The sequence below is a fragment of the Anolis sagrei genome, chromosome 1 (genome assembly GCF_037176765.1).
Source record: "Anolis sagrei isolate rAnoSag1 chromosome 1, rAnoSag1.mat, whole genome shotgun sequence".
Lineage (NCBI taxonomy): Eukaryota > Metazoa > Chordata > Lepidosauria > Squamata > Dactyloidae > Anolis > Anolis sagrei.
In genome coordinates this window covers 81,864,845-81,936,933 of record NC_090021.1, presented here as the reverse complement: position 1 = coordinate 81,936,933, position 72,089 = coordinate 81,864,845, and the positions used below count along the sequence as shown (strand labels likewise).

The 72,089-nt window shown below is 39.8% G+C and overlaps 2 protein-coding genes across 4 annotated transcripts in view; both read right to left on the bottom strand.

The window, feature by feature from the left end:
- Nucleotides 1–20,227: 20,227 nt before the first annotated feature.
- Nucleotides 20,228–60,518, bottom strand: STX7 (syntaxin 7). 3 transcript variants are annotated; one of them, XM_060753383.2, is made up of 10 exons: nt 60,403–60,518; nt 50,006–50,144; nt 35,439–35,508; nt 31,693–31,783; nt 29,860–29,997; nt 28,235–28,287; nt 26,486–26,576; nt 25,195–25,267; nt 24,206–24,288; nt 20,228–22,122 (listed from the first exon to the last, which is right to left on the bottom strand). In XM_060753383.2, exons 2-10 carry the CDS (start codon nt 50,088–50,090, stop codon nt 22,027–22,029), a joined length of 780 nt encoding a protein of 259 aa, XP_060609366.1. In that variant the 5' UTR covers nt 50,091–50,144; nt 60,403–60,518; the 3' UTR covers nt 20,228–22,026. The 3 variants fall into 3 exon arrangements, with proteins under 3 accessions (XP_060609366.1, XP_060609367.1, XP_067322793.1); XM_060753384.2 differs by lacking the exon at nt 60,403–60,518 and adding an exon at nt 59,632–59,825; XM_067466692.1 differs by lacking the exon at nt 60,403–60,518 and having other exon boundaries at nt 50,006–50,146.
- A 10,863-nt stretch (nt 60,519–71,381) lies between these two features.
- Nucleotides 71,382–72,089, bottom strand: part of LOC132774823 (trace amine-associated receptor 5-like) — a 1,026-nt gene continuing 318 nt past the window's right edge. The window contains exon 1 of the mRNA XM_060775341.2: nt 71,382–72,089. This exon is cut by the window's right edge and continues 318 nt beyond it. Coding sequence (XP_060631324.2) covers nt 71,382–72,089 — 708 coding nt within the window.

Here is a 72,089-nt window from a genome sequence, read left to right as displayed (position 1 = left end):
TGCCTATTAAATACCCAGTTCTGCTGGGAAAAAAAACACCAAGCATATTACAAAAAGAGTTTACTATGTGTTTCAATATTCATTTTTACATACAAATAGAACTATCCAGTATACAATTTCTATAGATTCAATCCAAGTTATGCAACAAGAAAAGATTTAATTTAAAACTTTAAAGAAAGATCTTCCTTGGTTAAAACATGGATTTAAGACCCATCATTAATTATCAGAACATCTAATTCTTAAACATTAATTTTGACAAGGAATCATTCTGACATGGAATAATTCGGTGTAATAAAACATGTGTTTTATTTTTTAAAATACTGTATTTTTAAGACACTGTATTTTTTGATACTGAATGTGGTACATCCCCCCACTCCCAGAACTGCCACCTTATTCCCAAAACTAGGATCCCTTTGAATTGCTCTGGTTTGGGAGGATTTTGGAAACTCTTTATGTGCATGTAATACTATATGTTTCCAAGTCCAAAGCCTGGTGTTTAAAGCATCCCAGCTCTGGTCTTACTGAAATGTTCCTTCTTTGAGGATGCAGGATACATTTCCTGAGGGACCTCATGTCCCTAGAGGGGCCACTCTGGGGAGAGGGCTGTGGGATTTGTTCTTATGCAGACATTTCCATCCCATGATACCGGGGTCCAATCACCAGAGGTGTTGGAAGCAGCATCCTAATTGACTACTTCATCCCCAGAAAGGTCTTGCAGATCTAAAATTTCCCCACTGGTCAGACCCGTAGCCAGGATTTTGTTTCGGGGGGGGGGGGGGCTGAGTCTGAGTGAAAGAGGGTCTACCCTAACAAACCTTTTGTTTCGTTAACCCAATACCCCCATGTATATGGGATATATTGAACATGGTGATCAGATCATGATATGAATAAACATAACAGTTTAAATAATGTACCAGGAAGGCCTTCTCACGGACCACCATGAAAATTTCGGGGGGGGGGGGGGCTGAAGCCCCCAAAGCCCCCCCCCCCCGGCTACATGCCTGCCACTGGTCCACAATCGTGCCACATTTTGGTAGAAGGTATCACAAGACTTCACTGAGCGAATCTTAGCTGGAGTGTAAACATCACTATGGACATTTTCCATCCATGTGCATTACAGGGCTCTGGAACATCATCCTGCGTGTCCATGAGAGCATTACATATTCATAGAGGGGTCACATAATCCTTGACAGATGTTCAATTTGTAGTGGGGCAGCATTCCAGATATGGTAGGACCTTTGGTTAGGCTATGATGATGCATATAGGGCACCTATCAGTTTGTGGGGCTTTGTCAGTATCTGAACTTTTTTCTTTTGGCAAGTTTAAGGAGCTCCACTGGCTGCCTTTCATCTACCGGACCCAATTCAAGGTGCAGGTTCTTACCTACAAAGCCCTGAACGGTTTGGGACCCGCCTACCTGCGTGACCACATCTCTGTATACGAACCCACACGATCTCTTCGATCATCTGGGGAGGCCCTGCTCTCGATCCCACCAGCATCGCAGGCACGATTGGTGTGGACGAGAGAGAGGGCCTTTTCGGTGGTGGCCCCTCGACTCTGGAACTCACTCCCTAAAGACATCAGACAGGCTCCAACTTTGGCAGTCTTCAGGAGGAACTTGAAGACGTGGCTGTTCCAGTGTGCCTTCCCGGAATAATGATCCCATAGCACTTTGTACTCCAAAGCACTTTACATTTTCTAAGTCTGCTCGTATGCTCTTTCACAAACACCAGTATCACCTTCCGTTCATGTCCCAGCATATTTCCAATTTTAACTTTACATTTGGCCTCCCCTCTGTTTTTAATTGTCTGTTGTTTTATTGATAATGTTGTTTATTTTATTGTCTATGTTTTTTAATTGCTTGTATTGTTGTTTTATTGCTTGTATTGTTGTGTTTGGGCTCGGTCTCATGTAAGCCGCACCGAGTCCCTTGGGGAGATGGTAGCGGGGTACAAATAAAGTTTTAAAAAAAGTCTGAGATTATTAGTGATCTTGGTACATAGAAAATAATTCTCACATTTTCTTGTTCCTGACCTGGAACAAAGTGTATACAATCATATTGCTTTATGCTCTATTCTGAACTTCAGTGCTGCTCCTCCTTTCTGAAAATTACAGGAATGTCTGAAAGTAGCTAAAACATGTTAAATGAAGGAAGGGAATAAAGGATGTGCAGATAGACATATCGGGTTTTTTTTTAAATCCAGGACTTGTGTTAGTCTTGTTTGCTGAGAGTTCAGAGCAATTCACATTATTGTATATATGGATAAGTTTCCTCTGATCTCACTTTAGAAACCTAACTATGATTGAAACAGTGCCAGACAATCACACAGCTGTGTATCAGGTTTGTGAAACTAGGCAGAGTTTGAACACATGTGAGATGTATGCAACATTAATCATGGATCCTCTGAAGTTCTTCAAGTTGAATTCAAGGCTTTTTTTTTGGAGGGGGGGAGGTGCCTTGGAAACACACAACAAATGTATTTAGACAAATATACATTTTCAACACAAGGAAAATGCCAGGGTAGAGTTTATTTTGTTTGAAAAATTCTACCACGCTTCCCCTTTTTGGTTGGAATCACACTGTTTTTAGGAGGGGTGCTAAAGGAGCATACTGGATATGGGAATCTCTTTATGAAAACTCCAAAACTGAACATGATGCACATACACAAAATTTTGTAGACTTCATCCCATAAAAAAACAACAAACCAATAACTTAGTTTATGAATAAGACAAAGAAAATGATGAAGATATAAGCATGAGGGACATGAGATCTCTAGTAAATGTACTCTGCATTCTCAAAGATGCAACATTTCTGTAAGAGCAATGAAAGAAAGCAGATTTGTAGAGTAATCACCATGAGTATAGGCATTCAAAGTTGCAAACACCAACAGATATAAATTCATATGTGACATCCAGAATTGCATCCAGCTTATGGCAAAAGAAGAATGGTGAAAGAATTGTTAGGAACTTGCTGGAAGCCTTTACTGCAATGAAGTTCAATGTTAATGTTCAATGAATGTTCAATGACTAAGAAGGCACTAAGATGCCTTCTTAGTCAGTTGCTCTACCATGAAAGAGTTAGATAATTACCCTTTAAGGATGTGACCACAACACAATCACACTGACATTTGAAGTTTTTTGTTTCTTTAATTTTAAAATGCCCAGAAACTTTGGAATGAAGATTTCTTCTGTTTCTACACACTCACAGAGCCATCAAACAACAAAGGACTGCTTCATCTTCATAGAGTGTAGAAACGGGAGGGTTTCCAAGATGGGCAGAAATCAACTCCAATCCATTCCCTGTGAATAGAATGCTTAACATTTTTCCTTGTGATGGGAAGTGGTGATTTGTCCGATTACTTCGTGTTTTTTCATTGTGGGCATTCATGTGGGCTGTCTGCTAATGCTCCTCCTGTTTCCATTAGTGTGGGTCCCATTGAAAGAAGTGTCTTAAAAGTGTGCCTGTTTCATTAAGTGTAGTGGTTTAAAGGGAATGATCCCATGGAAAGTGGTGTTTCAAAAGGATGTCTATTTTAAAATGTGTGCTGGTATCCTTGAAAGAGTTGAGCTAGAAAGGAGAGGAAGTGATTCTGTGTAATGGGGGTGATTAAATTCTCAATTTTCTTTAAAGATGGAACCCCATGAAAAACCACACAAAGAAGACGATTACATCCATGTTCCCTCCTTGTGGGAAGAAGTCATTAGTTTGCATTGTGTTGTCATACAACTAAATTAGGAAAGGGGTAGGAGTGTGTGTGCAAGTCAGGAATATTTTCTACCACCTCTGGAAAAGGAAGTCATAAATGTCTTCAAAGTTTGCAGACACATTAAATTTGAGAGGTTAAGTAGTATTTCTTACTCTTAAGATCCTCTGTGTGCAAATCATCTTGTAATGAAAGGATCATATACATTATATGACATGTATGCTATTTATTATGAAAATCCTGTTTTTTTAAAAATGGCTGTGAATGTTAACAAAATGTGTAATGGTTAAAAGACAGCTGCATAAATACTGCATTTTAAGAGACAGTACTGACAGATGGTCTTGCTGACAGATTATGGAGACAAACTGTAATTATTCTGTCATATAAAATTTTTTCCAGAACATTTCAGCATGGGAAGTCGGATTTGGCCACGGTGGTCCACGCTCTTGTTACATCCCGATTAGATTACTGCAACGCACTCTACGTGGGGTTGCCTTTGAAGACTGCTCGGAAACTCCAATTAGTCCAGCGAGAGGCAGCCAGATTGCTCACCGGGGCGTCATACAGGGAGCATACCACCCCCCTGTTGTGTCAGCTCCACTGGCTGCCGATCCAGTTCCGAGCACAATTCAAGGTGCTGGTTTTGACCTATAAAACCCTATACGGTTCTGGCCCAGTGTATCTGTCCGAACGGATCTCCCTCTACGTCCCACCCCAGAGCCTAAGTTCTTCTGGGGAGGTCCTGCTCTCGACCCCGCCTCTATCACAGGCGAGATTGGTGGGGACGGGGAGCAGGGCCTTCTCGGTGGTGGCCCCCCGCCTGTGGAATTCTCTCCCCGGGGAAATCAGATCTGCAACTTCGCTCCTTTCTTTCAGGAGAAAACTAAAAACATGGATCTGGGACCAGGCATTTGGACAAGTGGGCAAATAAAGAAGAACTTCATGGATGGCTAGGAAATGACTAACGGATTGGACATGTGGAACTCTGGAAACGAAACGCTGATTATAAGAATGACTTTTATATGATGTTTTATATGATGTTTATACAATGTCTTAGGTACCAGTTGTTGATGTTTTAATTGTGATAATCGTTTTAATTACATTTTTGTATATTTGTTCTTTTATATTTTTGTATACTATGTATTATTCTGTATAGGCATCGAATTCTGCCTTTTTTGTAAGCCGCCCTGAGTCCCCCTCCGGGGGTTGAGAAGGGCGGGGTAAAAGTACCAGAAATAAATAAAAATAAATTAGATTGATCAGCCTGCTTCAGCTGAAAACAATGGTACATCTCCATAAGACTTCATGAAAGGAGCCTGTTGCATATTTCCTTACCTAGTAAAATTTGAAAAGAAAACATGTTGGTGACCAGTTGAATGCATGGGAGGAAGGAAGGAAATATGGGTGACTGAATACCAGAATTACAGTCTGTTCTGCTGAATTTCAGTGGTCCATTCTTTTGCAATTTCAGAAACATTTCAGTTTAAATAAATAAATAAATAAATAAATACAGCAGTTGTGAATAGCCTAACATCTTTAAATCTTGCCTGGTACAAACAGACAGTTTCTTTAGGACCAGAAGATTGAATTATAGCAGCACACCCTGGCATCTGCAACCAGGCAAAGAACACAGGGCCAACAGAGCTTGGAGGATTTAAGTTTTTTAAAAATGTAGAATAGTCCCCATATTTGTGGGATATACATTCCTAGATTTACCATGGAGATGTGAAAGATAATACCAAACCCTATTAAAATTATTGACTTCCAGCAGAAACATACCATAAAATTGCACTTGAGGACTTAGAAAATGCCTTGCGATAACATCTTTCTAGTCTTTCTAGTACTCCAGCATGATTCTATAGTAGAAGGATAACACAGAATTACACCTAAAGTAGTTTGAAGGTGTGTGTGTGTGTGTGTGTATGTGGATATATATATATATATATATATATATATATATATATATATATATCTCGTGGGGGGGGGGGAGATGAATGGAATCATGGGCTTCCCAGGACCTGAGGTTTCTGAGCCAAAACCTGAAATGCAGTAGTGACCACTATTGATGTCTTTAAGCATTATGCATCAAGGACAAAGCATAGTTGTTCACAGTTTGTTATTCTGAGAAGGGGTTGGAGAACATATTTTCCTGTTTTAAAAATTAAGACAGAAAGCTGAATTAAAGGACCTATTTCCAGATTAAGGTGAAAGAAGGAAATTATTTCATTTCTATTAAGATGAGAGGACAGATAAATGAACACTTAATCTGGCTTCCTTGTTTCCGGCCAGAAGGTAGATGCAAAAAGAAAAAGTAAAGCATGCCATTACAATAGGTAAGAGACAAGAATGAAGATAATTGAGTAAATCCATATATCCTCTGGAGAGTCTTTGCAACTTGTAGCAAAAAATAAATTAAAATTTAAAAAATCAACCAATTATTGCAAATTGTACTCTCTTAGGTAAGGTGGAGATTCGGATGCAGTACTTTCCACATGTCCAAATTAGAGAATGTGTACCTCCATCTCTTGACTGGAGACTGCAAATTTAAACTGAAGACTGAAAGTAAATCTATCAAGCTAAATCTTAGGCCCTGAGAGTTTAAGACCAATATCTGGGACTTAAGGTGAGTCTCTGGTAATGTAAATAAATTTCATGCATTCTTCTCTCCCAAAGTATACAATTCAAATAAAAAACACCATGTATAGCAAAAAAAAAAAATCAATAGGGACACACACTTTTCAAGGAAAAATCTCACCCTAGGATTTCTTGTTTTTTCCTAAGGACTGGATAAGATGATCCAAACCCTGAGAGGTGGAGACCTTTCACACTACACAATTATAGCACTGTGATCCCACTTTAACTGCCATAGCTACAGCCTCCAGAATTCTTGTGCTTTAGTTCAGGAAGAGAGAAAACAGGATGAGGTGATAAAGTCCTAAAATAAAGTAAATAAATACTGTTTTTTCATTACAATAAACAGTAAAGATTGACATCCTAAGGATTTTTGTAATAGGGTTGCAGCCCAAGTAATCAAGATAGGGAGAGAAGACAGAAGCATGCCGTAAAGATAGCCATGTTTTCTTAAGGAGAGAATGATGCCTGTATTCTTTTATTCGACTAAGGACCCTAAAGGCACCAGATCCCACCTGTTCTCAGAAGCTAAACAGGGTCAGTCCTGGTTAATACTGGGATTAGAGAATAGCAACAAATACCAGGTGCTGTAAGCGGAAGGAAAAAACTCACAAATCCACCTCTGAATATTTCTTGTTCAAAAAACCTCTATGAAATTCATGGAGTCACCATAAGTTTTTTTAAAAAAACCAACAACTTGAAGGTAGACAAACACTCATCATTTTATTAGCCCAACCAACCTTTAACAAAATAATAATCACAATTTTTTTATTTTTATACCTCTTTTCAGAAAGGTGAAAATTTTTATGCAGATAAACCTTCACAGACAGAGCAAATTGCAAAGAATATTTTAAAAAATCTCTGCCATCAGGGATGAGAATTGTATAGCTCTCTCCTTATTGTTGAACAGCAACTTCAAAACCCTGAACAGTATTGCCAATTATGAGTAATGTTGGGCATTACAATTCAAGAACATCAGGGAAGCCACACAGATCCCACCTTAGCATTGCCTCATCACAAAAAGAAATAAGGTAAGCCAAAATAAACCAAAAGAAATGTATATATGGCTATAGTGCTTTTTATTCTTCAGCATAATCAGATGAATTTTGCAGACATTGTAGAACTGAGAGGATGAATTCTATCAAATATTTCACAAATAGATACCAGGTTGATTTGGTACTATTCTCTGAATACAATATATATAGTAAAGGTTTTCCCCTGACATGAAGTCCAGCTGTGTCCGACTTTGGGGTGTGGTGCTCATCTCCATTTCTAAGCTGAAGAGCCAGCATTGTCTATTGACACCTCCAAGACCATGTGGCCGGCATGGCTGCATTGGGCGCCATTACCTTCCCACCAGAGTGGTACCTATTGATCTACTCACATTTGCATGTTTTTGAACTGCTAGATTGGCAGAAGCTGGGGCTGACAGCAGAAGCTCACACCGCTCACGAGATTTGAACCTGCGACCTTTCGGTCAACAAGCTCAATAGCTCAGCACTTTAACCCACTGTGCCACCGGGGCAGAAAACAGCAACTTCACTTAACAATTTAACAAAAAAGTAGTAGTTTTCCAATCTCTGTGATAACAGCATCCCCTCTGGCATTCCACAGATTAAAACCAGGTCATGAAACATCAGAGTGTGATCAAAATGGGAAAAGTTATCAATGTAGAAAGAATGAAAGATTTGGAGAGACTGGGACAGTTTGCCCTTCTGAGCCTAATGGGGAGGGCAGGATTTCACTCACTCCAGGCCCATAGTCAGGATTTCATTTCGGGGGGGGGGGGGGGGCTGAATTTTTTTCAGGGGAGGGGGTTTGGGGGGACTGAGTTTTGGGGGGGGGGCTGAGTATGAGTGAAAGAGGGTCTAGCCTAGCAAACCTTTTGTATCATTACCCCAATACCCCCATACATATCGGATATATTGAGTATGGTGATCAGATCATGATATGAATAAACATAACAGTTTAAATAATGCACCAGTAAGACCTTTTCGTGAACCACCATGAGAATTTCGGGGGGGGGGGGGGGGGGCTGAAGCCCCCCCCCCCCCTTGCTACATGCCTGATCACTCTTTTCTTTTCCCCTGCTGAGTTAACTAAATACAAATTCCAGTACTTTTCAATTTTCAGCCCATTTTACAGCAATGGAAGAAAGTTGAGGACAAAAGAGAACAAAAGAGGAAAATGGAATGAGGAGAAAGAAACTAGGACATTTTAAAAGCTGCTGAAAAACTGGGACAACAGAAGATCACGGCTGTTTTTGTCAAAATCAAGAAAACAGTGTAGCAAGGAAACATTTCCTGGTTTTTCTGAGAAAATACATAGCAGTTATGAAAAGATGCAATCCTTACTTATTGAACCTTGTCAAATAGGTGCCACAGCCAATTAAACTACCTGCTTGATATTTCCTTAGCTGATGGGGAGCATAACGGGAAGCACAACAGGGAGAAAGGAATACACACACACACACACACACTCACAATTACACATTAGCCGTCCCCTGCCATGCGTTGCTGTGGCCCACACGGGGGTTCTGTGTGGGAGGTTTGGCCCAATTCTATTGTTGGTGGGGTTCAGAATGCTCTGTGATTGTAGGTGAACTATAAATCCCAGCAACTACAACTCCCAAATGTCAAGATTCTATTTCCCCCAAACTCCACCAGTGTTCACATTTGGGCATATTGAGTATTTGTGTAGAGTTTGGTCCAGATCCATCATTGTTTGAGTCCACAGTGCTCTCTGGATGTAGGTGACCCCAAAACCAAAGGACACTGCCCACCAAACCCTTCCAGTATTTTCTGTTGGTCATGGGAGAACTGTGTGCCAAGTTTGATTCAATTCCATCGTTGATGGGGTTCAGAATGCTCTTTGATTGTAGGTGAACTATAAATCTCAGCAACTACAACTCCCAAATGACAAAATCATTTTTTTGAGTGAAGGACATACATTGGGTTGTTAGGTGTATGTTGTCCAAATTTGGTGTCAGTTCATCCAGTGGTCTTTGATTTATGTTAATCCCACAAACGAACATTACATTACATTACATTACATTACATTACATTACATTACATTACATTACATTTATTTATTTATTTATTTATTTATTTATTTATTTATAGTGTCAGGAGTGATTTGAGAAACTGCAAGTCACTTCTGGTGTAAGAGAATTGGCTATCTGCAAGGACATTGGCCAGGGGATGCCTGGATGTTTTGATGTTTCACCATCCTTGTGGGAGGCTTCTCTCATGTCCCTGCACAGGGAGCTGGAGCTGACAGAAGGAGCTCAACCTGCTCTCCTTGGTTTTGAACCACTGACCTCTTGATCAGTAGTCCTGCCGGCACAAGAGTTTGAGCCATTTCACCACCAGGGGCTCCTGTAAATATATGAATGATAGAGATTGTATTTTGTAATGAAATGGAATAGAAATGTTAAAAAATATATTAATAAAAAACTAATCTGATGTGTTAAGTCTATAACAATAAAACCATGTAACATGATTTTTGTTCCTGAGTTATAAATGTTATTTCCTAATTAGTTCTGTCATATAAATATGGAAAAGGTTTATTAAATTCCAACAACTTTGATTTTGCAGGACATCCTGCAGCAAATTTTGCTATAGTTTTTCAGTGAATATCTTATAGTCTCTCAATCAATTCAACATAGTTTGTGGCAGGAGTACATTCAAATCAAGTACCACAAAATTAAACAGGAAATAACACTTTCAAACCAGGAACAAAACATTTTTTTCAAATTTTGTTACATGGTGTAATTTCTTTGGACACTCTGTACCAATGAGAAGGGAACTGTGAGCACAAAACTTTGGGGAAAAGCCATGATGGGGTGAATTGGGGAGAAAAGGCAGCAGCTAGGACTATTTCTGTGACACATAAGCTTTTGCCTTGTGGTTTATAGTAGCCTTCTATGGATCACAATAACCCCAGTGGATTATACTAAACCTTCTGGACTATACTGATCTGCAGTGACCTCTTGAACTTCAATAAAACCTTGTAGATTTTTCTTTATCTTACAGTGCCTTGATTCAAGCATGTTCCTACAGCTTATTCTACATGTTGTTTAATCTAATTGTCCATATATGTTATTTGAATATATTTGACATGTTGTTTTTTTTTTTGCTTTACCTATCTGTTTATTTACTTGATAGCAGAATACTTTAAGGAAAAAGGGTTGTGCTGGTAAATTAATCCCAGCTAGCTGATTTGAATAGGAGCTGAGAATAGTGCTTCAGATAGGTAAAATTGGGAGAGCTAGTAAAAGTTGTTGTATGTCTTTCCAATTTATGGTGATCCTATGGTGGACCTATCAAAAGGCTTTCTTGGTAAGATTTTTTTCAGAAGAGGATTGCCATTGCCTTTTAGGTTGAGTGTAACTTACTCAAAGTCATCTAGTGAGTTTCATGGTTGAGCGGGGATTCAAAATGAAGCTGTGTCATCTGCTTCCCAAGATAGAAGACAAGCTATTTCATTCTATCTTCCTCTGTATGTAAGGAGGTGTACATTCTCACATTCCATTTCACGCTTGGTTTGACCTTCTTAAACAAGTCACTGTACACATTCATGCCATTTCCAGATTGTAATGGTAACACAGGTGGGCATTCAAGACCCAGATTGAAACAGGAATTTACAAACCTTTTCATAAAGGTTTGAATGGGAACAACCACAAGCAGGTCACTGGCCATGCTAGGTTTGGGGTTCTGTGAACTGTAGTTCAAAAAGGTACCCAGTTTTCTTTTGAACTCTGGATCTGTAAAGTTGTGTGTACAGACATCAGAATGCAAGTAAATGAATGCATGTTTGCCTGGACTATAATCTCATAATTATAGTGTGAGACAACAGGAAGTGAGAGAAATCTACCCCTATTATGGAAAATTCACCTCTGAAAGAGTTATCATGGGAAAAAGGTGTGTTCATTGAACAGTGACGGATTTAGGCCAAATGAAGGCACTGTGCTAGTTAAGTTATGGGGCCCCTTACTTACTTGGGCTCTGAAAGAGGTAAGCCGGATAGGCCTACATTGCCTGCTTTATGGCACACTCCCATAAACTATCAACTATATCATTGTCATGCCCCATAAAGACCCTCACTGTTTACCCCTAATTAAGCCTTTTTTAGAGGGATTAATATTTTATGTACAGTTTCTGTAAGGTCAGTCTAAGCAGCCTCTTTACAATTTAAGCCTCTGTTGCCCTGCTTCTTTAAGAATCCCTTCAAGGGCAGTGATTCAGACAAGGCACTTCTAGTTCATGGAAGTTCAGCCTTTTCATGACTGGAAAGTGAAGAGAGAGGAAGGCCAGAAAGTCTACAAATAGCAAATCCAGTCAGAGATGTATGAACTATATTCAAGTCCAATATTGAGACCATCTTAGAGACAGTTGATCACCATACAAGAAAGAGACAATCAGAAGAAATAAAGATTCAAGAGCCTCAGTTTAGCCAGAAGTGTGTCTATCTCCCAAAGACTTTACCTCTCCTCATAAAGACTTTGTAGGGAGACTCAAGAGGATACAAAGTCTAAAATTCTTGTCAGTTAATAAATTCATGTTTGATTCAACTAATCTGTGCAGGGAACCAATCTGTTCCCTGCACAGCCAATTCACCTTCCAAGTAGTCAAGATAGCGTGGGGGTCAGAACAATCATTATATCTGGAATTGCTCCGAAACAGAATGCCTTCAAATTTATAATTGCATCACATAAGCAACATCCTTCGAAAAAACAAAATTTTGGCAGGAAGATGGGCCCCGCTAGCCAACAGGATCCTGTGCTTAAGCACACCTAAATGTAGTGGTAAATCCAGCGCTGCCACCAAAGCTTTATCACCAATTCTTGTTTCCACAACAAGCCAAATTTTTCAAAGTCCAATTATCACCAGGACAGAAAGTACAGTTAAATCTTCTGAACAGGGCACAGACAGCAAAACAAACTCCACAGGGGTTTTAATCCTTCCCTATGCTATACTTTAAAATGTACCTGTTCTGACTTACATACAAATTAAACTTAAGAACAAACTTACAGAACCTCAGGTTTCTCTTGTTTGTAACTTGGGCAGTGCCTGTAATGACCTAATGTGCTACGAAAATGGTGTTAAGGAGGGAAAGAATGAAAAGCAAATCCTGATAATTCACAAAGAAAAGCAGAAATGGAAGAAAATAGAAACATGACAATTTTCAAGATGTACTGTTTATGAATGCAGAAAAAGACAATGTTTTATAAATGAGATGAAGCAAATCATTACTTGCAGAACCATAATGCAAACCAAAGTATGAGAATGTGGAGGAGGGTGAATACTTGGGTTTTCTTTAGTCTCAAGTGATGATTGTTTGTCTCCATTCCACAGATCCATTGACGCCAAAATCTGCAAAACATCTTTGAAAACCACAAATATTTCCTTTGTAGGTAAAAGCAGTATCTACGCTGGAGTCAGCATTGGAGTAGATGGATGAATTTGAGCTGGGAGCTACAAGACTGAAGCAAGATGTAATCTTCCATGGTGGAGGCAATTAGGTTTGGGGCCATCAGATTTTTCCCTCTACTTTCACTCCAACTTTGTACTGTGGGGAGAGATGAAAGGTCAGAGAGAGGTAACTGACTGTTGTTTGCTGTGATCATAAAATGTGTGTGTAAACCATGCACACAGATCCCCTTATTTCAAAATTTCTTTCATGTGCTGGGAAAGCCCTTCCCTCTTCCCAAGCAGGAGTTTGCTATACATTTCCAGGCACTGGAATCCTTTCATCTCCTTCAAAGGGGGGGTAATTTTTAAGTAAAACATTTCCCGTAAGAACATAAGAGCAGCTGTGCGAGATCAGACCAAAGCCCTATTCAGTCCATCATTTTGTTCCCACTGTAGTCAACCAGATATCCTGGGAAGTCATACTAGCAGACCATGAGAGCAATAGCTTTCTCCTACCCTTCTTCCCCAGACTGTTATGTTGAGAGAGAGGCACATTGCCTTCAATCCTATATGTAACATGTAGCCATCATGGGGAGTTGCCATTGATAGCCTTATCCATCAAAAATTTGCCTAATCCTCTGTTAAAGCTATTCATGTTGGTGGTCACAACTACATCTTGTAGTAGCAAATTCTATACTGAACTGTGTGAAGTAGTATTTAATTTATTTCTCTTGAAAAGAAAAACTCAGGTTACTTAGAAGAAAAACTAGGATTTGGCACTCAGAGAATATATTGTTTTCTTAGGAAATTAATCCCCACTTCCCATTTTTCTTTGCAGCTGTGGGCACATCTACACTGTATAATTAATGGAGTTTGACACCACTTTAACTGCTATGGTTCAATGCTATGGAACCATTGTGGTGCTGCTAGGCTAAATTCTTTCCATGCCTTTCATTTCTTGCTTTGTATCACTACAACACCATTTCCATGGCAGATTTCTTCTGACATGTTCTGAAGAACACCTCTTTTCAATCCATGAATAATCCTTCAAGGACTTGTGAGTTTCCCACTTGTTTTTTCACTGTGAGGGCATGTAGTATTTGGACCATTTGTTGCTGTGTGCCTTCAGGATTGGACTTCTGCAGTATGCTTTACATTAGGCTATCTTTGTATGCTTTGTTAAATAGTGACTTGCTGTTTGTTAACTCCAAGCTTTCTCTGGTTCTTATTCATCTGGTTGATGAGAGAAGAGAAACACAAGCTATTCATAGCCTAAAGGGAAGGAGGGCTTCTTTTTCCCAAGTCATGTATCATACTTATTAACAGTAGTATTTTATTTGATGAATGCATAACACTTTGGCCCGAGGTTGTGCTTGGGATGGTCTTTTCAGGTTAGTCTCTTTGGAAATTCTGCCATGCAAGGAAATTGCACAGACTTGAATGTTTTGAGGGCTGAACTAAATGGCAGAGGTTTGGAAGAGTCTCCTAGTAGACAGTTTATGATAAACTTTGATATAAGACTGTGATAAGCCGCTGTGGCAAGAAATCAGACTGTGCATTAAAAAACCCAGTCTGATTAGGAAGTGTTAATTGTAGCTTCAATGAGGGGGTTTTTTTTTTTGTTCCCACTTGTTTTCAAAGCCAGTTTGCCATTAAATCCTTTCTTGGTTTTAGTTCTAAATGTAAAGGAAATATCCAAGGTATCAAACTCATTTGGGGATGCAGTGCAACACTGTGAATGGTCCTTTTAGAGGTCAAACTAAAATCTGGAGAAAGTTCATCACAGCTCTGTCATAGAATCCACCAGTTGCTTGTATCAATGAAGCATCTAAAGCTTGCTTTCCATTTGAAGAAAGAGAGGACAAGGTTATATATTTGCTGCTTAATGTTCATCATGAAGTTTTGGATAGACCATATATATAGCATAAGACCCAAAAAAGGCATGCGTAAGAAGAAGTTCTGTCTTGCAGGCCTGCCCCAATTCAATTGTGACATAACCACTAGCTACAGGTTTGCTAACTCTTTAGCTAATGTGTACGTTGTTAGGAAGGCAATGACATGCCAGGTTAATCCTTGAAGCCATGTGGCTGGACCTCAGGTATTCCTACTGAAGTGTAAAAACAAATTACTTTCTGCAGTTTGGAAGGGACATTCAATTATCAAGGTTTATCAGTTGTCCCATTGTCACAGCAGACTAACATATTGTCTGTTTTGCAGGTAATGTAAACATTGATTTTCTGTATCATTCTTATAATCCAGTTTATTATTGTACACCACTTTCAAATCTTCACATGAAAATTGTTTAGAATTTTTTAAGGCTATGGTATGCGGAGTCACACAGCAATAGCTGCATGGTTCTATTTTTAAAAATAGTGCTGTTGTTACTGGTTGCATATGGGGGCAACATCAATGGGTTCTATACCACCCATTGAGTTCAGTAGGCCTTGCTCATAACTATACATTAGGCTTCAGTATAAGTAGCAGGAAATTAATATGAAATTAATTTCTGAGTATATGCATAAAGAATGCATTGTCCAAACAGCCAAGGAACACATACTGATTACAGGAAACCTATAAACAGTTTTTTAAAAAGATTTCAGTTAGTTCACAAGCCGGCTTTTTGTCAAGTGAAATGTTTGTCCTGGTAAATTGCCTAACTCACTGATTGGTATTCAGAAAATACACTCATCTAGTTTCCATTACAGCTACCTACAAAGCAGGATCCTGCATGGATGCATTGTTTATATTTGTTTTTTTCTGACAATCTTATTTATAGCTTATCTCTAGAACATTTGTATGCTGTGTTTGTGTTAAGTTTTGAAAGATGCCGTGATGTTCCACATTGCGAAAAAGGTAAAATGTTGTACTAATACAACATGATTCCCCATATCCATGGAGATATACGTCTGAACCTACTGTGGAAACAAGAAATTATGGATAATAGTGAACCTTACTGAAATGAACAATGTCCACTGGAGGTCACCATGGAGTCACACTAAATGAGCTAGAAAATTCATAGAGAGGTGTCCTTCTGAGGAATTTGCTGGTTCCTTCAGTGTTACTCTATGGTAACTACTAGCAAAAGCATGCCATAGATTTGCCTGGAGAGCCTAGAATTTTTTTTAGAGAGGACATGTTTTTTGTTGGCATAGGTGAAACTGCAGGTATTAGTCCTTTAGATACAGGGTCATACTATAAAATAACAACACTTGGGGGACTGCATCATTTTTACTCCTGTATCAAGGTGAAGCAGCTGCCTCAAGTAGTAGAGTTGGGTATTATGAAAGGGTTTCAATTGCCAAGTAATTTGTTATTGTTGACTTTTTTTTACTGCTAGAGATGGAAAAAAGTAATTGAAAGATTTTCTGTCAATCTTGCCAAAAAGCTTGGCTGGCTTAGAGTATTCCACACCCTCCCTGACTTGGTGGTTTTCCCATTTGCTACTCTGCCTCAGGCAATGAAATCTCTTAGGTTGGCCCTGGTCGCAGGTGAGAGGCAGGACATAAAATTGGGATGCTGTCTTTAGATCTGGAACAGGGTAGAACTGCAATAAGTTTTGAACAGCTGGGTTATCCAGGCCAGTTGGCATGATTGTATCCCTTGGCTTTTTGACATTGTGCTTTTTGAAAACCTCCAGGGAGAGAGTAGATATAATTTTGGAAGGCAACTCATTCCATTGTTGATGTGTTCCAGTCTCAACCTGAAGCTTTGCTTCAGTTGCGCCCTGATGTCAGGACTGGGCTATCTACGTACGGTGATGATGGATGTAAAGGGTTGGCATTTCCTTCTTACTTCACCTTGACGTGTGTTGCTTTTGAGTCAGCTCACATATTGGGATTTGACTGGCAAGGCGCTAGTAAAAAAAAAAAAATGAAAATGCAGCCCAGGCTTGTTTGAAAGACTTTCTCCTAACTCCACCCCAGCCATCATACAAGGAAGCTTTGTTTATGCGCAGGTAAGTTGAGGCTGGGACATGCATCTTTCCTTAATATGTTTTTCTTCCAGTGAAGTATTATTATAAAAGGGGAAATACACATCATATTCAACAGCAAAACTATTTGCCTTACAATTCAAAGAACATATCAGCCAATGTGTAGTTCTTTCCTTGTACACACTTGTGTCATTGGGGCACCCAGTCAGTCGATACCATTAACATCCTAGTTTCATCTAAAACTCCTGGCACCTTCAAGCATGAAAGCATGCTATAAAGGAAGCTTTTTAAAGCTTCAGTTTACTGGAGACATTTTGTTTTATTTCTCCTTTTGAATAAAAAATAATATATGTACGTGTATGAGAGGACGGATGGATGGGGATTCGGATTAAATAAATGTGTGGGGATCACTGATATACCTGATGTTAGAGTTCAAGGTTTCTATACTGGATTTAACAGGTTGTTACAAATTCATGCAAAAAAGCAGTCCCATGCAGATGTAATGGGAAGTAAACACTAATTGATACAATGGGAGTCATTTCTCAGATTTATGCACAGGGACAAGAAAATCTACTATGCAGTCAATCCTCCACATTTGAGTGGGTTAAGGGCAGAGGACTCCTACGAAAGTATGAAAACCAAATATTCTAGTCATCCCCCCTCTCACACACACAAAGATGCAAGCCAATAGCCTTGACCAGATTTTAAACTTCTTGCCAGTCAATTTCCTCACTCTACTACTCTTCCTCCCAATCCTCTCCTGTCCTTCCAAAAGGGCCAGTCAGCTCTTAAACCCCTTTCCAACCCATCAATATCTTGGGCCCACTCCTCTTCCTCCTCTCAGTCTTGTTAGACAGGATAGTGGATAGAGGAAAAATAATTCATTTGAAGTGGAGAAAGAGTTCTATGGATATCATAGACTGCTAAAAAGACAAGTAATGAGTCCTAGAGCAAATCAAGGCCGATCTCTCCCTAGAAGCTAAGAATTGAAACTATTGTACTTTTGGCTATATCATGAGAAGACATGAGTCACTAGGCAATGTGTGATAAGGTAGGAGGTATTTGAAGAAAAAAAAAAAGCAAGACTCCATTCTAGATGGACAGACTCAATCAAAGCCCTGAATCTACAAGATCTGAGCAAGGCTGTTGATGTGTGACTTGGAGGTCTTTCATTCATAGGGTTGCCAGAAGTAGAAGTCTACTTGATGGCATTCAACAACAAACATACATAGGAGTAATAAAAATAAGTAAACTGAAATATATGAAGTTTTTCATTTACTTTACTGAAATTAAACAGTGCTTTTGAAAAAAAATCATTTAAACATGTACAAACTCAATAAACTGGTCCAAAAAAGTTTTGATTACTAATAAAGCTGACACTGAAACAGAAGCCAGAATAGTCTGGCTGTGGATATCCTCTAGACTGCGCTCTGGCACCCCGAGATGCAGAGCCAACCTTCAGAAATGGGGCTACAAAGTAGACTCCTCGACATGCGAGTGTGGAGAAGAGCAAACCACTGACCACCTGCTGCAATGCAACCTGAGCCCTGCCACATGCACAATGGAGGACCTTCTTGCAGCAACACCGGAAGCACTCCAAGTGGCAAGATACTGGTCAAAGGACATTTAACCAGCTACCAAACTCACAAGTTGTGTATTTTTCTGTTTGTTTGCTTTGTTCTGTTAGAAATGTAATATAATGGACTGGCTGCTCTGACACGACAAATAAATAGTCAGGCACATGCAAAGGAAAGGGAACAAGATATTCAGAAATTATTTAGAAGTCACAATGAAAGTCATGGATACTTTGAAGGTGGCTGTTGCAAGATACATTTTTTTAAAGGAAGATTTTCGGGTGGGAAAAAATGAAAACATATTTTATATAATGAACTGGTTAATACTGGATTTAGAGTAAGCATAATGAAGTGCAAAATTCTGTACAGATAGCTTCCTAAAAATATAAGGTATAGGCACGAGGAGCCATAGTCCCTACCCAGTCTTCATTCCTGTTTACTTCCCATACAATGGTGAATGGTCTACATATACCCACCACACAATTACAGAGAATATTATTTTTTGAAATGAATGACAGGTGTGTACATAGCATTTACCCAAGGGAAGGCACAATGATGATAATAGCAGGTCTTTACAAGCCTTTAGTATATGTTGTGATGCATCATACTGACAAGCATCCTCCTTGAACTGCACAGGTCACTGAAATAACTGTGAAAGTCATTCTTTTTTCTTTCTTTCTTTCTTTTTTTTTTTGCTGAGGACACTTTTCCATATGTGGAGAAAGGCATATTGATCGCACTGAGTGGGCCACTGTAATGGCAAATCCACACATTATGCAGGTCAGCAGAAGAGCAAGTCTGCAGCTACTCAGTTAACCTTTAGTAAATGGAATTTCTAAAAACTCCCAGCAACAAGAACATTGGTCGTCACTTTATATAGTCTCAAGCCAGAAAAATAATAAAGGAACAAATGTGAACATCTTTATTTCAGCTAAAGTCTGACATACAGGAACAAGTAACTGAAAGCGCGTTATTCATACATGCGACTCATTTACAACAAAAGCTTAAGATATAAGCCTTGTTTCTCCAACAATTATGGGAAAATACTACATATATAACTGGTAAATTTAACAAACTTTAACGTTATTACATGTTATTGCCATTGGTCATTGTAGAAGATATATGATTGTTTTGACAACCTTCTAATGCTGGATGTCACAACAAAATGTCCCTCCCCTCCAAAGATAGAAAAATAGCCCTCAGGGATTTCCCAGGCTTCTAGAGCTCGGTTTAAGGGGCATATATGATATGGGAGGATTGCATTCTGTTTCTGATGAACTTCACTGTGCTGCCAGTAGAATTCAATATCAGATGCTGCTCTTTAAATCCAACAGACACTTTGAAAAAAGAAATAACAGTATATATTCTCGTTTTGTGTACAGAACTCCTGCAAAAGTGAAAAAAATGCAAATACAAAAGCTCACTTTTTTTTAACCAGCTAGGCTCCTATCTTTAATTTCAACTTTCTGGTGAATGTTGTCTGGAAGTTGACCACAGAGAGCTGTGGTGAAAAACCTAGAGATTCTAGAGAGAACACATTAACCAAGTATGTGAATAATCAAATTTAGAAATGCGGAGCCAACTGTACTAGGTGAGCTGTTCATGGTGTGACCAAAATTGAAGCACAGATAGAAAACAAGTAGAGACAACTGATACAACGCTCTAATCTTATTATCACCTGTCTACTTGAAGAATAAACCTGTGAGGGGTGGTCCTTTGAGGCCCTCAATAGACTTTCTGCTGCCTTCCCTGCTTGGCTGCATATCTAGAAGAAATTGAGAATATGCAGCAGAAAAACCTTCACAAGAAGTCTATGTTTTTCTTCTTGAGGATTATGCTTAACACTAAAATTAGCCATTAAAATCAGCCATTAAAAATTGACCCTGACTAGCCCCCCCCCCCCCAAAGGACAGCTTTTCTTATCAATGTGATACATCAATGGACAATAAATAGTAACAGACAACACACCACATGTTCACTTTCAAAACAACCTTTATTTAAGATGCTTCAATCCAAATTTAGCCTTGTAAATACTTTTAGATCTTCCCCATCACAAGTCTCAGGTGTTCATCATGTAAACGCTGCTCTTCTGTGAAACCACTATACAAAAAGGTATAAGACTGTGGTAACATTTATACAGTACGTTTTAATAAATCCAATAATAGACCTTATTTTTTTCAAAAAAGCAAAATTGATTAGCAGGCAAGTAACATAAAATAATTTTTCAACTGAGTGTTACCCAAAAATGGCACCAAAGATTTGAGATAAATTAACTGAAGTTAATTATCTGGAACTCAGAACTCTAAAAAAAGTCTGTTCAGGACCCTAAAGTATATACAAACTGAGGAAAAGAGGGCTCACTCTTTTATTAAAAACCAATAACAGCGCTTGTGTTTATCTTGTCCAGAGCTCAAGAGAATGAAATTCAGATATTTTATTGATCACCACCATATGCAAAAATCTGTGAATTAAATGCAATAAGACAATTGGAATCTACAATCAGATTATCTGATTTCATCACACACTTTTAATCATAAATGTACAGGTGTCTGTCTCTCTGTAGACTGTAGCCATGGAATGAGGAGGCAAGCAGATTATTCACCTTGTGCCATATGTCCCAGGCTTAATGCTTCCCATCCTGAGAAGTTTTGGATAAGGACATACAAAGGAACCCATAAGCATTAAGATTAATACCCCAACCTAACCATGGATCTCCCTACTCTCCCCTCACACCCCGCCTTACAACTGATCTAGGAACAGCCCCCCAGGAAGGTACATACATATCATGGGAAGTTCAGATCACAGAAATCTGCACAGCCAGGTCTGCAGTTAAGCAACTACATCAGCATTAATATAAGTACCTGGAAAGTGCAGGAACAAAGGTGCACATTTTAGTTAATTTGATGTGTATTCCAAAGTGTTATTCTAAAAACGACCACACAAAAACATATACTCTACATGATCCAACTTTTTGTTTTAGATAAGGATTTGCCATGTTTGTGGATACCTAGCATTATGTTTATATATCAAAATATTTGCAAGGGGAGGGGATTCTTATGCAAATAAAAATGGAAGAATTCCTCCAAATGTTTTCGAAAGATTATGACAGAATAAGTTATCAACTTCCAGTCACCCAACTATTAGATTTGGCCTATGCATGAAGTGAGCAGACTAAGCAGATGCTTCCACATAATTATGAAACAAAGCACTAAGACAGTACATATGCAATATTGAAAGTGAGAATCTATGTAAAAATTAATGTGGATCAGAGATTTTGAAAGAGTAAGAGTCTCTGAAAGTGATTCATGACTGCTGCAGATTGACACGTTAAATTTGGATTTAGGAAATCTGGAGCCCACTCATAAGCCCCTCTTATGAGGCCTTCAAGGGATACAGCTGAATGACCTTCCAAGACTCTGCACATGTATGCAAAAACTTGGCCCACTCAACCAACAGAAAATTATTGCACCACTCCACACATCAGCCTTGTGCCCGGGAGTCAACGTAACTTGGCCTGGATATTTTTAAAGAAGAAAAAAGAAAAGAGAGAAGCAGGCAGCACAAAAAAAAAAAAAAAAAAAAGCTGCCCACTCCTGGATTAAGTTCTGCCATGTTACAGCAAATTAATTCTAATGCACAAGCTGAGGAAAGAACTCTCTTGGATTAAAAATTCATTTTGTGACAAAGCAGTAGTGACAAAGATTGACACATCATTTACTGGACAGATTTCACAATGAGACATGATTGGAAATGCTTCTGCACAGTTTCGCACATCATGATTTTGTTGCACCCCAGATGACTAGGCCAAGGATTGTTGCTCCCAGAACCAGCACGACAATGAGTATACATATTTTCTTACGAGACTTGCGCTGCAAAAGAAACATGGAAACAGAGGATGGTTTAGTATATAAATCCCAGAGCTGGAAACTTTCATACACTGAATATTGGATTGTTCCACTCTCATGTCCAGCATAATAAAACTGTGCTGGAAAGGTTCAGATTTCAGGAAGGGGCTCCTGTGATTATATCCCTCTTCCATATGGCACAGATTCCTTCTACTTAGAAACCTAGATGCTGTCATTTGACAAGAGTCTTGGGTGTTCCAGGTCTACAGTAAGTGGTGACAGCTGCAAGTAAGTGCCCATACAAAGAGAAGCAAGCACCGAAAAAATCCCTATAACTGTTGGATTTGAAGTTTACTATACTGAAGTTGATATGGCAAGAGATGGGGCAGAGTGCCTACCACTGAAAAGTGAGAATGTTTTGCCTGTGCACTCCTGCATGGCAGGGAGGCTGACTAGAGGACCCCTCCAAATCTATGGCTCTGTGGTTCTCAACCTGTGGGTCCCCAGATGTTATGGCCTTTAACTCCCAGAAATCCTAACAGTTGGCCAGAACACCTGGGGACCCACAAGTTGAGAACCACTGTTCTACAGGTTTCCTACTCTCCATACACCAAGTATTTCTACGCTCCCCAGAATACATCTGGCTCCCAATCACACTTACAGTAAGATTTGAAAATGGAACTTCTAGGTATGTCTCATGGAAAGACTCCTAGGCCTACTAATGCAATTATCGAGTGCCTTCAGTAACTGCATTAGTAGGCCTAGGCATTTTTAAGATTTCACTCAACTAAAGAAGATGCAACTACCTTATCAGGAACCTGACTGAAATAGAATGTCTACAGTTTTAATTAGTATTATCAGACAGTAATTGCCTTTCAGTAATTTTGTTTTGTGCCTGAGAGGCAACTATTTTCACCAATTAAGCAGACAGTTAATTCATAACTAGGGTAAATAAATGCATCACTCATTTGCCAATTACAACATCATTTTGTTAAAACAGTGCCAAAGCAAATTTCAAAATCCATCAACACCTCAAGATTTCAAGTGAGAATTAAAAGATCAAGCTAATTGTTGGCAAGAAAAATGCAAACTGGGAGGAGACCATCTAGTTTTGTCTCAAATAAAGTAAACATTTATTGATGTGTGACTAAAAGGAAGCAGCTTTTTATGCCCTTAACTGGGCAATATCTTCTGGAGTGCTGTTCGAACATTTAGATTTTGTTGTGTGCTTTCAAGTAATATTTCATTTTATGGTGACCAAAAGGCACACTGATCATGGTTCGTCTTGTGCTGGCTCTCATGTAGATAAATGCCTTGGTATTTTAAATTCATAGCATTCTACTTGATTCTGCTAGCTTCACTATGGCTTCACTTCTCTTTGACAAGAATACTTGGAAATTTGGGTGAAGTGTCAGCAATATGTTCATGATGACTACGTCTACTTCTCCTTCAGGATCAGATGAAGCAGCAGCCTCAAGGGAGTGATATTTGCAATGGTAATTGAAGATCAAAATAGAGGTGCAGCTACTAAGTAGGCTTAAACATCTCTAGATCTTCCCCCTTTGTAAAATTTGAGATGCTCTCTAGCACTGGTTCTCAACATGTGGGTCCCCATATGCTTTGGCCTTCAGCTCCCAGAAATCCTAACAGCTGGCAAACTGTCTGGGATTTCTGGGAGTTGTAGGACAAAACACTTGGGGACCCACAGGTTGAGAACCACCTCTCTCTAGTATGCTTTAATTCTTCTTATTCTTTACTGGGGTTTTTTCCTGCTGCTATTTTTCTTACAGGAATGTTTATTGTATTATTTTTAAATACAACTATGATTCAATGTATTGTCGAAGGCTTTCATGGCTGGAATCACTAGGTTCTTGTGGGTTTTTTCGGGCTATAGAGCCATGTTCTAGAGGCATTTGGAACATGGCTCTATAGCCCGAAAAAACCCACAAGAACAGCTATGATTGTCAAAGTTAATAAAATAAAAACAATAATCTAGCACGTGGCCTAAAGCTCATTTAAGGTCACTTTCCTTAATCCAAGGAAAGTTATCATTTTGAATTTTAAGAAAGATTTAATGCCACACCCTTTTAATTGTGACAATATTTACCTGGTAGTCTGCAGCTCGAGACAACTGCTGATTTGCTTGCTGAACGTGGACTTCAGCTGTTTCTACATTGGCTTCTATGCTATCTTTGGGATGGAAGAACAAACATTAAAATGTCAGTTTGAAAACAGAGTGTAAACATTCGCAGCATATGTACTGCTCTGGGACCTTATGTATTTCGATCTGTTATGTGACCATGTCACAGGGAAACTTTCAAACACATCTGAAAAGATCAAATGTAAAAACAAAACAAACAGCAAGATTATAGGATTCAAATAACATGGGGCTACTTTTAAACTTTAATTTACTTTTTCCAACTGGTTTTATTCAGAAATTCTGGATGACAACTCCCAGAAGCTCCAGCCAGCATGCACTTTGGTCAGGAATGATGGAAGATGCAGCTCAAAGCATTTCAAGGGGAAGGTTTGTCTAATAATGACACCCTCTCTTGCCCCCATTATAAAAAGCATTGTTGGTTTACTACAGCAGAAGTCAGTGGTAAAAGATTTAAACTTGGAAGAATTTCCAGATCAACAGTCAGGACTCAAGGTAAATTGAATTACATGCTGGATTGGCAAAAACATCATGGCTTGTCATTTTCAGTGGGAGCCTTTCTGATTTTTTTAATGTACAGTTTTATCTCATTTAAACAAATATAGAATTTTGGGTATTATTTTCTTCCGCAATTAGTATCCTTTAGAAATCCAGAGACAGGAAATGGAAGTACACAACTGGGGCCACCTGTAAAAATGTACTCTTGCTAAACAAAGGACAACAAAGGTACTGTAATAATCCATAAGCATGACACTCTTCACCAAGATTTGCTTCTTGAGCTTCATGAATACCATTGTTTTTCTTTAAAACAATATATTATTTGGAGTAGTTGAAGCAACTAACTTGATTGTTTTACCAGTTGCTGCTAAAAGGTAAAATGTTGCAACCACTGTATCCAAAAAGCAAGACAATTTGCCAAAAACCCAATCTCTGCTTACCTATCACATCTCCTTGTTCATGAATCATCATCCCCAGATCTTTAAATATTTCATTAATGTCCAGAATGTCTGCCTATAAATAGATAAATGTGCATTTATGAATACAATTGCAGGCATGTATCACCTAGGAGAAGGAAGAAGAAAAGGAAGGAAAGAGACCTAATCCACATAATTATCGTTGAATGACAATGTGCCCTTACAATTTGCCTTCCATATTTAACTATTAAAGGTTTGAAAATATATTTATTTTTAAAAATCCAAAAACCAAACATTAATTTTGTCATTTTATATAAGGGGTGCTATTTTACCATGCCATTGTATATAATAGCACTGGAGCATCTATGAATCTTGGCATCTGTCTGGGGTCCTGGGACCAACCTCCAGTGAATACCATGGGCCCAATTAATTTATAGTCAAACATATCTATTTCAGTGAGCTGAAGGACAGGCCTAAAGGATTTCAATTAAATGTCATGAACAAAAAGGAGAAAACCATTTATCAAACCTCTTAAGAATTTTTCCTTACATTAAAACAACAACTAAGGATATATCATGGGTAAAGTTAGTATAGAAACTTGAAGCTATGAAATACAGATTATTAGTACAAACCTAGGACCCTACATCTACTCTTTGTGCCTCAGGATGGGTCTCCTATAGAGTTATAGAGATGTCAATCTCCAGTTTTTATCTATGAATACAACAGAGAGAAAATAAAAGGTGGGAACAAGGGAACATTATTACACAAGTATAGCAAGCAAGGAATCACAGCTGAGCTCTGTCCTGACTGTGTGGCCCATGATGACAGACATCTTTCTAAGGTACAGGAAACTCAATGAAAAGAACTATTCACAAGCTTGTAAGGCATAACAATGCCACCTGCTGTTTCAAATGTGTCGAGCAGGTTAATGGCTCCAACATGTGGGAATCCCAAACTGAAAAGCCAGCATATGACGATAATTTCTCAGCTAATGTTCAGATAAATGAAATAAAAATTCTGCTTTTGACCTTAAATCAGAAGTAGGAAATCTGGTGCCTTTCAGGCCCCCTTCCACAGAGCTGTATAAAATTCACATTATCTGCTTTGAACTGGCTTATATGACAGTGTGGACTCAGATAACCAGTTCAAAGTAGATATTGTGGATTATCTGCCTTGATATTCTGGGTTATATGACAGTGTGGAAGCACCCTAGGTGTCTCAGACTACCATACATATCATGACTAGTGGTCAGGGATCATGTGGACTGCAGCCCAAAATGTGTGCCCCATTCTAGGTTTTGCCCCAAAATGCTTGCCTCAAGCTGCCTGATGGCAGACTCTCTCTCCTCAATAAGACGAAGGTCATCTTCTGTGATTTCTTCATCGAGCACTTGAGTCTGAGGTTGGCTAAAAGTGAAAAAACGCAGAGAAGCCCCAATGGATTTATTTATTTATTTATTTATTATTTGGACTTATATGCTGCCACTCCCTTGGGGCTTGGAGTGGCTTAAAAGAATAGCTAAACTCTAACAAAATTTAAAAGCAATTTAAAACAATTTAAAAACAGCAGTATCAAACATTAAAAGCTTAATTACATCCATGTCTAATGAAACATGTTCCTACGCAAATTTTCCAGGATCATAAGGTCTTCAGGGAAGAGCTTTTTGTCAGGCCTGCCACCATCACAGGTTTGCTTAGTGGGGACACAAAAGAGAGCCTTCTCGGTGGCAGCTCTGACCCTTTCCATAAGAGACCAGCTTGGCCCCCTCCCTGCTTTCCTTTTGCCAGCAGGCTAATGCGTTTTGTTTAAGCAGGCTTTTAATACACAATGGCAGATTGCTGCGATTTGAAATTGGTGTATCCCTGTAACCATGAACTACCCATGAATGAAACTCTTCCTCTTTGAAAGGGCAGGACATAGAGGTTCAAATGATCCCCAATAGATGCCTCTCCCAGCACAAAGACAGCCCATAGCCTCAGGCCCCTTCCACACAGCTGAATAAAATCTCACATTATCTGCTTTGAACTGGGTTATGTGGCAGCATGGACTCAGGGTTCCACACAGTCATTTAACCCAGAATATTAAGGTAGAAAATCCCACAATATTTGCTTTGAACTGAGTCCACATTGCCATATATTCCAGTTCAAAGTGGATAATGTGGGATTTTATTCGGCTGTGTGGAAAGGGCCCCAGATAACCCAGTTCAAAGCAGATATTGTGGGATTTTCTGCCTTGATATTCTGGGATATTGGGCTGTGTGGAAGGACCCTAAGTCATTTACAAGATGACCACTCTGCAGTATAAGGCCTAATGAGATATTCTCCTTTTGCAGGGATATTTTTTAGATTTGTTTCTGGCTCAAATGGTTAGAAGAACATGATAATCTGATAACTCATTTAATTGTTTGTAATTCTTTGTGTAAATTGAAACATGTTGCCATCATGAAATATGCTGCGTTGAAATTGCGTCCATAATTTTGAAACACCCTGAACACACACACATACAAATACACACACACACACATACATATACACTTTTGTGTGCTTTTAAAGTAATTGTGTATTAGTCTAATGCAACCATTTTAATTATTTTTAAAATACTGTTGGGTGGTTTTTTAAATCACTTTTGCCTTAAAACTCTTTCCAGGAAAATGGTGGCATAAAAATTATTAAAATAAATAAATCAGCAAATTTTCAAACATATCTTTTCTCAATTCTACTTGCTAGCAGATCAATGCTTGTGGGACTGTGTTTTAAACACTGTGCTGAATGTCTGTTCATAGAAGGATTTAATCTGGTCCTAACTGTCAAATATGTATGGAATGCCCCACTGAGAGGAAAGGATTGTTGGGGTGACTTTTTACCTTAACATATTTTGCTACCTTTAAACAGGTATCTCCCTGCCATTCCTCCCATCCCCACCACCTTTCATGATTCACCTTTCTGCAGTTACTCTTCTTCTTAACAGGCACACAATTAATTGTTTACTAACCCAAAATGTAGCTGGATGTTTTCATTAGTGTTCAATGAATGAAATATTTATCAGGTGTTACAGCGCTTCTTACCTGTCCCAGGAGACAAGTGTTCCTTCTCTGAAGCTGTCATCTGTGGTTCCACCCTGAAAAGTTTGCATAGGAAAAAAAAGCAATTTTTAATTAAATCAGGAGTACTTAATCAGGACAGAAGGAATATTTGCTGCTGAAAAATGATTGGTCAGGAAAAAGAACATAATACTATGTAAAACTCATACATCTTTAGGTTTGGGGGAAGTTATTCTTCTCACAACACTCATTTTGGTGCAAAAAAGCATGAGCAGCTATCTGAAAACTGTTTTTTTGCACAAAAAGGCAAATGTATTTTTGTGCAGAATAATTTTCTGAAACATTTGTGAACTGTGCAGGTCTATGGCAAGGAGAAGACTAACCAAATCTTCATTGAATATTTAGATTCATAAATATACTTTATTATTCATCCAAATGTTCGTTCTATTTGGTTAAGAAGATGAGCATATGTTGTTGCTAGAATGGCAGGTCAACAAAGGACAAGGGCTCAAAGCAGAACAGAAAGGGAAAGCTACTGAGCTTCAATAACCCTTATTCATCTGAATACGACCTGGTGGAAGGAAACAACAATGCCAGCATTATCTTAGGCTACGCAGGATTACTTTAGCAGAAAGATAATTAAAAGTAATTATTTATAAACCTAAAATAATTTAAGTAAATAATAGGAAACATATCCTTGTTATATCCTAATATTGCAGCTTCGCAAAAAGCTTGCTAAGCGAGATCAACCAACTCCCCATTAAGACTTTTGGTAGACCACCAGGTGTGGAGCATTGCATCTTTGAGCCTCTTTAAGTTGATTTCTCTTAAGATCAAAGTGAAGTTGTACACTGCAAAAGGAGGAACGTCAATACAATAGTGCCTCAACTCCTCAAACTCTAAACCCACTAAAGAAATGGCAAATTATGATTCTCAAGCAATTCCTGTGAGTAATTGAGCAGCAAATGTTATTCATATTTATCTAAGTATGCAGTTCACTTCTGGTGAAAGGCGGGCACATCAGGCAGTGTTGCCTACAGAAATGTCTGGGATACCAATATGGTAGAGTAGTTAGGGTACTAGACCACAATCTGAGATATCCAGATTCACGTCTTTTTTGAGCCATGAAACTTGCTGGGTGACATTTGGCCAGTTGCTTTCTCTCACAGGATTATTTTAAGGATAAAGCAGGAAACAGTGTCCTGTACACTGCTTTCAGCTCACTGGAAATCAGGCAAGATATAATCTTACTTGTTAAATAAAATCAAGGAAAGACTGTCTGGGCCCAATATTCTTTTAAATTCAATTAGCTTCTGGATGTGATGATGCTTAGCATATCAAAACTCCCATGTGGTCTCCCTCCCTCAACGACCTCTATATGTTCATGCTCTCTTGTTTGTGACCCTGATAGATCATCTGGAGTATGACAAAAGACACACATGTTTTTCTACAAAATAAACAATCTTGCATTTCACAAATGGTGCTTAGCAACTGACTGCATGTGGATCATATCAGTTTTATGTTTTATGCACCTTAACATTTAGGTCTTCATGGGGAAAAAGCTGTCAGAATATAAAAACATTATATTTTGTCCCAATTCCTCCAGTGTTTTCCATTACTATTTACATTGCTAGTTAATTTGTACTTACGGAAACTCTAGAGCTGGCTCGCACTCTCGCTACAAAATCTCTCTCTTTCTCAGCAGCTTGTCTTTGGACCCGCTGAAAGTTTGTAAGGGCTGTAGTGAACTCATTCACAAGTCGATCCTTCTGTATTTTTCTTTGACGCTAAAAGAAGGGAGAAAAATTAGCATTGCAAAGCAGTCCTTCATCTGACCAGCTGAAACTCCGTAGAGCTTCCATTGTCCTTTTTTGGTTCAAAACAGGACCATGACAAACTTCTATGCAAGGTCTGTGCAAAGTGTGGCCCTGCACTCATATGTAGTTTCCTGAGATGTTTAAGCAACCCCTGAATCTGTATTCTCACCCAGCATACCACAATTAGCCTCTTTCTGGCAATAAGTAGATTCAAATGCCTCTGTTGAAAGTTTCTAGAAGCACTGGCTCACTATTTTAAAAGTTTATGGTTCTCAATCTATTCTTTGCCGTAATTTTTTTTAAAGTCGAAGTGGATTTCCAATCACTTCTAGGGGTGTTTGTGTGTCTTCTGACATTGTTTATGTTGATGCTGCAGGTTGCAGGAAACAGCTCTGCCAAAGTTGCCTACCCCAGCTCTGCACATTGAAAAACTCCCCTAATTACCACAATGCATCTTTAAGTCTCAAGTGGATAAGCAACTAAGTCATTTCAAAACATTTCCATCCTTCTTTCAAACATACAGTACTGTTAAGCACATATAGTTCTGGCCTTTTGAGTACTGAAAAGTAGTATCTCTTTTAAAGGTCAAGAAATCCAAATGTTTAGAACTACAACATTCTAGTTGGTTGGACTACTGGAAGCTATTGACCCAAATGTCTAGAGGGCAACATGTTTATTTATCCCTATAATAATGTCTTGTGCATTAGTGAAATGCACCTCAAACTATGAATGCCCCACAGCAGATGTTCAGCACTTGTACAAACAGGTGCATATGGATAATATGATCCTCTGTATGTGAGTAGCAGTAGTGTGTGAAAGGAAACCCGGAAGTGTTATAGATAGTATTCAAGATAGGATAATAGAAGGTTGCAGAGATTAAACCTGGCCTCCCCACTGTTAAATCATGCACTCCTAGTTTACTCCTTTGTCTCTGATATTTAGCAGCAATTCAAGAGAGGCATCAAGTTCATTACTAATTAAATAAAGCTAACTGTTAAGTGAACATCTGTTTCTGCTCAAAATGTTGAGCTGAGATCTGTGTGATTTAACCTCTGCCCTTTTTGGAAACACTGAGACAAGGACAAGTCCTTGTAATAAATCAATTCTCTAGAATTTTGGACTGGAGACAAGTTATCCAGACAGTAGTGACCTCTTGCGGAACCACTTGAGATCCTAAATATAATGCAGTGTGTATTAGAACAAAAATAAAATAAAATGGGCAGATGAAAGGATTTTTTTTCTATTGCAAAAATATTTATTATTTTCCTTTTACACCCTAAAACAGACCGGATGACTGAGTAGTCATTTCTAAGAGCAGGCACATTTTGGATACAATGCACATGCACAGTGTAAACAGAAAGATTACAATACTGCACATATTTAGGCTGCTTAAATCTCACTAATGTCAACAGGATTTAAGAAGCATAGCTGTGCACGAGACTGCAGTCAATGTGATTAAAATGATCATAATCCAAGTGCCTGCACCAGAATAAATCCTATAATCCTAGCAGTTCAGAAACACTTGGCCCTTTAATTACATCAAATACTACTAAGTTCTGACAATGCTTTGTATTTGATATGTCACAAAGGAAAATATAAATAAAAACTGTAGAAAGAAAATGTATTATTTTTAAAAATGCACAAGATCTTTTTCATATTTTATACCTGTAAATTTATTGAAGGTAGCGATCCAAATTCTTTAATGTATTTGTCTGTCTCTTTGGCAAGTTGGTTTGTATACTGCTGCTTTTGCTGCCTAAAACAGAAATTTACAGTCAATTACTGTATTAATTTGCCAGTATCTGTCAATGATATCAAAAGAAATCTTGAGGAAAGGCACTTATAGTATTCAATGCTTGCTGAGTGTCTCTTGACTTCAGTTCCATGGAAGCCAAGAATAAAGAACGGCAAAGGAACAGATTTTGTTGAAATTGTGATTAGTTATTCAATGAAGATTGCTGATGAAGCTTGACTGCTGAGAACTGCTAAAAAGAGTGCACAGTCGGCATATTTACAAGGTGCATTCATTAAAGATTTACCCTGACCTATTTCTATTTATCACAGGACGCTGAAACTGCACATATGTAATGATATAAGTCTCTAGAAGGTTATGTGCCAATTTACAACTCAGAACTGATAACTGTCTTTAGAGGTGCTGAAGTCTTGTGAGGTTTAGTAATGGACCCAGTGGAATACAGAGGAGTCATTAAGTTCCTTTACTTGAAAGGCTGCACACCAAAGGAGATGTTCAATGAGATGAAAGAGGTTTATGGTGATGATTCCCCATCATATGATGTAGTCATTGTCAATTCAAATGTGGTCCGACTTCAGTGCAAACAGCTCCAATTCCAGGGCAACCCCACTCTGCTACTGATGAAGCAAGTGCAGGTCACCACTCTGGAAAATCGCTGCATAACTATTCGCCACCTAGCCCAAAATGTCAAGATTAGTGTGGGGTCCATAGAAAAAAATAATCCAAGACCATCTTCACATGCATAAAATATTCACTTGCTGGGTCCTCCAGCTGCTTACACTTTTCCAGAAGCAGGAACGGGTCAAATGCTCTCAGGCTCTATTGACGATATGCCATGGAAACAAGGAGGACTTTTTCAACAGACTGATCACACAAGATGAAAGCTGGGTCCATCACTATGATCCTGAGACTAAAGTCCAGTTGATGCAATGAAAGCATCATGACTCACCACCTCCAAAGAAGGCACATGCCCAAGGCAGGCAAGGTCATGCTCACAGTATTTTGGGACCAGTACGGAGTAGTATTGATGAATTTTCTAGCAATGGGTACCATGATCTCTGGAGTACACTATGCATCACTGTTGCAGAAATTGCAGGGGCCATCAAAACCAAGAGATGTGGCATGCTCACCAAAGGTGTCTGTCTTCTACAAGACAATGCAGCAGTTCACAACTCACATGTTGCCCAAATAGAAGCATGCTCCTGTGGCTTTGAAATTTTATCACATATCCCTTAGTCACTGACCCTGCACCACCGGACTTCCACCTCTTTCCAGCAATGAAGTTATTTTTGAAGGGCAAGAATTTTTCAGATGAAAAGACTCTGATTTCCAAAGTCATGACATGGCTTTCAGAGCAACCTGTTGATTTCTACAAGTGAGGTGTTTACAGTTTCTTAAAAAGATGGGAGAAGTGTTTATCTCTAGGTGGCCCCTATGTAAAGAAGGACTAATAACTGTATCACGTTTCATTGCTCTTAGTCCACAGGAAGTGGGTCAGGGGAAATCTTTAATGAATGCACCTCATATATGCAAATATTCACCAGTGAGGTAGGAAAGAGGAAATTACAGTAATGGAGGAAAAGTTCTCTTTGTATGACATTATTATTATTGTTATTATTATTGTTGTTGTTTTGTTATTTCAAATACTTGTACCCCGCCCTTCTCAACCACCGGAGATCAACATTTACATTTCAGTTTCAAAGACATTTAGATTTCAATTTCAAAGTCATTTTAATCAAGATTTGTCCTACCCCTTTCTAAAGTTACAACCAAGAAATAACCAAGTATGAAAAAGAGTACATCTCTAGTTCCGAACTTGAAAAAAAATGGACTAATCATGTGTTTAAAGTTTTTTGCTGACTGTGTGTCTTCAGATTTTTTCTGACTGAACCTTTCAAGGGTTTTCTTGGCAAGGTTTGTTCAGCAGAGACTTGTCTTTGCCTTCCTTTGAGGCTGAGAGAGTGTGGCTTGCCCACAATCACCAGTGGGTTTTCATGGGCCAATGGAGATTTGAACCCTGGTCCCCAGAAATGTAGTCCCACTTGTGGTTAAGATTCTAACAAGAAGACTATTAAAATGGATAGTTATTAGCTATATAAGGCTGCCCATTCCAAATCTATCATATCGATCAGAAAGAAAGCCTGAGTACAGAACAATACCAATAAGACAAGACCTCATTACCTCTGAGGATGCTTGCCATAGATGCAGGCGAAACGTCAGGAGAAAAATTGCCTCCAGAACATGGCCATATAGCCCGGAAAAACCTACAACAACCCATGGATTCCGGCCATGAAAGCCTTCGACAATACAATACCAATAAGCAAATTTTCTGCCTTGAACCCCAGCTACTTATATTTCTGATTACTCTGACCAAGTCTTGGCATTCAAATCCTGGTCACATTTGGTACAGGGCATTTGTGCAAATAATTAAATGTGTGCTTTCCCTATGAGAAACTTATGATCAGACCACAAAAAGGTAACATATATACTTGTGTAAGTTGAAAGATTTTTGAAAGAAGTCTACCCCAAAATCCTGGGTTGACTTATCCATGGGTCAGTGTTGGATCAACATTGAAGACAGTTTGATGAGTTCTGCACTGCTTATCATTTTGGGTGCTTGGGGTGGAGCAGAGCAGGGGTGGCAATTTTAATAGGGTCTAACTGTATAAGCCTTCTGAAGCTTGGCAAGTGAGGTTTATGCAATGTCTCTATTAAAAATGGCTCTTGAGGTGAGTAAACCCCAAATAAAAATAGCCAATGCTGCTCAGCTCCACCTGAAGTGCCCAAAATAGTGGGTGTGCCACATTCCTCATTGCTAATGAATGTTGATTGGGCCAAAGAAAAAGGTAGGGAAGGAGGGCTGGTTTTTAAAAATCAATTTTGGCAAGGGAGAAGTAATGACGTGGGAGCGCTGCTTCCAAGACATACCAAGAGGGATTTGGTATGCATTTTTAAAAGGAGAGATTTGTTTGCTATGTGCCCATAAGTTTTGTCCTTGACCTATCCAGGGTCATAGCAAAATCCATAGCTTTGCCTCCAAAACTTGTCCTCATACATGAGATTGACTTATTCAATATTTTAAATTCTAAATATTATGACAGAAAACTTCCTGTATGGTTGAATGAAACTACATTTTAAAAGTCTCCACTTAAACAGATTTACAATCTTACTATCTGTTCACCCTACAGATGCACCAATGATATCTACAAACACTACTCAGAATAAGTAATATTTTGGTGCCCCCATCCTGATCAACCAATATAATATTTTGACATACACTCCTCCTTTTATGTCATACTAAGCTAAATATTTGTATCAGTTATGAAACACAGCTTGCTAACTGAAAAATCCTAATTGTAGCAATTTCCAAATTACTAAAAATAGCAAACATGAAAAGGGTCTGAATTTTCAAAAGCAAATCGGCTTTTGTTATCTTTGTATGTTGTTGTTTCCCATACCATCTGTGTGATTAATAGTGTCGATACTGAAACTTGAGGGATGAACAAATCAACATATAAACAGAATCTGTTCCCACACAACCCTTTCTTTTTGTTCCTCAATGTTTTAAAGCTGCTGAGAAATTTGATAAGACAACAACATATATTAAGAATGTATGCTCAATGTAGTCAAATGAAAGCTCATATCATGAAGCACTTACAGCTGTTGCCGCAATTCATGCGTGTCTTGTGGCGTTCCAAGTTGACTTAGTACTCTTTGTATTTCTGCAGCTGTTCACAAAAAAGAGGAAGAGAGGTTTTTTGGTAAATGATACATTTCCTCCACAATTTCATGCATTTCTAATTGACGATTACAAAACTTACACTGTGGTAGGTCAAATTCAGCACAACTATTGAAGTTATGCACATACATACAAAAAAAATCACAACACAAGCTGAGCTCATTTAAAAATATACCACATTTTTAGATGTAACATTTAATGTAATATAAGTGTTGCAAAAATAACAGCCAATGTGTTTGGGTACTAAGGGAAAGATAATTTCAGAACATTTTCAGAGTCTCAGAAAAATAACCAAACACACATTTAAAAGACAACCTGATCTTCTTTCTACTTCAAGTACAATAATACATTCCCTGATAAATACATTTCAGTGCAAAGATAGACACAAAAAAGGCAGTTTTCAATCATTCTTTCCCAGTACTGAATATACAAATAAAGTATGCAGAGCTCAAAGGTGCTGCACCTATCCTTGCACAAGATGCTGTTATTGGAAAAGCAATCCGGGATAACATGGGCTCCAAAGTGAGTGTTTGATATAGGATTTATCAATTACATGAATTAAAAACAGATTATAGTATATTGATTTTTGAAGCAGAGCTTGTTTGAAAGGATCCATGTGGTAACTGACTCATGAGCTTGATTGTCATGTAAGTAACATGACAACCAGGGCAGGGGACGTATTCAGAGCCTCACTTTCTTCGATCTTAACATATAGGCAGTCCCTGAGTTTCAAACATCTGATTTACAAACAACTCCCAGTTAAGAACGGGGGTGAAACTACAGGAAGCGAGAGAAATCTATCCCTCAGGAAATTTCCTTCTGGAAAAGTTTATAATGAGGAAAAGGTGTCTCCACTAAAGCTTTCTCACCTATCTTTGTTTCCACAAGAAACCACTTTTTTTTTCCAAAATCCAATTATCAAAAGAACAGAAAGTGAGGTGAATTATTCTAAACAGGGGCACAGACAGCAAAATGTGATGTTTATACAATGTCTTAGGTACCAGTGCGGATGTTTTATTATGATAATCGTTTTAATTGCATTTGTATATCGTTCTTTTATATTTTTGTATACTCTGTATTATTATGTATAGGCATCGAATTCTGCCTTTTTTGTAAGCCGCCCTGAGTCCCCCCCCCCCCCGGGGGTTGAGAAGGGCGGGGTAAAAGCACCAGTAATAAATAATAAATAAATAAATAAAACAAACACCACAGGGGTGTTAACCCTTCACTATGTTGTCCAATGCTTTTATTTTGCTGGAGTTATATTTAAAAAATGTACCTATTCCAACTTGCATACAAATTTAGCTTAGTAACAAACCGACAGGAGCTATCTTGTTCATAACTTGGGGACTGCCTGTGTATCCACTTGCCTGAGACATTGTTCCATATCTGCCTCTGTTTGCAAGATCTCAAGAAACAAGCAAAATATCACAAAGAGGACTCTCTCAGTCTGCAATTTGGGCACCTCAGTTTGCAAAATAAAATATATGGTTTGGTATTAGTGTATCATCATCCATCTCTATTAAGGAAATGTAAACATGTTTTACAACTGACGGAGAGTTGAGCATGTTTCCTATGGCCTGGCTATCATAATAATATAGCCTTGTCTATTGGTCACACTGATTAAGAATGACATTGATTGCATTCCAAAAAATTGAGAGGTCACCCCATTAAATTGAGAGGTCACCCAAAACCTGATCCCAGGTTTTCTGCTTTAGACTGGATAATATGAGTCTGCAATGTCAGATAACCTAGGATAAACAGAAAACCTGGGATCAGATCTTGGGATATAGAAGGGCCCTAAGGCTCATAATAATTGGTTTTTAGTATGGTTAAAATCTACTTATCCTGAATGCAAAAGAGTAGGTAAGAAGTGAACTACTAAAAATTACTGACTACTTTTTTTAAAGGAATTAAAGAGGCTGATTTGAAAGATAAATACCATCTCCTGAAATGTTGCCCACTCTATAACAACTGCTCTGTTTAATCTGGAGAAGTCTAATTTAAATCAACACTTCTAATCTAGACTATTACATACTTATAATGAAGTTTCAGGAACGCAATAGAGGTCATTGATTACTAATTCTTCTGAATGAGTGCCACCTGCTGGTCATTTTGAGAAAGGCATTCCCTTTACAATAGGTGCTAAAGGCGGATGTTGTTATTGCTCGCTATTAAGTGCCATTAAGTCCACTTGGATTTACGGTGACCCTGTAATTGTGAGATCTCCAAGTCACCCTGTCATAATCAGCCCTGCTCAGATCCTGCAGATTCAGGGCCATGGCTTCCTTATTTATTATTTATTTGGGGTGCTTCTACCCCGCCCTTCTCAACCACCTAGGGGGGACTCAGGGCGGCTTACAAAAGGCACAATTCGATGCCCGACAATTCACAAAATACAATATACAAAATTACAATATAATGTCAACAATTATAACTAATTAAAACAATCAAAACAATACAGTCGCAGCAATAAAATCATCTTGTGGTCAATGTTCACCATAAATCCATGATCCATCTTCCTTGATTGAATCTATTCAGTTATAATGTGGTCTTCCTCTTTTCCTGCTGACTCCTGCCTTACCAGGCATTATTTTCTAGTGACCAATGTCTTCTTAAGATATGTATGACTCTCTGTTTAGTTATCTTTCTTTCTAGTACGAGTTTAGGTTTGATTTGTTCTAGGACCCATTTATTTGTCTTTTTTTTAGTAGTTCACAATATACACAAAACTCTTCTCCAGCACTACATTTCAAATTAGACGATTCTCATTTTAATAGCTTTCTTCATTGTCTAGCTTTCACAACCATACATCAAAACTGGACATTTCCAGTTTAGGGAGGAGCATTAGAACTGTCAGGTAGAGATCTCTGATGGACAATCCTAACTTTGGGATTCAATGATATATTAGCTTCACACTTTGGGATCTTGTCCTTCACAGTTGCCTTTCCAAGTCCTAGTCTTCTGGTTTCTTGACTGCAGTCTCCATTTGGATAAATGATTCAGTCAAGGTGTGGAAGATCTTGAATTATTTCAGCATCTTCATCAAGTAGTGACCCCTCTTCCCGTTCATGTAATGTACGATCCTGGCAACCCACTTTCACAGCAACACTCCTCGCCCCTCCTCCAAAATTAGTCTGCTGTTACTTTTGTAAGCCGCCCTTCGGGGAGATGGAGGCGGGGTAGAAAAATAAAGTTCTCCTCTTCTTCACTGCCTAACAGAAGGGCTCTATAAGGACAACACTGGGAATTCAGCAACAGCCCAAAGACAAAATACATTACGAGGTTATTTTAAGAACAGTGCTGCCTATTTCCTTTAGATGAGTTTTATGGATATTGTGGACTGCTTAAATAAAGTTGGCCCACCATAACTGTGAGTTTAGCATTCATAGATTTGATTTTTTGTGGATTATTTGCTACCACCACCCCATTGCTGTCATATGCCCTTTTTAAAGTCCTGTTTCACATTCCCAGTCCTTCTACAAACCTCACAAGATTGAGAGACATTGGGAATCAAGATGTTAAGTTCCTATTTAAAATGGTATAGAGCAGCAAGGAATGCAGCAGCAAGCCCTGTCAATCATCTGTTTCTGCAAAGGAAGGGGGATTGAATCTATTGACTGTACTGCATTTTTGTATATATTAAATAGGGTTTTTTTCAATGTTCTTTTTCCCATTTTTGTAGCAGCCTTGTGCGCTTAACTCTGCAAATTTGGGGAGCTGAATGTAAATTAGTCCTAGAACAAATCAGGTCTGAATCCTCCCTGTATCTCTAGAACAGGGGTCCTCAAACTTTTTAAACAGAGGGCCAGGTCACAGTATCTCAAACTGTTGGAGGGCCGGATTATAATTTGAAAAAAGAAAAAAAAAGAATGAATTCCTATGCACACTGCACATATCTTTTTTGTAGTGCAAAACAATACAATGATTGAAATGAAGAACAATTTCAACAAATATAAAATTATTAGTATTTCAATGGGAAGTGTGGGCCTACTTTTGGCTGATGAGATAGGATTGTTGTTTATTTATTTATTTATTTATTTCATTCACTTATACCCCGCCCTTCTCACCCCGAGGGGGACTCAGGGCGGCTTACAGGGAGGGCACAATTAGATGCCCAATCACACAACAAGTAATCCAAAAAATATAACAATTCAGCAGTTAGATTAAAACATCAATACATCATAAAAACATAAAACCTAAAACCATCTCATGTCAGAGTCCATATATCAGAGTCCATACATCCGTTCTACTCCGTTTGTCTTTGTCTATCGCCAGGTCCTTGAGTTAGTTGTCAGAGTGACCAAAGGCTTGGTCCCACATCCAGGTCTTTAGTTTTTTCCTAAATGCTAGGAGGGAAGTGGCCGATCTAATCTCCCCGGGGAGTGAGTTCCACAGGCGGGGGGCCGCCACTGAGAAGGCCCTGCTCCTCGTCCCCGCCAGCCTCACTTGTGAGACTGGCGGGGTCGAGAGCAGGGCCTCCCCAGAAGATCTTAAACTTCGAGGTGGGATGTAGAGGGAGATCCGTTCGGACAAATACACTGGGCCGGAACCGTATAGGGTTTTATAGGTCAAAACCAGCACTTTAAATTCTGCTTGGAATTGGATCGGCAGCCAGTGGAGCTTACGCAACAGGGGGGTGGTGTGCTCCCTGTACGTCGCTCCGGTGAGCAATCTGGCTGCTTCTCGCTGGACTAGTTGTAGTTTCCGAGCAGTCTTTAAAGGCAACCCCACGTAGAGTGCGTTGCAGTAATCCAGCCGGGATGTGACAAGAGCGTGGACCACCGTGGCCAGATCCGACTTCCCAAGGTACGGGCGCAGCTGGCGCACAAGTTTTAATTGTGCGAAAGCTCTCCCGGCCACTGCTGAGACCTGAGGTTCCAGGCTCAGCGATGAGTCCAGGATCACTCCCAAGCTGCGAACCTGCGTCTTCAGGGGGAGTGTAACCCCGTCTAACACAGGCTGTAACCCTATACCCTGTTCGGCCTTCCGACTGACCAGTAGGACCTCTGTCTTGTCTGGATTCAGTTTCAATTTGTTAGCTCTCATCCAGTCCGATACAGCGGCTAAACACCGGTTCAAGGTCTGGACAGCCTCCTTGGTGACAGGTGAGAAGGAGTGACAGATTTGGACGTCATCTGCATAGAGATAGCATCTTAGTCCGAAACTCCGAATGATCTCTCCCAGCGGCTTCATGTAGATGTTAAATAACATCGGGGACAAGATTGAACCCTGTGGGACTCCACACAACAACGGTTGTGGGGCCGAACAGGTGTCACCCAGTAACACCTTCTGTTGTTGTTGTTGTTGTGTGCTTTCAAGTCATTTCAGACTTAGGTTGACCCTGAGCGAGGGCCGGGTAAATGACCTTGGAGGGCCACATCCGGCCTCCGGGCCATAGTTTGAGGACCCCTGCTCTAGAAGCTAGATGACTAGGGACGTTTTCCCACCAGTGTTATAAAACGGAGGCTAGTGTCTGCCAATTATCTGAGTTGCTCTTGCAGAGTTATGAGAAATGTAATTCATGGCAGAGCCTTTGGAGTTCTCAACTAGAGAGATCCTCAGATTTCCTAAACACATTTCCCAGAATTCTGCAGGAGCAGATTGGACTATAATACTGGTGGGACAACTCCCTAAGGCTATCATGTCTTGGGCCTATCATTGGACAAGTGACTCACTGGAAAGGATGATAGCATTCAGCAAAGTAGAAGGCAGTAGGAAAAGAGGAAGACTGCACCATAGGTGAAGTTGCTCAATCAAGGAAGCAAGAGCCCTGGGTCTACAAGACCTGAGAAGGACTTTTGATGACCAGGGTTCTTGGAAGTCTCCCATTCATAAGGTAACCATATTGATGATAAATAATTACAGAATACAACAAATATGCAAATTATATTGTTATATATTGCTATTTGAGGAGTATATTGTGCATCTGATGTGGGAAAAACAGCAAGTCACTTACATTTTTACTACCCATATTTTCTTCTAAAGTGTGCTATGAAAATAACAAGCCTGTATTACTGCACATATTACCTTCCTTCTTCATACACCCAAGATAAAGGAAAAGTATAATTATCTCTCCGCCTCTTCATATAAAATAACATGGGAGTTTCCTCTTTTTACTGCTTCCAGGCTATAGTTTGAAAACTTTGTCTGCAATCTGGACAGCAGGGTTTCCAAACACCAAAGCTGTAGATTCAGGACATGTGACATCTGGAAGCCAGTCCGGGATTAGCTATGCCTTTGTTGATCTGTGCCAGGAAATTGAACAACAGGAAGAAAACAATCTTCCTCTTGTTTGTTATTTCACAATATGTCTCTCACTTCAAGCAAACTGGCTCTCTGATCTTTCCTTTCAGGTTTAGCACCCTACTGCTGAACCGTGTGCATGCTCCTCTCTAAATCAGGCTAAGAAACTATCAGGGAAAATACTGTCCCTTCATGATGAATCCCTATTCCCACCCCTTCGATTTTTATGAGTTAAACTATTTTAATTCAAAATGCCACTCATTCTGTCATGATTTTGGGGTGGCCCTCAAGCTCTTTTAGGCATTGCATTGGCTTTCTAATGCTAAAAGGGTTGTTCTGATTAAATTCAGATAGCAAAAAAGGCCTCCCCTGACCGTCAGCAGCTGATGTGGACATGGATAAAGCAAAGGACAAGAGGGATCCTCTCATCTCTGCAGGAGTCTATCATAAACCACAGAGCTGTGGACAAGTCTTCATAGGGACCACCAAACACAGCATTGCCCAAACACGAGTCAAGGAACATGAAAGGCACTGCAGACTACTTCAACCTGAGAAGTCAGCCATAGCAGAGCACCTGATGACCAACCTGGACACAGCATATTATCTGAGAACACAGAAATGCTGGACCACTCTAACCACCACCATATCAGGCTACACAGAGAAGCCACTGAAATCCACAAACATGTGGACAATTTCAACAGAAAGGAGAAAACCATGAAAATGGAACAAAATCTAGCTATAGTTTAAAAAAAACCCTCTAAAATCAGGACAGTAAATAAAGAACAACACTAAAAAAAACCAGGGAAATTTCAGACAAGAATAAATTAGGGCCAGCGAATCACCTTCCAACAAAAGATTCCCCCAGGCAAGAAGCAGCCAAGTCTTGAAGTTGCAAGGCTATTCAATGCTAATGATCAGTTGTGATATTTACACTTGCCTCAAACAGTCAAGAGTTCTTTCTCTCACCCTGGACTTTTCACAGATATATAAACCCCAGTTGCCTTGTTTCCAACAAACTCACAACCTCAGAGGATGCCTGCCATAGATGTGAGTGAAAGGTCAGGAAAGAATGCGTCTGGAACATGGCCATAAAGCCCAGAAAACTCAAAGCAACCCAGTGCCCCCAAGTCATTTTTGAAAAATAGGGAGTGGAGTTGCTAGGGTCCTTAAGAATGTCACTGGGGTGCACTTGTTAATAGTGTGTCTGTGCTTTTAAGTCACTTGTCAGCTTGTGAATGTCATAGAACTTCCTTAGCTCTTACTCTAAACAAACAAATGCAATATTATTAACTCTGTCCCCATAGGATGGTGTGAAGAAATTCTTCTATCTCAGAAGAGGACTAACTCTTTTTAGAACACATACAGAAGCCACAAGAATTGGCAAATGAATCTTACTTAAACATTACTTTCAGGATACTATTATCCACAACCACAAGGGAGGCAGTGGGCTAGTTTAGGGGGCCCAGGACACATTGGCTGGGATTCTGTTAATGGCATGTGTTATGTGTACATCATTTTTTGGATCCTGCAGAGATTGGTACTCCTTTCCTCCTCTGCCCTGGCTATTATGTGTGTGTTGTGGGGAGCAAGCAGAATAAGAGAAATCTAGCTGTCTCCATAACCAGACTTAAAATAATAATAGCAGTACTGAGACTTCAAGAGGACCCCCATGGATCTCAATGATGATATAATCATTTACATTTGACAACAGGGACATATTAGCCATTCACAGAAAAGGGAGTGGGGGTTTTTTGGAAGGAGAGGGGGGAGTCCAGAAGTTGTACAATTCATCTAGGGTGGATGGCTCAACCTAATCTAAGGTCTGTATGTCAAACTAGTTAGTTGAGGCATAAAAGAAGATGTAGTCAGGGGATGCTATGGTTTTTAACTTTTTTTAACTTTGAACATGTTTGATGGATTTTAACTCAGTTTTAAAATATGGTTTGTGTTTAATTCTGATTTATTGTTTGTATATTTGTATATTTTAAATTGGATACCAATGCTTTTATATTAAGTCATTTTGAGTCCCCTTTGGGGAGATAAAGAGGAACATTAATAATAATAATAATAATAATAATAATAATAATAATAATTTATTTACAATATTTATATTTCATCATTCTCACCCCACAGAGGACTCAGGGTGGATTACAATGCACATATACATGGCAACAATTCAATGCCAATTAGACATACAACATCTATAGACAGACACAGAGGCAAGTTAACATTCCAGATTTTATTTTATTTTTTGGCTTCATGCGGGTATGCTCAATTCTGGCCACATGGGGAGATGCCCCTTCACCGTCCACTTGTGACACTGAGTCCTTTGATGGAGTATTCCTCTTTCTTCCACAGGCTGCTGGAAGGTTTTATGGTGTCGTAAATTAGTTAAATTTGCCTCCCTGCATAAAGCAGTGCTTAAATTTTCTACTTGACAGATGCAACTGTCTTTCAGGCTGCATAGGTCAATAGCAAGCTAAACTATTAATGGTTGGGAGCTTATTCTGACCTGGGCTGGCTTCAAACTCATGACCTCTCAATCAGTAGTGATTTAATGCAGGTGGCTACTAACTAGCTGTGCCACAGCTTGGTCCAGTAATAATTGTAGCAGCAATACACAGCAATTTGTATTTTTGCTGTTTGAGTAACAGAAATATGCAAGCATCTTAGAATGGAGGAGTAGCCACCTCATTCGGCCTAATGGTAGGCTGGCTCTAACTCAAACTTAAGTGAATCATTTGGAAAACAGAGGCAGAACTATTTTTTCAACTTCGAATCTTTTCCTTATATTTATATAAATATTTCATTTACTTTGTTTTATACCCTGCCCTCTTTCCCTCATTGAGAGACTCAATGATTCTTATATGAAGGATTCTTCCTGTTCCCCATGGGTGACTAATTATTTAAGCATCGTTTACTATCTGATTGGAGTAATACCCAATTTATTTACTGAGGTTTGATTGGAGTAATACCCAATTTATTTACTGAGGTTCTTTTATGAGAACATCACATGTCAACCAGACTAAGGCTACATTAAGTCTAACAGGAAGGGAAGAGGCCACATCATGAGATTGGATGACTCACTAGAAAATATGATAAAGTGGAGGGCAGTAGGGAAAAAAGGAGGGCTGCATCCCAATTGGAAAGGCTCAATTAAGGAGGCCACAGTCTTGAATCTGCAGGGCTGTTGATGACAGGGTAACTTAATGGTCTCTCATTTATAGGGTCACTATAAGGTGAAGGCAGCAAATAACAACCACAATGAAAGGAAGTATTTACATACAGAGCAATTATCCGGCTTGACAGGTGAACGTCCCTCAGCCTTTTGCAGTTCAACAAGTTTGGCAGGACTCTGATGTTGTCTGATGTATATGTGTATGCACCTGTGTGAACACACCTTCAAGTTATCTGTCAACTCATGATGGCCCTATGAATTTCATAGCTTTTCTATGGCAAAGATTACTTGCTTTAGAAGTGGTTTGTCAATTATTTCCTCTGAATTATAACTAACAGCACCTTGATGGTCCCCTATCTAACTACTAACAAAGACTGATCCTGCTTAGCTGCCGAGACAAGACAAGATCTGGTGCCTTTAGGATATTTAGACTCCTTGGTGGGATATATACTCTGAGCAAATATATAGATAGTGGGGGAAATAGTGACACAGTTAGCCTTGAATGAAGTTGCTATATTCTAGAAAATTTTAATGATCTCAGAAACACCTTGTGCTGCAAAGTCAACTTGAAAGCTCTTACTCCAAAAAGTACTCTTGAAATTTTTGAAAGCAACCCAACATTTGCTGCTAATTACCCAATATTTGCTGCTAACAAAAAAGAGAGTACATTCCGCTTTTAAAGCCATGTCCTGACACTCACCACCACATTAAGAACCTTAAAATCATTACTATTTCCAACTCACAACAACAGAAAGAAGACATATTTTCAAAGGCTTTCAGCCATTCAAGGTCAACAAATTCACAGAATCAAGGTTTATCACCATTTCATCCTTGACCTGAATACAAGAGGTGCCGCTGGGATATAGTCAAGTAGCTAAAGCACTTCTGTGTCATCAACATTAGTTATCTAATTAATCTGAAAGGTGTCCTATTATCCTATTATTCTCCAATCCTCCTTATAAAAGATAATGCTTTAAATGTTCTGATCATCTCAGGAAGTTAAAATGAAGTGTGTTTATTTCTCACCCATAATGAAAACACTTAAAATACAGAAACAACTTATTTAATAAAGTACAGTAGGTGTGTTCTTCAGCATTACTTGTTTAACAGAAAATTTGACACCAGAGGTAGAAATGCCATGGAAAAACAGGGATAGGTCCCTACACCACAAACAAGAAGGGACAATGTGTAAAATTGCCTAATCCACTTTTTCTTTTCCTTTCTATTTTCTATTCATATATGCTGAATAAGGAACTATGGAGGCAGCTGTGGTTTATTTTGTCTGGTTCTAGGCTGGCATACACAATTCTGCAAAATGGTGAGAGCAACATTCAATTCTTTTTCAGATCAAGTTTTATTGCATTCTTTACTTCAAACACAGGGCTACAATCCAGCATCAAAAGTTTGTGTTTCTTTAGCCTTCCATTAACATCCTCCAAAAGCCTATGCTGCTAAAAATCACCCACTTTCAACTAGAAAGAGGCTGAGATCAAAAAGAGAACTGGACCTGCGTGAAAAGCCTATATAGTGGGCCCTTGGTATCCGCCAGGGTTTGGTTCCACCAGTAATGTCTATGGATATTAAAATCTGTGGCTGCTCAACTCCCATTATACGGTGTTGTAAAATGGTGTCCTTTGTATAAAATGGCAAAATCGAGGTTTGCTTTTGAAATTTTAAAATAATGTATTTTCAAGCTGTACTGTATTTTCAAGCTGTACCCTGTACTAGATGACTGTTAGAAACCAAAGGCTCATGGGATGATCTGGTTTTGTTTGTTTGTTTGTTTGTTTTTATGTCAGGAGCGACCTGAGAAACTGCTAGTCGCTTCGCTTCTGGTGTGAGAGAATTGGCCGTCTGCAGGGACGTTGCCTAGGGAACACCTGGATGTTTTTTTGATATTGTGGGAGGCTTCTCTCATATCCCCGCTTGGGGAGCGGGAGCTGACAGAGGAAGCTCATCCCACTCTCTCTTTGTTGGTCAGCAGCCCTGCCGGCACAAGGGTTTAATTCACTGCACCACAGGGGGTTCCAGAACATGATTTGTGACTATCTCCTTTTCTCCCTTTCTCTCCTCTGTGACTTCTCTCCCTTTCTGTGACTACAAAATACAGTCATTTTGCCAAAGTGAAGCAGTTCTTGGTCCTGTCATCAATAGAAAGGGTCCAGTGACCTTTGTCCAAGTGGCAAAACACTTCTGTTTGTACAAGATAATTCCTTCAAATCCTTTTACTTCCCCTTCTTCCTGCAACTCAATATACTCCACTCCATTTTATTCCAAAGGGTCCCATGGCCCCAAAGAAAAGTATTGTTAGGGAGAAGCCTAAAACATCCTGTTGCGCAAGTGGCATTCCACTCATTGTTTCTCCAACCAAACCAATGTAATAAGATTAAAGGTAAAGGTAAAAATAAATAAATAAAGAATTAGCAAATGTATAGAGACTGTGACAGTTAAAGAGTTACAACAGCAGTATCCCTTACACGCCTCTAAAGACACAGGCTTTGCATTTGCTGCTCTAAAAATTGGCCTGGATTTATATTAAATTCCTTACTCATTGAACAGGTCTAACATCTAAGATGCATAAAACTACTGTCACATTAAAAGGAAGTAAGTCTGTCTTATTTAGTCATAAATATTAATGAATCAAAGCATTAAAGAAGAGTACTACAACAGTGATGACATCATCTACGTGGGCTGGTATTTCTCAAGGGAAACTCCTAGTACCATCACCCATAAGGAATGCCAATAGGAAAATTTAATTCAAGCTGAAATGCTTCACCTTGATGCTGATTGTCCCAACAAGGTCAGGTAGATTACAATGTTGACAGAGTTTCAGAGGCCTCTGCCTTTCTAGCAGGGACTCATTCACCCTTTCATCAGCCAAGGACTCTTCTAGCTTCAGAATTCTGACTCGGAATGGGGGCAGGACTCAAAAGGTGAGAAGTGAAAATTATCAAGAGAAGTTGCTTGGCCATGTCAGTCGCTAAATACACACAGGAACAACTTACCCAAACTGGAACAAACCTATGGAAGAAAGAACTTCAACCCTGATCTCAGTTGAAGAAGTATTCAAAAGTGCTGAGGTACATTTTGAATGAAGTGCTCATACTGACATTGGACACAGCCATCCTCCTGAGGAAGGGGAATGAGTCCAAAAACTCAGACTATTATGTTGATCCGCACTAACAACCAGCATTATCCAGTTTTTGCTCCATGAGGATCAAGTAAGCGAGTAACCCATTCATATCCATGACATCCTGAAAATACCATATTTTTTCCCTGACAATACTGTAATTGCTTGGACAATTCACTTCCTCTAATGCTAAAGTGTGGATTGCAGCTAAACTCAGAAGAAATGACAAATCAGGTGACACCACTGTCCCCAGCTAATCAAAAACTTCCAAGCCTTTGAACTCTGGTTCCACTACATTCTTGGAAGAGCTCACATGCTCCACTGATATGTTAACAAAAGAAGGAGAAGGCATACTTTTGGCCAAACTCCATCAGATTCTTATCTACCCACACAAAACACAGTACACAATACACATAGCACAAAACAAATGAGTATTTATTGTAATATATTGTATATATTATATAATATATTGTAGCTCCGCAACAATACCCTTAATTTTCGCTTCAAAACCCAAAGGAATATTTTCCCTCCAGCTAGGAAATCTGCTGTGGATAGTTAGGACTAATTTTCCGATACCTTCCAAGCTGACTTTGACTTATAGCAACCTCATGAATGAGAGACCTTCAAATTACTCTTTTGTCAACAACTCTGCTAAAGTCTTGCAGACTCGGGGCATCTATGGTTTCCTTGATCAAATCCATCCATATGTAATGCGGTCTTCCTCTTTTTCCACTGCATTCTACCTTATGTGTGCATATATGACTTTGAGTTGCCTTGACATATGGCAATCTTGTTTTTTTCCATTTACTTCCTCTGAAATATAGCCTACATCATCTGTTTTAACTATAAGCTGCATAACATCATCTAACTTGAATTTCAAAATATGGATTGTTGAAAGACATCATTTTTGTTATCCCTTTCTCATATGAAGTTACATAATTAGCAATCACCAAATTCTTAACTGAAACTATTTTTGTTTCCATTCAGATTTTTTTCCCCAGATTTTGTAGCTCATAAAATTAATGACACACCAGCACTTACAGAAAATATGGTGAATGAATAGTAAATGGTATTTAAATTCAGGAGAAATTTACAAGTGAAGATGCTCAAAAAGAAAAGAAATACAATATACAATTTGAAACAGTTACATTTCTCAAGCCCACCAAACAAAGTATCCAGAAAAAATTCAGAAGTGTCACTCTGCCCTTCAATTCTACAAGAACTGGTTTGCACTGATAAGGGTATCCATACCACAAACATGTTTAGCAGATAAAACTGAGTTACAACATGCATGTGCAAATTGTACAATTATACCTGTAGTTTGGAGGTTAAAGATTTCACAGATTTCCTGCCACATTAGGGAAAAAAGTTTGTGCAACCATTGCAATTTTCAGAGGTGCTACTGTACTATGTTCTTTTCACCTAAGAGAAGACTAACATGCCTGTTTGTCTTGAATGAGTTTTTTTTTTACAATTATGTGTATTCAAATCAGTTACCAGATTCCTTCTACAATAGGCAACACCTAGAAATGAGATTTGAAAACCATATGTACAGGTTACATGATCCACAAAGCATTTTTTTAAAAAATGGGAACATATCTTTCCACAGCTAGCAATTTCATATAGAGTTCTTCTAACACAAAATGAGGTAAGTGACACATTCTTGACTCAAGCCTTCAGTACCCAGAATACATTCTTCAGACACAATTGTCAAGATTTATAATTTGTGGCTAATTGCCCAAACCTCAACAGAAAAACACTGTTTTGCTACCAGAGTCAAGAATGGCAAAAAATTACACTAAAAATCTGTTTGCACAATCTCTTAAAATAGTGTCTCTTAATCTAGTCTCTAATCTAGTCTCAACTAAAGTAATGTACAGGAACACAGTTAATTTGAACAGTTTACATTTTGAACAGTTTAAATAAACTTACTGCATTGTGTGATTTTCTGGATATTAGATGTTATGCGTTGTGCTAACTGGTTAGGATCCGCAGTGGTTCCTCCATTGTACTCCATTGCTGATTATAATGCCACTAAGCTCATAAGCAGAAGGTTCACTAATAACACCACCTGAAAAGAGAAGACAGATAAGAACTTTTGCACAGTGGGGAATTATATTCAAAAGTCACAAATATGCAAACTACCAATACCAACCATTTCACATGGCACTGTGGTACCTACCCACTTCCCCAATGTGGCAATATCAGATGCTTTAGATTTTCATGCATATTAACTCTAGACCAGTGGTTCTCAACCTGTGGGTCCCCAGGTGTTTTGGCCTACAACTCTCAGAAATCCCAGCCAGTTTACCAGCTATTGGGGACCCATAGGTTCAGAACCACTGCTCTAGTCAGTTTGGTCAAACATTAGTGCTATAGTCCAAAATATTTGAAAAACGTCAGTTCAGGGAAGGCTATACTATATCAATCTGGAGTTTTGGGAGGATTAGTATTGTTTTTGTTGTATGCCTTCAAGTTGCTTCTGACTTATGGTGAAACTTTCAGGGAGTTTTCTTGACAAGAATTGTTTCGAGTTGGCTTGTATTTGTTTTCCTCTCAAGTGGGGCTTCAAACCCTGATCTCCAGAGCCGTAGTCCAATGCTGAAACCACTACACTACAATGGTGGCTCTCAAAAGATGTGTAAGTCGCCTCATGACTTTTGGTAACCCCAGAAATTTCTAAGGTAAGGGATACACAGAGGTGGGGTTTTTTTTTCTATTTTTCCTCTCTAAAAATAGCTGACAACAGCTGATATTCATGGAATGCTTTGAAGGCAATTAAAGTCTTCTGTTAGATTCTATTTAGAAATAAATTAGTAATGCTGAAAAATGAGGGCGGAGGTATAGGAAACAACAGAAGCCCAAGGTTGCCATATACAGACAGATGTTAAAAAGTAAACATTTTCTACAAGTAAAGCCAATATTCTAGATCAGTGGTTCTCAACCTTTGGTTCTCCAGATATTTTTACCTTCAACTTCCAGAACTCCTAACAGCTGGTAAACTGGCTGGGATTTCTGGGAGTTGTAGGCCAAAACACCAGGGGACCCAAAGGTTGAGAACCACTGTTCCAGATCACCACGTTATTGCTCCCAGTTGCAGAATGGATAAAATGCTGGATTTAGACTGGGGAAATGAAGACTGGAATCTTTGTATAGGTGAGAACAGATTATGGACCTGTCACCATCTTTGAGCCTAAACTCAGACCTGTTTCAAGGATAAAAGGGATAAGAAGAAAGTACTCAACTTCACACTCTCCCTATATCTGTGGGGATATGTCCCCAGACTTCACACAGATACCTTTTATTGTATCCTATGGAATCCCAAAGTTTGTAGTTTGCTGAAGCACTACAATGCTCTGCTGAAAATTCACACTACCTCCTCCACATGGAAAATCCCAGAATTTAATAAGTCACCATCATGTCAGTTAAAGTAGAATCATAGTGCTATAATTGCGTAGTGTGAAAGGGCACCAGGGCCCAGGGCTCCATCCTCATGCAATCTGTCTCAAAAGTGATTTAAACATCGAATTGGGCCTATGTGGTGTACAACGGCCTTGCCAAACCAAAAACTTTCCAGATGTTTTTGACATGAAGTACCAGCAGTTTCAGCAAGTACAATACATGGTTATGAATTCTGGGAGTTTTAGTCCCAAACATTTGGGATTGGAATGCAGGATACATCAGTTCTGTAATGGCAGCTCAAGCCATCACTATGTATTTGGAAGGAAATTCCACTAACTTTAGGGAGAGTTAGAGCCAAAGGGTGCAAGAGCTTTCATCTATAGTCGCTAAATCAAAAAGTATAAAATTGCACCATGGCACCATGGAGTCAGTTGGCTGACATTCTGATCAAAGTCATAAACATCCTGGGACTTTCCTTCTCTCCAAGTGTAGGCATCAAGCCAGGTGTTTGTGGGAAGAAATGTGAAACAGAAAGCAAACTGGACACCTGTCTACTGTCATTACTCTTCAATTTGATCTGGGAGGGTGTAATGAAGGTGGATGGGAACTTCAGGAGTTACTGGTTTCTCCCCATCACTGAGCCATAACTTGTTACTCTTCTTCAAAGATTAAATATGCAAAGAACTCTTAAGTAATGAGACACATTGCCCTGGTAGCCATGGAACTTTTTGTAAATGTATATCAGTTGAGCTCTGTGGCCTACCAAGGGTGAACAAAGAACTAGCTAGAGACCTCTATGAACTCTGTCTTCCACAGAACTGGAGTCCTTGCTCCACAGGGTTCACATTTCTCTGAAGATCATTTTATCTGTATGTTGGTTCTTTCCAACCATGTGGAAATTTAGTCAATATGGGGAGTCATGTGATGCTAATGGTGGAATAAGCAGCACATTTCCAGCACTGATTACATGGGAAAGCTTGTGAAGTATCTTTTTCTTAAAGGGGGCACATTGCGTGAAAGCACATTCTTCTCTTCTAGTATGGAGTATTTTGTTGTAGAAATCTATGACCGCCAACAACACAAGCAACTTGACTGAAGCTACTGACTACCCTGGCTGACATGAACACCTACTATCCCATCAGTGCAATTTTCTATTCAGGTACAGAGAGCCAGTCAAACCTAGTAAAAATTAGAGCAAGTGGCCCCACATACAGCCATAGCAAATCTAGTAGAAATTAGAGAAGGTGGCCCCACATACGGGCAACAATTCTGGTAACTTTCCGACAAAGCAGCTTTCATGCTGCTATTTTTAAAGCCTCTTTCAATTCCTTTCACTGCAAAGTCAATTTTTGCACTGAGTAGGGCTTCCTCTTTCACCCAGTTTCAATCTATGATAATTTCTGCAACGTTGAGATTTGTAAGTGTCTGAAGCTTCACACAGTCTCACTCTTCAGAAAAACATCTGTTCATACAAACAGGTATGTTTTCCCTCTAAAATAAAAACAATTGCCCAAGTTGAAACTTGCTTTAAAAAACATATTTAGCAGCAACTCCAACATAATAGGAGAGGTAACCTGAAAGAAGCACATCTGAACTACTCTTCCACAAATAGATGTTAGTAAGAAAACTCCAAAATTCTTAGCATCAGTAAGGTAATGTTTTGGAGGATCTCATCAGAGAAATAGATAAAACAAAAAGCGATGGGTGGATCTTTCTTATGGCTGACTCTCACCAGGAATAGGCACCTGTGGCCCTTCAGGAGTTTTTGGTTTCATCTCCCATCAATCTGCATAGCGAATTCTGAGGGAATCAGGAATTCACATTCCAGAAAACATCCAGATTATGCACCTCATACTTTAGAGTCAACTATCGCAATATTAACATCAAGCTCTACATATTTTTTGAAAGAGGAGAGATATTTCACTAGGTATGTCCCATGATCTTTTCTTAATGGTATATGTGTGCCTTCAAGTTACCTGTCAATTTATGATGATCCTATAATTTATTTGGGATTTCTTGGAGAAGGGATACTCATAGATTCTTATCCTTGAATCCAATAATCCAGCAATTGGGTAAGCGAGAATCACCATTATATAACATATTGGTTATAGACAAAATTTCTTCTATTTGTAGAAAGAACAGGAATCTTAACAGTGTTTGTTAATCACATCTGCATCCCCTTCACAACTTGACATACTATTCTGAAAGATGCTCCAAACCTTTTCAGGGGGTTATAATGTGAACCCTCCTGTTCAAGGAGCTCCACTGGCTGCCGTTTATCTACCGAGGCCAATTTAAGGTGCAGGTGCTTACCTACAAAGCCCTGAACGGTTTGGGACCAGCCTACCTGCGTGATCGCATCTCCGTCTACGAACCCACGCGTTCTCTTCGTTCATCTGGAGAGGCCCTGCTCGTGATCCCACCTGCGTCGCAAGCGCGTTTGGTGGGGACACAAGACAGGGCCTTTTGCGTGGTGGCCCCCCGACTCTGGAACACCCTCCCCAAAGATCTTAGACAGGCCCCTACATTGGCAGTCTTCAGAAAGAACTTGAAGACCTGGCTGTTCCGATGTGCCTTCCCCGAATAGGAAACCTCCAATACGAAGTCCCATAAGCACTTTATTATAGCTAAGACTGCCGCACACCGCACACTGCACTTGCCCATAAGCCTCATATTCCACCTGTCACATCAGCACTTTTAACTCCTGTACCCTTACTCTGGCCCGGCCCAGTTTTATTGCGTCTTAGTGTATTGTTCATTGCTTGTTGTTTAGATTGCTTTAATTGTTTTTGATTTGCCTTAGGTTTTGTATTGTTGTAGTGTGTGTTGAGGCCTTGGCCTTTGTAAGCCGCATCAAGTCCTTCGGGAGATGCTAGCGGGGTACAAATAAAGTTTAATAATAATAATAATAATAATAAGCGAAAATATCCAAGCCTCCTTTCAAACAACAATGCAATTCCCACAAATTGTTTTAGAGTCCTCTGCAGCAGGCACTACTAACTTCAAAGTCACCAAACAACATACCCATTAAATTCTTTTAAGTATCAAATCTACCAGTGAAGAGGTTCCCAAACTAGATTTGAGTTCAGAAACCATGTAATATTATCTGTGATATGCAGTAGAAAGAGACCGCTTTTTTTAATATAATGTGAGATAACACAGAAGATGGCTGTTTTGGCTGTTTCACTCCAATTGTAAAAGGGGTGGTGCTAACATCGATTAGTTTCTTGTGTCGAGGCATAGTTTTTTATTGAAACATCTGTGGACTTAGGGCCTTATCACACAGATGGTACCTTCCATTTCTATACACTTCAAAGACAAATCCCATAGATTCCATCAAACGACGCACAACTCATTCATAGGTTGCTTGTGGGACTGCCTCTCTTCAGCATATAAAAATAAGTGCACTTGAACGATGGGCTCCACTCATCTCCCCATGCTTAGAATGGGGTATTTTTCTGTGGATGGGAAATGGTGCACTTGCCCGTTATCAATTTGTTTTGTGACGTTTTAATGTGGGCGAGCGTGCGGTGGTCTTTTCAAGCTCCTCGATGCTCCTTCTGCCGCCATTACTGCCGACACAGAAAAGGACTTGTAAATAATTCTATCCTTCTTTTAAAATGTTGCTGTAATTTGGAACTTTTGAAATTCTGCAATTTCACTTTTTAAAAAGAAAAAAAACCTGTCGACAATGTAATAGGATGAGAAAACAGCCACCTGACTGATGAGGAATGAAATGCATGGTTTAACTATAAAAGGAGCATAGGTACATTCTGTGTGAGTAAATTATATCACACCATGGAATGAGACAGGAAGACGCTACCTCCCACTTCATCAGCTCTAGTGTGATGAGATCCTTAATTTACTTGGAATTTACATGCATAATATGACTACTTTCCCCATGAATGATTTGTTCCAGGACCCCCTGTGGAGTCTTCAAACAGCAGATAACAGTGAACCCTATATTATGACTATACCTGAGCACAAAGCTTACCATAAAATTGCACCCAGAGAGGCCCACAAACACTTGCAGAAGATGGGAGGATGGTATTTTTGGAGCGTGGATGTATAACCATGGATATTGAATCCATAGATTAGAGGGTTGTACTTAGGAGATTTTTACTGCGGTAGCAAAGTAAACTGCTTTAACATTTTATGTTTACTATACTTTAACCAGTTCAAGCAATTTTATTGGTTTAATATAGAACTCTTATGTATTGTTTATTATATGCAACCCTAAAATCCCATAATAATTATAGGGAGCACTCAACATCCCCATTAAAGCAGCTCTACTGGCTGCCAATAAGTTTCCAGTCCCAATTCAAGTGTAGGTTATGACTTATAAAGCCCTAAACAGTTTGGGTCCTGCCTATCTTCGGGACCGCATCTCCTCCTATGAACTGGCGTGGGCTCTAAGATCCATGGGAGAGGCCCTCCTCTCACTCCCACCACAATCACAAGCGTGACTGGTGGGGATGAGGGAGAGGGCCTTCTAAGTGGTGGCCCCCTGACTTTGGAACACCCTCCCAAGGGAGATTAGGCAAGCCTCCAAACTCTCCTCCTTTTGCAGGGATTTGAAAATCAGGATGTTTCAGCTGGCATTTGAGAACACCTAGTCCCTAGTTATAAATGCCCAGTCCCTAGGTTGCCTGATAATATTTTGTTCTCTGCACTTAATCCAATACCCTGGGCCTATGATATGCTCCTTACAATACCTCATGACCTGCTCTATAACCTGGTCATGTCCATTGGAAAACTGGCTATTGGTTTTGTTGAGCATTGTTCTGATTGGGTTGTTGTGTGTTTTCTGGGCTGTATGACCTCACAACGACTAAGGATGCCTGCCACAGATGCAGGTGAAATGTCAGGAGAGAATGCTTCTGGAACATGGCCATACAGCCCAGAAAACACACAACAACCCAGTGATTCCAGCCATGAAAGCCTTCGACAATACATTGTTTTGATTGTGTTTCAACTCTACAGTTTTATATTCTCATGTTTTATTTAATTGTGCTTTTATCTTGATAGTTTTATTTTACTATGTTCTCACTTTAATTGTTTTGCTTTAATAGATTGGTTTGGATTTATGTTTTGTGGGCGTTTCGTCCCATATGTAAGCTGCCTTGAGCCTCTTTGAGGAGATGGTGATGGAGTGTAAGAAAAAAGTTGTTATTGTTGTTATAAGTCAGGATAGAAATATTTTAATATATTAAAAAGTTATAACAACTATGTTTTGAATTATACCATTTCCAACCTATTGGAGGTAAGTGATATTCAATGCCCTCCTTCTAGCAATCATTTATTGCTGTTGTTGCTGCTGTGTGCCTTCAAGTCATTCCAATGGCCACCCTAAGGTGAACCCATCAAAGAGTTTTCCCTGGCAAGATTTGTTCAGAAGAGGTTTGCTACTGCCTTCATTTGAGGCTCTGAGCGTGACTTGCCCAAGGTTGCATGGCTGAGTGGGGATATGAACCCTGATCTCTATAGAGACACAGTTCAATACTCAAACCATTGCAACATACTTATTCAGTTGTGCACATCTCCAAAAACTTCACCCTACATCTGAATAAAATGGGGAAGTTTAAACTACACATGTAGTTCCTCATTACTGGGTGGTGGTGTCTGAGTTTGTTTTTAGACAGCCAAAAGAAGCCTCTGTATGTTGCATGCTGATAAAGAATAACTGCTGAGGAAAGAGGTGACTTTGTCTTCACTCTTTCGCCCTCAACTTAAGAATATAAGGGCTATCTACAGAATTGACAACCAAATGCCTATGAGAAGCCCTCAAGGCAGTTTTGACTGGAATAGCAACCTAGCAGTCATACTGTGTTCCAACAGCTCAACTCAGGACTGGAGGGAACACATACTCACCAAAAATAATATTCGCTGCCAGTTTATCTTGTTTCAATTTGTCCCATGTTCTTCTAAAAACTGTCATTATTATGTGGCAGAAATATCCATATTAACTATGTGGTGTGCAGATAAGTGCAGGTTGAGCATCCCATATCTGAGATGCTCAGGACAAGAAGAGCTTTGGATTTTTTGGATTTGCACACACATACATGAGATCTCTCAGAAATGAGATCCATGCCTAAATGCTAAATTCATTTATGTTTTATATATACCTTATACCAGGTATGGGCAAACTTCAGCCCTCTAGGCAGGTGTTTTGGACTTCAACTCCCACAATTCCTAACCGCTGGTAGGCTGTTAGGAATTGTGGGAGTTGAAGTCTAAAACACCTGGAGGGAGGGCTGAAGTTTGCCCATACCTGCCTTATACACACAGCCTGAAGGTAACTTTAAACAATATTTTAAATATTTTTATGCACTAAAACAAAGTTTGTGTACACTGAAGAAATCAAAGGTGTCACTATCCCAGACACCTACATGACCAATTGTAGAGCATTTCAGATTCTGAAATTCCAGATAAGGGATGCTCAAAGTGTACTTCATTCATCTCTAAAAAGCAATCACTCCTGACCCCTTATTTTCTTACAGGAAAAAGAGAAAACACGTGGCAAACCGTTTTATACATATTTACCATAAAATACTGAATCACAATCAATAATATAGTCTCCTTCTCTGGATGGGGATCTGTTGGGGGTGCTTTGATTATGTTTTCCTGCATGGCAAGATTGGACTGGATGGTCCCTGAGGTCTCTTCCAAGCCTATGATTCTATATCACTGGAGCACCTTCTTCACGGCCATATAAAATCCAGATTATCTGCTTTGAACTGGATTATATGGGAGTGAGTCCACGACATGCAAGTGTGGAGGAGAGAAAACCACAGACCACTTAGTACAAAGCAACCTGAGCCCTGCCACATGCATGATGTAGGATGTTCTTATAGTGACACCAGAAGTACTCCAAGTGGCCAGCTACTGGTGAAAGGACATTTAGCATAATGCCAAGTTTTTAACTTTGTTTGTCTTTTAAATACATTTCAATTGTGCCCTCAATTCACTTGTGACATGATAAATATCAATAAATCTAGTTCAAAGCACATAATGTGGATTACCTGGCAGTGTAGAAGAGGCCTGGGATAATCAATGTACTATTTTAAATGTTGTGGGCTGTTTTGAGTCTCATTTAAGAGAGGAAAACACGGTATAAAATATAATAATTATTGTATTATATTACGACGATCTTCACTTGAACTTTCTAATGTATATTTATAATTGTTTAATGTATATAACTGTATTTTATGCTATGTTTTGTTGTGTCAGCACTAAATAGTGGCCTGTTGGAAGGCGTCCTGAGTCCCTCTTTGGAGGTTGAGAAGGACGGGATAGAAATGCTCTAAATAAATAAATAAATTATTGTGTTATTGAAGGCTTTCATGGCTGGAATCACTGGGTCACTGTGAGTTTTCTGGGCTGTATGGCCAGGTCTCAGAAGCATTCTCTCCTGACATTTCACCTACATCTATGGCAGGCATCCTCAGAGGTTGTGAGCTGCCATTGATGTTGGCAAAACGTCAGGAAAGAATACCTCTGGAACATGGCTATACAGCCCAGAAAACTCACAGCAACCCAATAATCTATATAAATAAAAATGTAATGATAGTTTGTGGGATTAACATAATGCAAAAACCACTGGATGAATTGACATCAAATTTGGACACAATACACCTATCAGGCCAACGAGTGACCATCACTCCTAAAAACAAAACAAAAAACACACAGTGGAAAGGACTTAACCCCCACCCCCACCCCAACAAAAAAACACATTACAGCACATGACCAAAAATGACTCCCTGCAAGGCTCGCTTCCCAAGCAAGAAGTAGAGAAGGAAGGAAGGACAGGAAAAAAGGAAGGAAGGAAAGAGGGAGGGAAGAAAGGAGAGAAAGAAAGGGGGGGGGGAAGAGAGAAGGATGGAGGCAAAGAGTGAAGGAGAGAAAGAGGTAGTGAAGGAAGAAAGAGAAAAAAGAAGGGAAATAAAAAGGGGGAAAGAAGGAAAGAGATTGAGAATGAAGGAAGGAGAGAAGGAAAGGAAAAAAAGGGAAGGAAGGAAAGAAAGAAAGAGGGAGGGAAGGTTGGCCACAGCAACGCCTGGCAGGTACACTAGTACTTATTATTAGCCAGTTACATTCATCCACAAAGAATGGAAATCCAAAACACAGAAGAGAAGGATGTAAGGAAGCCTACACACGCCCAATAACAACAACAACACAATCCGCGCCCCTCCTGAGGCGATTCCCCCCAGAAGGAATGCCCAAGTGGAAGCAGTGGCTGCCCACACGCCACCATCACGTGTCCCGGCTGCATTGCTCCCTCTGAGCGTGTCACGCCTGCAAAGACACGCATTCTCCCCGGCCTAATGCCATTCCCCTTAATCCGACGGGGTTGCGGGGTGCCTCCGTGGAGAAGCCGTGATTCCTTCTCATCACGGTCACATGATGGCTCCACCCAGGAGGAGAGGGAGGAGACACCAGAAAGGAAGCCTTGTTTTCCATGGCTGGCATCATGTGCCACCCTCCCATCCCTGGGCAGGCTCCACCATTCGCACACAAACACACAGGGAGGGGCGTGTTGCTGCAGAGGAAAGGCAGGAAGGAGAAGAGGAAAGGGAAGAAGAAGGAAAGGGCGGGGAAGGAAGCAAAGGAGGGAGAGGAAAGGAAGGAAAGAAAGGAGGGAAGAGGGGAGGGGAAAGAGAGACAGAAATAAGGGGGAGAGGGGAAAAGACGGAAGGAGGGAAGGGAAGGGAAGGGAAGGGAAGGGAAGGGAAGGGAAGGAAGGAAGGAAGGAAGGAAGGAAGGAAGGAAGGAAGGAAGGAAGGAAGGAGGAATGCGGGCTGGCGCCTCCCTCCTCCGCCCCCTCTAGGCAGGCAAGCAGTCATTCCAACAAACAAGGGAGAGAGGAGTCTCTGCCAGAGCTGCATTCGGGCAAGCGGGAGGGAGGGAGGGAGGGAGGCCGCCCTTACCTCTCAGCCCCGCTCAGCACCGCGTCCCCATCGGGCGAGCCGGGTTCCGGGCTCCAGCTCTCTGGCGCTCAGCTGATCAGCCCGGGTGACCACGCCCCTCGGCCAAGCTCCGCCCACTCGCTGCCGCACCAAAGGGAGGGGCGCTGCCTGGCCCCGCCCACTCCCGGCCTTTCCGCTGACTCTACACAGCGCCGCGTCGCCATTGGAGGGATCGTGCAGTGCCTTCTTTTCACCGTCTGAAGTCCTGTGGCTTCCTCTTGGGGCTTGTAGTTCAGAGGAGGGACCTTTAAAATGCTCAGCCAGCCTCACTAAACTACAAGCCCCAGAATTCTCTGGGAAAGAAGGCAGGCACAGGATTTCAGATGGGATGCGTGCTCTGTTTTCAGCCCTAGTGTGATTAGGCACTAATCGGAGGACTGCCTCATAAACGCCTCCAAGGACCTTATCAGACAGCAGAGCCCCCGGTGGCGCAGTGGGTTAAACCCCTGTGCTGGCAGGACTGAAGTCCGACAGGTTGCAGGTTCGAATCCGGGGAGAGGCGCATGAGCTCCCTCTATCAGCTCCATGCGGGGACATGAGCAAAGCCTCCCACAAGGATGATAAAAACATCAAATTGGCCGGTCCCCTGCGCAACCGTCCTTGCAGACGGCAAATTCTCTCACACCAGAAGCCACTTGCAGTTTCTCAGGTCGCTCCTGATGCGACAAAAAAAAAAAAATCATACAGCAGTCTTGAGACTTACTTACTTACTTACTTAGGCGATCCTTCCTAGTCCGAGTAGGATTGTCTTCCAATATCGGTGTACTGACGGTGGGTCCGTAGGTAACTATGGAGCCCTAATCTTGATCTGCATCTTCTCCCACAGTGAGGGCATTGGTTTCCAGGTGGAAGGCAGTCCCGGTCGGGGTTGGCTTGATGCACCTTCCTCTTGGCACGTTTCTCTCTTTTGCCCTCCATGTGTGCCTCTTCAAATTCTACAGCACTGCTGGTCACAGCTGAGCTCCAGCTGGAGCGCTCAAGGGCCAGGGCTTCCCACTTCTCACTGTCTATGCCAGAGTTTGTGGTGATAGTATGATAGCTAGGTCCGGAAGTGCCGAGCGTTACGCACATTCCGCAATAGCGGTTGTGAATAAGGGAAGGGGAGAGCGGCACACTGAGGGCGGGAACATACTTTAATTTGGTGGAAGGATAGAAAGGAGGGGAGGGTTAGGATTAAGGTTTAGGGTTTGGGTTAGAATTAGGCTTAGGTTTAGGGTAAGGACAGGGGTGGCTCAACCCATTACGCAAAGTAAGCATTTACAGTATAGTTGATTTTGCCCAGGGGTGCTCTTGAGGCGCTCTTGGGAGGAAATGGACCTTGACATATGTGGGTTGTAGTTACTGGGATGTATAGTTCACCTAAAATCAAAGAGCATTCTGAACTCCACCAATAATGGAATTGAACCAAATATGGCACACAGAACTCCCACGACGAACAGAAAATATATATCTGATTGGTTGGGGGGGGGGGGCAAAAATACTGTTTGCTTACCGTTGAAAATTATTTAGGGCCACCTCTGGGTAAGGTTAGGATGGGTTAGGATTGGGGTTTGGGTTAGGATAAGGGTTAAGGGCCGGGTTTAGGGTTAGGGCTTTACCATTAAAGAATTCTTACATTCCTTCTATATCTGTGTTCCGTTCTGCATTGTGCAAACAGGAGCGAAGCGGAAACAGCGTAAGGCTCAGAGCTTCCCGACCCAGCTTTCATACTATTACCAAGGTTTTAAGGTTGGCTTTGAGCCCATCTTTAAATCTCTTTTCCTGCCCACGCTCATTCTGTTTTCCATTCTTGAGTTTGGAGTAGAGCAACTGCTTTGGGAGATGGTGGTCAGACATTCGAACAATGGCGGGTCCAGTGGAGTTGATGGCGGAGGACCATCACCTCAATGCTGGTGGTTTTTGCTTCTTCCAGCACACTGACATTTGTCCACCTGTCTTCCCATGAGATTTGTAGGATCTTTCGGAGGCAATGCTTCCGCATCACACTTAGACAATGATATGTCTCCACTCCCAGCTTTTTTTCTTCATGCAAACCTGCCAGAATCTCTTTCCATTCTGTCCTTAGCAGCGAGCTGTCATCCCTCTTTAGGGAAGAGCATAATAACTCCTCCCCTTGAATTTTTTTTACAAAATATTACAGCATAATATAGCATAATAGTGGCATTGGAGAATAGATGGAAGGGTAGTTTTCCTTTAGTGGTTTGTTCCAGTTATAATATTGTACTTAGCAGAGAGCTGCCATCCCTATTTATAGAAATGCATGATTACTCCTTCCTATGGAAAACAATGGTATCCGTGCCTCAGAGGGTTTAGATCAGTGGTTCCCAACCTTTTTTTTTTTTACCTGGGACCACTTTGACCAGGATCCACCTTTCAACATTAGTATTAAAAGGGTTATGAATCTGTTTTGGTCAACTTTAGATCGCATTGGATAGACCCCATCAGTTCTAGTTTCTGATACAGAACATATGCTGAACATTAAGATCGTCTGAACGTATGCCGACCAGAACATTAAGATCGTCTGGGGAGGCCCTGCTCTCGATCCCGCCTGCGTTACAGGCGCGCTTGGCGGGGACGAGAGACAGGGCCTTCTCAGTGGTGGCCCCTCGGCTATGGAATGCCCTACCGGCAGACATCAGACAGGCACCTTCGCTGCTGACGTTTCGGAGAATGGTTAAGACCTGGCTTTATGAACAAGCGTTTGGTTAAGCAGTGCAACCAATCATAGGAAGACGGTAAATGGAACATAGGAATGGCACAAGGATTATGAGAACGGATCTGATTTCAACTGAGGTGTTATGTTATGTCTGTTTTGTTGATCTGTCTTGTTGATTGTTAACTGTTGTGGATTGATGCTGTTGATCCTGTTTGTTGCATTGTTATGTTTTAATTGCACTGACACTGTTTGATAATTGTACCATGTAAACCGCATTGAGTCGCCTGTTAAGGGCTGAAAAATGCGGTATAGAAATAAAGCAAATAAATAATAAATAAATATGCCATCCAGTAGTCGCCATTTGCTCACCCACAGTATTCTGACTATAGAAAGTCAAGTGGGCCAAACTACAAAGCAAACATAGTATCACAGATGCATGCTGGGGCATGACACATAGAAAACCATATTTAATAAGCCTTGGCACTATAAGAGGGTTTTGCGATATCAGTCACTCTCATTGCAACGGTGTAGTAACAATGTATTGTCAAAGGCTTTCATGGCCGGAATCACTGGGTTTTTATAAGGTTTTTTCAGGCTGTATGGTCATGCTCCAGAATCATTCTCTCCTAATGTTTTGCCTGCATCTATGGCAGGCACCCTCCCAGGTTGTGGGGTCTCTGAGGACCTCACAACCGTAGATGCCGATGAAACGTCAGGAGAGAATGCTTCTGGAACATGGCCATAGATACTGAAAGACTTACAAAAACCTGGTGTACTAACAGTGAGGCTGTGGATCATATTTCTGTTCTTGCGGACCACTGGTGGTGCACAGATCACAGGTTGGGAGCTACTGTTTTAAAGGAAAGAACTGGCAAAACCACCTTTGAGTATTTCTTGCTTGAGAAAATATGCAATTTGTGTGATAGGTAATTTGAAGGCACACCTCTCTCTCTCTCTCTCTCTCTCTCTCTCTGCTGTGCAAAATTTCAATTGTAATTCATTTGTCGTATCTACAGGGTGAGGCAGCATAACTTCCTTTTTTCAAAACTTAATCAAACCCATTGTATGAATCAGAAATTTTTATTTTTATAATGTAGGCGCTTACCTAAAGTTTTGTTTTACGTAGTTTTGAAGATCAAATTAGGTAGGTGACATCCCCCATTCTCCATACACTAAACTGAGTAAAATGATTTCTGGCGTTTGTCATGATTTAATAGCAGGCGTTATGTTGGCAATTTCTTCCTGGATGTTGGTCTTCAAATCTTGTATGGTCCTTGGATGGTTCACATAAACACGGGATTTCAAAAAACCCCATAGAAAAAAATCACAAGGGGCCAAATCTAGAGAGCGGGCTGGCCACTCCAAATCTGCTCGAAAAGTAGGCCTCAACGGCAAAAGCACGCTCCTCACTATTCCAACGCATGATGGCAACTGAACTGTGTCAGTACAAATCTTTATACTCCCGCCTCTCGAACAAGACCTCTAGCACTCCGCTACGTCTTCAACCAACTGAATAGCGCGTATTTTAAAAAAGGAAGTTATGCTGCCTCATCGTGTATTTTGTAAGATTCATACATACGAAGCGATATTAAAAAACACGAGAGATGCCCAGACAAGAAATTTAAGATTCAAAACACTGACCTATGACTTTTGAATTATGTAAGTCTTGTAAATGGCTCTAGGTCTCCATTGCAGGCACTGCTTCTCTCCGAAAAGTGCTGGTTTTGGTTCCCCCAAAGGGCCCTGAGGAAGATGACGAGGACAGAGTGAAGGGAAAAGGCCCAGTCTTTCCCCAAAGGGGGTGGCGAGCAGGGCCCGGGGTGGGAGGGAGGGATGCTTGACTGGATGGCCAGGCAAGGAAGAAGCCCCTCCAGCATATGGTCAGCCCAGAGAGAGACAGGCAGAGACCACACTTACATTGAGGCTTTAAGGATGGAAGCGAGCAGAATTTCGGGAAATGTAGTTTAGAGCAGGGCCTTTGGAATTCTCTGGCACAGGGATTCTTGCTTTCCCAAATACATTTCCCATAATTCCTCCTTGAAAGTGTTGGTGTTCATTTTCTAAAGGAATTTCAAGATAAAAGGGGATTGTTGGGAGTTTAATCAACTCTGTGCGGTAGGCAAAGTTGAGAGGCAGGAACTCCAAATTTACCTAGTAGGTTTCCTATTATTGTTGTTGTTATCATTATTTCAAAGGCTGAATGGGCATTTGTTGGGGGTGGTTTGACTGTGCTTTTCCTGCCTAGCAGAACGGGGTTGGACTGGATGGCCTTTGGAGTCTTTCAGTGGAGTAGTACGGTTAAGTTTATGTTGGTTAAAATTCCCTAAAAATCAATGGATGTACAAACCTATCTGAAACTTGGAGGGGGGGGGGGGTTATGCCTTGGTTTGTTGTATAATTGGAAAGTTAAATTAAAGGAGATGGCTCTTTTTTTAAAAAAAAAATATGTTGTTCATAAAAAAAACCTTTTTTAAATTACCGAAAATCAGTGTATGAGTCAAATGTTCTGAAACTTGGGGTGAGGGTGGAACAGTGGTAAATGTACTCTACCATTGCAGCAAGTTTTATCCCAATAGCTCTCAAAATGTAGGACAAAGGAGTCCTGGAACCTCCTCCCCCCTCCCCTTGCGCAATTACTTAACGAAAATGTAACAGAAAATTTGTTATATCGTTAGTTACGATATGGAGTCCTAACAATATTTTAGAAACACTTTATAAAAGATTCACCACACTCTTCCCTAATTTAGTAATGAGTTTTGAAACATTTTTTTTTCATTGATTGCAGAGGCCTATAAAATAAAAATATGGAGACTGGCCAGCAGATGGCACATCAATAATATTTATGATACAGTGACTACTACCTCCTTTGTCCAACCTTTGCTACCTTTGCTATGCTTTTCAGGAGGGATGTTGAAGTAATATGTCACAGATTGAACCAACACTGGGGGCGTTTTTGGCTAGTTTACATTACCTTAAGTATGCTAAAAGGATTTTGGTGAAGTTGGCAGAACAAGCTTGCCTGAAAAAATGCTAGATGTTCAAGTCCTACTGCCTCTGCATGCCTTCACCCAGCATTGGTCTTATTGCACTTTTTGTGACTTTGAGAAGCTGAGCAGAAAACAAGTACTATGACTGTTTTCATGCATCATATTTTCTTCCTGCATCAATTCTATTGAATTTATTTATTTATTTTGTGTCAAAAGCATTGCATAATAACTCTAAAACTAATAAAATAGAGAGAGAACAAGTAGGCAAAAATGGGCAACAGCAGCTGCATTATCTGTAACTTTAAACCATTCTTCCTCTGTGCATGAGGCAGGGCATTGTGGACATGCATACAGATGCGGCGTTCTTTATTCTGCTCCAGTCACACAAGGTGGAAGATTCTTCTAGGTAATGACATTTTGTCAGGTTGTCTTTTGATCTCACTTCACTTCTAAGTCTGATTTTTTTCTAATTATATATATAATTATATATAATTATATATATATATATATATATATATATATATATATATATATATAATATAAGAATAGAATTCAAACTTCGATTGAATGTTACGGCTTTCTTAAGAAGTGCCACCTGTGATGTGATCCCTTGATGGAGGGATGCTCTTCACAGGAAAATTTAGAGGTTTGAAGGTAAGATGGTACTGACTAGAAGATCTTCCCTAAAGATCTTGGACTTTAAGGGGATGAGATATTGGATTGCCCTACAAGGAGTCCAGTTGCTGAGCCATGTTGAGGCAAAGCTTCTTCTCAACTCAAAAGAGCTACTTACAATGACAACATGAGCAGAGCTTGACTTGTCTCAATGAAGTCTTAAACAGTGAGAGAGGCTCCTTGTGTATAATTGCCTCCTTAAAAAGTAGGGGGTCTCTTGTGTGCCTCCCTCCCTCTTAGGAAGCCCACAAAACTGGTGAACCTATAAGACACTGATGTGGTCCAAGTTACAATGCTTGTTCTGGTTCATGCTTGAAAAGCTAGCATATACTATGAAGTAAGATCCAAGTAGCTATTGTAGGAATTATGTGGCCCTCCAGATGTCACTGAACTGCAGCTTCCAACATTCCCCATCATTGCCTATGTTAGCTCAATTGCTGGAAGTTACAATCTAATAACCTCTCTAGGGAGCCACACAATTTTCCTCCTGCATTGTATCATAATATGAATTGGACATCCAAAACTAAAATTCTTGCCAGAGTTCCTAGCCTCAAACTCAAGGCCGTACTGACCTCTGGCACAAACCAGATGATCAACTGCTAAGCATTACATTAAACGTGACTGTAAGCAATTACTTCTCATAATATTGGGTTAAATATTTCTAGGCAAGGAGTTAACATTCACTTCCAAGAATTTACCTTAATGTGGAAAGCTGGAAGAGTCAGAGCAATCTGTGCGTGTTTCACTCTGATAAGAGGAGAAAAATATTTTGTGAATGAGGAATAATGTGCTTCAGGGAATATAGATTACACAAATTGTACCATCTTCACCTATTCTGTGCCCATTCCAGTTCACAGAAATTTTTGAAGTACACGTTTTACAAAGGCAAAAAAAAAAATCAATTGCTTGGGTTTTATGAGGGAAAAAGATATTTCACAATAATAATAAAAGCTAACTTGTCATCTTTCCATCCCTTTAGACATTCCTATTAAGCTGTATTTAGATGGAGCAGAATGCAAAGTAGAAACAAGTTATGATGAGGATCTTTGAAGAGTCTGTCCTTTGCAGGTACAAACTTGTACATGAGTAGATCCAGATATAGCTTCCCTTCAGATTACCACATCTTGTGATATGGTTCCCAAGATGCATATAAGGATTTGAATTTTGGATAAATTATGTTTAGCTTTACTTTGTAAGTTTTACTTTCAATGAGATCATATAATTAAACATATATATGCACACACATGCATACTTCTAAAGAACATATGAATATTTATTTATTTATTTCATATACTTGTGCCCTGCCCTTCTCACCCTGAGGGGGGACTCAGGGTGGCCTCACAGCAAACACCATTTGGTGCCATCATAATGATAAGAACAATCAACAAATTCATTAAAACAAAACATTAAATAAACAGTTGTTAAAACATGCTGATTGAAATCCGGGTCTGGGTCAATTCATTGTCACTTCGAAATTGCTTATGTCTTCTTCTTACAAGCCGCTGTTCAATGGTCAAATGCAAGGTCCCACAGCCAAGTCTTGAGTTTCCTTCTAAAGGACAGGAGGGAGGTGGCCAGACTGATGTCTTTGGGGAGGGAATTCCACAGACGGGGAGCCACTGTTGTGAAGGCACTGTCTCTCGTCTCCACCAATCGTGTTTGCAACGGCGGTAGAATTGAGAGCAGGGCCTCTCCAGGTGATCTTAAACTTTGTGATGATTCATAGTAGGCGATACATTCGGACATGTAGTTTGGACATTAATGAGGTGTAATAAACGTTTTTCAGAGAACTGAACTGTCAAAATTTCTTTTGAACTTTTCATGCCTAAGAAAATCTTATTAAATTCACAAGACAACTTGGAGGCACACACACAAACATATATTTGGGGAAACATTTGAAACTATACAGTTAAAACACATATTTAAGTATATATCTAAATCCAAGTCCTCAATTTTGAAGAACTAGAGTATGAGCAAGAGGATAGAGAGGAAATGTGAAATTGTAAATAGAAAACCGATCTGTTCTTTTTTTTATCTACAATACAGTAAATAACAATGAGAATCCTGACATACTTTATAAATATAGAACATTAAGTTTCAAGTATTAAAAAAATAAAAAAAGAATTTATTAGAATATTAGACTTAAATCTATAACAGCGAATTCTACATCCTGATTAAAATAATCTGGAGTTTTAAAGATCTTGCCAACTGTAAATGTAAATCTAATAATTATAATGCCCATGTAAGTGGAAATTATTATTACAATTTGATATCTGAGACAGCTTAAAACAGTTTTAAAACATAGTTAACTATTCCCAGCATACATTTTTTTAAAAAAAATTAAGCAATCAAAAAATTTAAAATAAAAAACACAAACTATTAAAAGACATCAAATAAAAATGTAGCACATTACACCAGCACCTATTTTCTTCCTTGTGAAAGGTTTGACTGGCCTATTCCCCCCACCCTTCATTTCATGTGTGTACAGGGGCGGCTCAACCCATTACGCAAAGTAAGCATTTGCAGTATAGTTGATTTTGCCCAGGGGCGCTCTTGAGGCGCTCTTGGGGAAAATAGACCTTGACATATGCGAGTTGTAGTTACTGGGATGTATAGTTCACCTACAATCAAAGAGCATTCTGAACTCCACCAATGATGGAATTGAACCAAATATGGCACACAGAACTCCCACGACGAACAGAAAATATATATCAGTGATTTGTTGGGGGGGAGGGGGCACCAAAATACTGTTTGTTTACCATTGAAAATTACCTAGGGCCGCCTTTGTGTGTGTATATTGCTAGTCATCAATAAAAAGTTTTATGAAATATGTTGAACTGTTCTCTCTCTCTCTCTTTTCTTTTTCTTTTGCTGTAGTACCTATCCCTATTTTTTTGCATGTTATTGCTTCTTGCACCAAAGTAATTGCTGGCAACATATCTATTTTGTTAGCTGAAGTATCACTGTAATCATGAGCACTAGAGTGGGTCTTAAAAAGCAAGGTGCAATCAACTTGCTGATAATGTTTGCAGAACTTGAATCAGCCACATGTGGGAGCCAAATGTCAATTTAAACTCAGAACACGCAAGACAAGAAGCTCCTCTACTCTAAGCATTTGCAGTTTCACTGTGTACAATAAAGAAGGAAAAGATGCAGAAAGCAAATATGATGCTAATTTTTCTTTTGTTAGTCCAACAATTCAATCCCAATCTGAAGATGGACTGGTTATTAGAAAGGGCACAAACCTTTTCTGCCAGTAGAAATCCACTTCTTCCAGTTACACTGAGGTCTACCAGCAAAAGAATGTGTCTACAGAATGGCCATGTGACTATGATCTGCTATTAGGACAGATAGAAAGGAAGTGTTGGGTTGAAAGAGGAGTTGGGATACATTGGAACCAAACTTGTTCTAACTCAGGGACACTGGTACAGTGCTAACCCATGGATAGGTCAGGGCAAATCTATTTTCTGGCTGAGAGTTATTTGGATTCATCACAGTTTCAACTAGCCTAGTGTCGGATCGGCTGGTTCTTTGCTATCTTGAATATTTGGAATGAAGTTCAAATAATTTGCACTGTTCTTCTGTCTGGAGAAAGTATTTCACTTTTGATTTGACAGCCTTTCCGCTCATTACTGAAATGCATTCCCCACCTAAGTGACAGTGACAAGAATTATAAATACAGTAATTACTGTATTCACAGAGAGGAAGTCCTTTTCCTTGGATATTCCATATTTTACATGCACTGTGTCTGTAATCCTGTTGTTGGACTATACCGCTTAGATGACACGGTGCACTTTTTTCAGGGTTGCACACTGGTGTCCAGTCTGTCTCATGGTTTAGAGGGAAAGCAGACAGGAACAGGCAATTTTCCAATGTTCTTAATTTTCCAATGCATTTTTTTGCTTTTTTTGTTGTGGTGTGCCTTCAAACCAGTTCTGATTTATGATGGCCCTAAGTGAGCCTACCATGAGGATCTTTCTTGGCAAGATTTGTTCAGAGGGGATTTGACTTTGTTTTGGCCAAGATCACCCAGTGAGTTTCCACAGCCGATCAATTCAAACCTGATGTCCAAAGTCATAGTCCAATGCATAGTCCAATGCGCCACAATGGCTCTCTTTCTTTGTGGGCTGTAATGTGCACAGATGTTTCTATGACTCAGCAGCTTTCTCACTGGATTAATATAGGTTACTCTTTTTTTATAATTCCTGTCACTGTATTAGCATTAATACCAACATAGTTATCCAGAACAACAGGAACTTTGACTGTATTATGGCAAAACACACATGCCGCAGAAATTGATGAGTATAGATAGTCAATTGAATTCTTTGCAACTTCTTTTTTTATATATCCAGGATCAGCCTTTCTTTCAGCACAGATGTTTTTAACTCAGATGGCTTATTTGGGTGTCATAAAAGGGCAGCAAGTTGGCAGTTCTTAAATGTATTATTATTTTATTGCCAAGAAGGGGAAGAGATGCCAAAATGACCAACTATAACTACTATAAACCTTGGCTTCAAGCATGTGCATCTCTACATATAGGTGTGCCATTTATTTTCTCACTCCAGGCAGTGAAATATCTTAGGGCAGCTCTCCTTGCACTATCATTCACTATCACTGTTGGATTATTCCTCTTGATAAAGGTCTATTGTACATGTTCGTGTGCTGAAGATCTGACGAGTTAGGACAAGCTTTATAGCTTTCCTGAACCAATGATATGAAAACACATAAATCAAGGGGTTGCATGCAGAATTAAAGTAAGCAAACCAAATAAGAACATCAAACACTACAGGTGGGGTAATGAAATCCAACAAGCTGTCTACTATGGTGTCTATGGTAAAGGGCAACCAGCACAGGAGGTAGATTCCTACAGCAATCCCCAGAGTCTTCGCTGCCTTCTTTTCTCTTTTCATGGCTCCCATCTCATGCTGTGGATTACCGTTGTTCCTAGTCATGCTGGTTATCTGTTTGGCTTGTTTGGTTGCCACAATGAATATTTTCACATACAAGCCTATCATTATGAGACAGGGGAGGAAGAAAACTGGGAAGTTTATCCAACCCCAGAGTTTGTTGAAGAGCAGCTGACAGCTCCCAATGCAAGGCATGTCCTGCAAGAAATGACCTAAACCCTCCTCAACCATTTTGCTATAAAGGAAGATGGAGGTATAAACCACAGGTACCCCCCACCCCACTGCAATGTAAGTGCAGGCAACCCTTATGGTGAACTTGGTGGGATAGAGCAATGGGTCACAGATGGCATAATGACGGTCAATGGATATAAAACAGAGATGGAATATGGAAGTCAAGCAAAACAAAGTGTCCAGAAAAGTATG

What these genes read in the sequence shown, in the direction of transcription:
- STX7 (XM_060753383.2), bottom strand. Translation starts at nt 50,090, where the DNA reads ATGGAGTACAATGGAGGAACCACTGCGGATCCTAACCAGTTAGCACAA. An exon ending in TACCTTCAATAAATTTACAG is followed by an intron (nt 29,998 to 31,692) that starts GTATAAAATATG and finishes CCCTTCTTTTAG; the next exon opens with CGTCAAAGAAAAATACAGAA. An exon ending in CTCGAGCTGCAGACTACCAG is followed by an intron (nt 22,123 to 24,205) that starts GTAAATATTGTC and finishes TTTCTTTTGCAG; the next exon opens with CGCAAGTCTCGTAAGAAAAT.